Here is a 72089-nt window from a genome sequence, read left to right as displayed (position 1 = left end):
CTCCCCAGGGGAGCAGAATGCCTACTAGATGCCAAGGAATTAAAAAACAAATAGTGGGGTCGTGGCTACCAACCAGTATGGACATGGTCATGCCCCCACCCCAACTGAAGGGGTAACAGTCTTTCATCTCTCCCCCGCACACTAAAAGATCTTATCCCAATGGCAAGCAAGAGGACATTTGATTATTTTGGGTTTTGGTTTTAAATTTGGGCCATGAGAGCTTGTCTAACTCTCCAAATAGCCCCACTTGGAATGGTGAGGGCTGCACTTTTTGGACTTTGGGACGCTGCCATGTAGAAAAATCTACAAGACCTAGACACATCTGAAAACTAAACATCTGGGTGATTCCAGGGTGGTGTGCTTCACATGCACCCCGCACCATTTTCTTACCCACAATGCCCTGCAAACCTCCAGCTTTGCTTGAAATCACACATTTTCCCACATTTTTGTGATGGAACCTTCCGGAATCTGCAGGAATCCACAAAATGCCTACCACCCAGCATTGTTGCATCTAAACCAATAACAATTCTGTCCCACTTGTTAGCCTAAAAACTATTTTTTTCAAACTGCCCTTTTGGGCCCATTTTGGTTCCCCTCAAATTTGACATGTTTTTTGCTCTTTCCAGTCACAGGCACTTTGTCCACCTACACTAGTGAGGTATCATTTTTATTGGGATACTGAGGGGAACGTTGGGTGGTAGCAAATTTGTGTCAGTGCGGTGATACCACACAGAAATGTGGGGAATGTGATTTTTTTGCTACATTTGAGGATTGATGAGGATTCTGGGTGAGAAAACACTGGGGGATCCACGCACGTCACACCTCCCTGGACTTCCTCGCGTGTCTAGTTTTCAGAAATGTCTGCGTTTGGTAGGTTTCTCTAGATAGCTGCTGAGCCCAGGACCAAAATCGTAGGTGCCCTCCGCAAAAACATGTAGTTTTGTATTTGAATATTTTGATGTGTCCACGTAGTGTTTTGGGGAATTTCCTGTCTCAGGCACTAGGCCTACCCACACAAGTGAGGTACCATTGTTATCGGGAGACTTGGGGGAATGCTGGGTGGAAGTAAATTTGTGGCTCCTCTCAGATTCCAGAACTTTCTATCACCAAAATATGAGGAAGTAGTGTATTTTTGCCAAATTTTGACGTTTGCAAAGGATTCTGGTTAAAAGAATCTGGTGAGAGCCCCACAAATCACCCTATTCTGAATTTCCCATTCTGAATAGGTGTCTAGTTTTAAAAAATGTATAGGTTTGCTAGGTATCCCTAGGTGCCGGTTGAGCTAGAGGCCAAATTCCACAGCTAGGCACTTTGTAAAAAACAGGTCAGTTTTCTTTGGGAAAATGTGATGTGTCCATGTTGTGTTTTGGGGCATTTCCTGTCACGGGCACTAGGCCTACCCACACAAGTGAGGTACCATTTTTATTGGGAGACTTGGGGAAATGCTGGGTGGAAAGAAATTTGTGGCTCCTCTCTGATTCCAGAACTTTCCATCACCAAAATGTGAGGAAAAAGTGTTTTTTTTGCAACATTTTGAGGCTTGCAAAGTATTCTGGGTAACAGAACCTGGCAAGAACAACACAAGTCAACCCATCCTGGATTTCCCTAGGTGTCTAGTTTTCTAAAAATCACAGGTTTGTTAGGGTTACCTAGGTGCCAGCTGACCTAGAGGCCAAAATCCACAGCTAGGCAGTTTCCAAAAAACACGTCAGATTTCAATGTAAAAATGTGATGTGTCCATGTTGCGTTTCCTGTCACAGGCATTAGGCCTACCCACACAAGTGAGGTACCATTTATATCAGGAGACTTGGGGGAACACAGAATAGAAGAACAAGTGTTATTGCCACTTGTCTTTCTCTACATTTTTTCCTTCCAAATGTAAGACAGTGTGTAAAAAAGACGTCTATTTGAGAAATGCCTTGTAATTCACATGCTGGTATGTGGACCCTGGAATTCAGAGATGTGCAAATAACCACTGTTTCTCAACACCTTATCTTGTGCCCATTTTGGAAATACAACGATTTCCTTGATACCTATTTTTCACTCTTTACATTTCACGGAATAAATTGCTGTATACCCGGTATACAATGAAAACCCATTGCAAGGTGTAGCTCCTTTACTGGCTTTCGGTTCCTAGGGTTCTTGATGAAGCTACACGCCCTATATATCACCGCAACCAGAAGAGTCCAGTAGATGTAACGGTATAGTGCTTTAAAAAATCTGCAATACCTGGAACAATTTATAGAAGAAAACGTGGATATGAATGGCTCTTTTTTCACATCAATTTCAATATTTGTTTATTTTAACTGTTACTTTCTGTAGGAAATCCTTGAAGGATCTACACAAATGACCTTTTGCTGAATTCAGAATTTTGTCTACTTTTCAGAATCGTTCATCTGTCTGCGTGGAGCCCATCTCTGTCAGTCACTGGGAGGATGGTGAAAGCACAAAAAATAGTAAAAATGGGGTCTGTCCCAATAAAATGCCAAAATTGTGCTGAAAAATAAAAAATGTGGGTTTCTGATTCAAGTCTGCATGTTCCTGAAAGCTAGGAAGATGAGGATTTTAGCACCATAAACCCTTTGTTGATGCCATTTCCAGGAAAAAAAAACACAAGCTTTCTTCTGCAGCCCTATTTTCCCAGTTGTTTGAAAAAAAAATGAAATTTTACCGCTAGAATCCCTAGGATGTTGGAAAAAAGGACGCAAATTTGGCGTGGGTAGCTTATGTGGACATAAGTTTATTAGAGCCTAAGCGCAAACTGCCCCAAATATCCAAACAATGATTCAGCACCTGAGGGGGAAAATGCCTGGCAGCGAAGGGGTTAAAAAAAAAAGCAAGGGTAAGTGTGTATATTGACTGCACAGCTTTGTACCTTAAACCTTAGAGGTTGACATTTTTGCAATTTAGGTTAGTCAATTGTGAGATATATATATATATATATATACCTACTTGAGGTTGCCAGTAGGTAGTTATAGTTAGGAACATGCTTCCATAGAAAAATAGTTTTTTGATTTGCCTATATCTTTGGCACCATTTGACAAATCTTCACAAATTTTTTATAAAAAAGTGTCACAGTGATTCTTGTTGGGCACGGAAAGTTTTGGGGTGATCTGTTAAGCGGGGGACAAGAAAAAGGCGGGGTGAAAAAAGTTGTGTTTCCCATGTTAATTCCATAGGATGTTTAGACATGTCTACAGCCCGAACCGCTGGACGGAATTACACCATACTTGGCAGAAACGTAGCTTTCGGTATGCAGATTGTTCTTTTGCTTATTTGGTGTAAATCTGTTCAGTTGTTTTTGAGAAATTTAGGGTAATCCAAATTTGTAAATCTCTTTCCGCAACAATTTCGCGATTATTTTGCAAATATTTTCTAAAAATGTGCAAATTTTTGTGAATGCTCTTGCAAAAAGAAGCACTGTTATTAGCTGACCTCAACCTAACTAGAAAGCTGCATCTGGCATTTTATTTCACGGGACACAGCCCCCAGGGGTGAAAACCCTGATTGAAAGTGGCATAAGGGGTGAGGGTGAAGGTACCCTGACCCCAGGGGTATGACCTAGGTGTGTATGAGGGACGATTTAGGGGTTTAACATATTTTTTTCACCACATGTGATATTCATACAAAATTGCGAATTTTCTCAACTTTCTACAAATTATTTGCAAAATACTTGCAAATATGAAAAGATTTGAAAGAAATAGCACAGACTCATTCATACACTAATTCATTAATTCATACATGCACTCAGAGACTCATGCACCGAGTCACACACCCACTCGGCCACTCATGCACCCACTCAGACCCACTCATAGGCTCACACATCCACTTTCAGTCTCACTCAAACACTTGCACACCCACTCACAGAGGCAGGCTCTGTGGCCAACCTGCGCTACTCACGGCCAAAAGCTGTGCATGGCGGAGGGTTCAATCAATCAATCAATCAATCAGGGATTTATAGAGCGCACTACTCACCCGGTAAGGTCTCAAGGCGCTGGGGGGGGGAGAGCTACTTGTCGAAAAGCCAAGTCTTGAGGTGTTTCCTGAAGGATAGGAGGTCTGGGATCAGGCGGAGGTGGAGCGGTAGGGATTCTAGGTCTTTGCGGCAAGGTGAGAGAATGATCTTCCTCCGGCGGTCGTGCGACAGACGCGAGGAACGTAGGCGAGGGCGTGGTTGGCGGTGCGAAGGTTGCGGGTGGGGGTGTGAAAGGTGAGTTGGGTGGTTATAAGGGCTTGGCTGGAAGGCGTGGTGCAGGCCAGGCCTTGTGACCAACCCCCCCTTTGGCCATGCGTGAAGGGGGTTGGAATAATGCAGTAATTACAATTACTTTACTTTAAAATACCATAGAAATTCACTGAAAAAAACTAAAGTTACAGGGACATTATAGTTAGGTTCTGAATTCACTCATACAAAACCATAAAAATTCAGCAGTTATAGTTATAGTTCTTTCAAGTAACTATAAATTGCGCCTTAAAGTAACTATGCGTCGCAGCTTCGCCATGCACAACCAATTATTCCACATATTATATTGTTGATGAGATCTTGTATGCCATCTTTGATATTATCACTGCAACATCACTGCGCATAGATAATGTGAATGCCCCCAGGACCTGGCCCATCTGGGGGCTTGCAAAAAACAAGCACTGGAGCCTGCTCTTGTTCTTTTTTAATTGTTTCAGCAAAATCACGACATTTTTGCAGAAATGTGTCAAATGTTTTTTTTAAAAGTGTTTTTAGCCCTGGGAGGTCCACAACCAGCGCTATGGTATCAGAATGACACTATCCTGGCCTCTTGTCTTTTATTTTTTACTTTTTCTGAGGGACTCTGCTGAAGCCGAGTCCCAAGATGGTTGACAACACTTCCTGTAGAAAGTGTTGGCAGACAATCAGAGCTGTGCATTTTCCTGCACTAGCTCATCATTTTTTGCAAAGGCTTCGTGGCCAGAGATACAAATTTGGATTTCCTTAAATTTATCAAAAACTACATATATATATATTGATAGATATCCCAAACAAAGCATAGTAAAAACGCACACTCAGGAGGTCAAAGTAGCAAAAAGAGTGGAGAGTTTAATCACCAAACACAACGCGTTTTGGCTGAAAACCGCAGGCTTCATCATGTGCACCTGTCCTCCAATCACAGTAACTTAAGTACAGAAATGCATGCGTATAGAAATGGGACCACTGCGTTGAGGTACGATAGTGTCAACATTGTATCGATGTTCACCCAAAATGATCAATGATGAAACATTGTTTTACAAAGAAAAAATATTTAATCACTTCATTAAGAAACAACAGCAATCTGCCAAAATATTGACATAATATATCAAATTATAATGCACCGTACATTTCATTAACTTGCGTCTTACTGTCACCTAAGTCTCTCAAACTTTCCAAAAAAACATTTTAGAGAGATGCAACAAGTAACATAATAATTATTTAGACAGTAAAGGTAATAAATCTTAAAGGAAATAGATATAAATCCTAATAGTGTAGAAGAAGAACATTAACTCATAGCTCGCTGCTATTCTATTGGCACATCCAGTTAATCAGCTGTAGCAACGTTGAAACACCCACACGCTCACCCATACAGTCACTGACACAGCCCCTGGCTCATTATTAGAGTCACTTACACACTCAATCACTCAACTGTATACCTTTTCACACACCACTCACTCACATGATCAGGCACTTACATACCCACTCAGTCACCCATACAGCCATTCACACAGCCACTCACTGACCAACACAAGTTCTAACACCTCCACTCACTATCCTATATAAACACTGACTCACCCACTCAGTGTAAGATACAGCTACTCATGCACCCACTGACTCCCGCCTACAGTTACTGACACAGCCACTCAGTTATACTTATAGCCAGACAGTAAGTGACTCACCAAGTCACTCCCCAATACCGTGACACTCATTCACCTACCCAGACAACTACTCTGACACCCACTCACTCACACATGCAGCCACCCACAGACCCACTCACCAAATGTAATGCAGCTGCTCACACAGTCACTTGCTCACCTATTCAGCAGCTTACACATCCATTCAGTCTCCCATACAGAAAATTATTCAACCACTTATTCACCCATAGACACACTCACACACCCACTCACACATCGATACAACACTTACACTCACTGGATGATGTGATCAGTGATTGTCATATGAGATGTCATTAATGATGTCATGAGTGATGCCACTGACCATGTCATGAGTGATGTAATATATGAGGTCATGAGCAGTGCATTACCGGAGCGCCAGTTATAGTTAGCTGGGGTACCTATAATTGCTGAATTCCTACTGTTTTGTATGAGTAAATTCAGTACCTAACTATAACGTCCATGTAACCTTTGTTTTTTTCAGTGAATTTCTAACTTTTTTAAAATTAATTTCCTAAATGATAACATCTCTGTAACCTTTGTCTTTTTCAGTAAAAGTCTTGTTTGGAAATAGCACTTAATGTGCCCTTATCTGGAATAAACAGATGAGCATCAACGAATGGGAGATTGGTGTTTCTTCTTATGTGTCGGCAGTTGTGAAACTGTTTTTCGTTGCAGCCGTATGGTGAGCAAATTCTCATCTTTGTGGAAGATATATACATATATCTGTACATAGCTATATATAGCACCCACAACTTCCCCACGCTCGTAAGTGCCAGAATGCTCGATTAGACATAACCAGCCTCTACACTAGTATAGAACATTACTCAGGACTTAGGGCCTGCAGACATGTTTTACAAGCAAGATCTTTATCTTACCTTTTGCACTCAGAAATGCTTTTGGATATGATAAAAGTCTGCCTTAATATTTTTTTTTTTTTTATAACAAGATCTATAAACAGACCCAGGGAATGGCCATGGAGACTTGTTTCATCCCCAGCTATGCCAATCTGGTGGGAGGAGGAGCAGGTCCTGCAGACCATATTGTATTTTTGATCAGATTTATTGATTACATTTTTGCTATTTGGAAAGGTGAGGCAAACACAGCTAGGAATTTTATCAAGTACTTAAAGCAGAACAACTGGAACTATCGTCTGATAAGGATCTTGTTTTTTATATGTCATTTACGAAAGTATTTATCCCATAGATATTAATAATAATTAATTGACACCCAACAGGACTTTATCTAGATAAACAATATACATAAGATACAATTTTATAGGATACAATTTTCATGTCAAGCAATGTTTTACATGAGGTTTTATGGCATGCAACCCTCAGTACATTAGTTACTATGCGTTTTTTCCCTCGCCTTGATAGTTTTTTTGGAAGTTATGGTGTTATGTGGATGTTCATGATGTTTAAAGATAGAACTTGCTGCTAGATTATAGCAACTAAACTTTGTAAAACTATTGTAGATAACTGATGTCTGAAGTACCGTGTAATCTGACAATGTTCACCCCTTCAGTGGACGCTTGTCACACTATTAATTAGAAATTCACACTGATCAAGAATTTTTGCCATCCGGGGAAACCAGTGCTGAAATCCATTCCTCTTTGTCTGAAACCTGCAACACCAAGGCCATCAAACTGTGTTGACCTTGCCAAAGATATTTCCACTTTTTAAGTCAACTGTGGGAGTTTTTGTGTATTCATATATTTTGTGCATTACTTATAACATGCAAAATATGAGTTTACACTTGAATTTACATATGTACACTTATTAGATGCTATTGCCTTTGAAACAATTTTCTCTTACCTGTTGAAGTATCTTTTGTCAGCTTATGCTTACTAGGCCTCAGCTAAGACTCAAAGCCATCTTGTTCAAAACAGAAGTCCACCCTGCACATTCACTATTATTATTTCTGCTGCACATATTTATGCATGCTTTTTTCCCAATGACATACTCGAGGGCATCTTTCTAGCGTGGGCTCAGTAATTGGTCACCCGTCAATGTTTTTTCTGCTTGTTTTTGCTGTATTGCATTAATTCATAATAGTTCACTGTTATTTTGTAACTAAAATGTTCTTCAATCTCCAGATAACATTAGCATAGAGCACGGTGGACCAAATACATGTTGTGGGTTAGTGCTTACAGCCTTACCACTGCAACACTCATCAATTTTAGCTTTGATTTGCCGACATCATATTCTTTTTCTCACACCATGGTTCAGCTGCAGTTTTTATTCTAGTCTATGATAGTATTTTAAATCTAAACCCTCCAATTTGGGGGTGAGCCAGAGCTCCAGGATGACTTTTCCAATGCTACTAGGGATGCTGTCCAATTTCTTACTGATTTTGCTTCTCATTGGGGCTTAAAACATTCTTGATTTTACTTATCAATCTGTATTGCCCTATTGCTAAGATCCTAAATCGCAAAAACTTTAGGCACCTTTACAATTTATGTATTTTACTTTTTGAATTTTTGTAATACTTCTTTCTAAATTTTATAATTCCCCCTAGAACTCACTTATTGAGCCTGTCCTTCCTTTTCGTCTCTATATTTGATATACTGTACTGTACCTTATCTTTGGACATATTACCTTGTGAAATTGAGGTTTAACACTGTTCCTGATCCGCCCAGCCGTAGGCATGCTATTACATTTTCTTTTGGGGTGTATGATTTTAGGTATTTACTGCTCCCACACAACTAAAGAATTATCTCCCTGCAGCTGAAGTGTTTATTGATAATTCTGTTGTTGAAGAATCCTAATGCTTATCTGCGTCATTAACCAAACATATATTAATATCTAACATTCCTTGGTTAGCTTCCATCCTAAAAATGTTTGTAAACATCCACCCTCTGTGTTTCTGGAACACAATAGCCTCTTGAGTGACTTTGAGTCTACATTTCTTCTGTGGAAGAGTTTAGAGGACTACCCCGATAGGTATTACAACGAGCTATTCACAACATTCTACTGGGACTGGGCCTGAGAATTGATCCTCACTAAACCCTCAGCATTGATTGACAGTCAACTTCCATTTGACTTATCATACTCGATCAGCCATCTGTTGTGTTTTTGTCAAAAAGCATGCAGCCCAAGAGTTACCATTGACACGAACGTTTCATTGATTCCATTTATGATTAAGATCAACAAAAATGTAATTTGCCACTTTCTGCATCCTGGGTCTGCTTCTCTTGCCTTGAAGAGAGGCCTTTCTCCTAGTAGTGGTCATCTTCAGGGTTGACACCTGAACAGGAAATCATAGAGGCCTTTCTCACAAGGTGATGGACAACTTCCTAAAAACTCAAAATCAAGCTGCATGCGTCATCCTTGGCCTGAGGTACACAGATCACATCTCACATGATCTGATGTTGCGCCAATGGCTCCAATCAAAAGGTTAAGTTAAAGAGCTTATGTCTTAGACATAAGGACACTCATGGCTGAGAGTCCTTCCAACTCAGCAGACTTATGACACAATGCTAAAGTGAACCACCTAAAACAGACTCTTCATCGACCCAGCGGTATCAAAAATGTGTGTGGAAGTTGAATACTCCACGTGCAAGGATCTTTCAACTGATTTTCACATTAGAGCCGACTTTGTGGGGTAATTTTACATGTGAGCAAAACTGCATGTGTAAGTTTACTCTTACATTTTAGTAACTTTAGTACTGTGGGCTATTCACCATTTCTGAGTCCAAAGTTACTCAAAAGTCTAGAATTGCATTTCACCATCTCCTGATGTAGGAAGTGGAATTAGTAAAAGCATGAAATATGACTGATAAGGGCCACATGTACAAAGATCCGGTTTTGCGAGTCGCAAAACCAGATGTACAACAGTGTAATTTACACTGTTTGCGATTCCCAATGGGGTCGCAAATGACCTACCTCATGAAAATTCATGAGGCAGGTCGCAATTTGCGACCCCATTGGGAATGGCCGTCCTCACACTGATGGTGGCCTGCTGGAGACAGCAGACCACCATGTCTGTGACTGCTTTTAAATAAAGCAGTTTTTTAAAAAAATGCAGTCCGTTTTCCTTAAAGGAAAACAAGATGCATTTAAAAATCAAAAATGAAAAGTTTTCTTTTAATTTTTTCAGAGCAGGCAGTGGTCCGTGGCTGCCATTCACAAGACCCCTTCCCATTTGCGAATGGAACTGCTATTGTTTTGTGACCGCATTCATACATACCATTTGGATTCAGTATTAGGAAGGGATGCCCTTGTCACGGCCCTTCCTAATACCAAATTGCAAAACCCAAACTGCGATTCGGTAACAAGTTGCCGAATCGCACTTTGGGCTTTGTACATCCCAAAAAGCATTTTTCAAGTCGTAAACAGGCCGATTCTGCGAATCGGCCCCTTTCCGACTTGAAAAATGCTTCGTACATCTGGCCCTTAGAGTAGTGGCTTTATTATCACATTTGACATTCCTCATACTCGGTGGAAGCTGTGCGATCAAGGTAGAGATCTCCCTATAGATAGTTATGGGAAAGTTTAAAAGTTTATTTACCTTTTAGAAAAATTAGGAAAATATTTTTATATTACATTTTGATGTTAGTTGTATTCATTTATTTTAAATGTAGAATGAGATTGTGAAATGGTACCCCATTAGTACTTAAATTGTAATTATTTTGAATATATTAAAATTAATTTTTTGAATTTTAACTTAAGAAAAAACATTCTCACCTAAAGTTTTAAAAAAATATCAATTTTGAATATGTATTAACAGCTATTAAAAGTGAATTTAAACCTCAGAGAGCGATGGTCCGGATTTTTTCTTCCTACGTAACTGCCCTTTAAGGGTTGAAAGAGATTTGTGGTGGGAACTCAATCGGGGGTATAGACCAAAATCCCCCTTATGTAGAAAAGTCCGAACAAGGTAGAGAGTGAGAACCCACTTGTAGTTCAGTTCAGTGGTATCCAATTTTCATTAAATAAACTTGCAGACTGTGCTTAATAGTCAATCATTTATTTAAATGTCCAGATCAGACACAGCCTGGCAGATGGCTGTGTCTGATCTGGAACATTTCATGAAAATTGGATACCATTGAACTGAACTACAAGTGGGTTCTCACTCTGTACTTGTTCGAGCTATTACAAGTGATGTATAAAAAGTTAATGTCATTCCATTACTCTTAAAAAATATTGTCACATTCATTTTTAACCTTCAAAAAGGTCATCAGACTTGTTAAAACTAGTAAATATGTTGTATTCATATAAAATTGTTTTAACATTAAATTAAATCTAGTTATATTTTTTAATGATATAAATAATTTGATGAATTATAATATTATTTCATGTCTGGTTTTATTTTAAGTCTCTACCTTCATTATTTTCTTTGGGAGGATGTTGTAGTACCTGCAACTGACCATGTGTGGTGCTGGACTTACTCCAGCAATGCGCTGGACAACACTGAAGACTGTTTTTGACTGTAGTAACTCCAGAAGTGCAGTTTGTACATAGGAAGGGGTGTACTCTTTCCTGGGTGTGTGCATACTCCTCCTTTATCCCCTCCCCTTCAGTGATAAGCACTGCCCATTTTCACACCACTCCCCTCTGTCCCTCCCACATTTACAAATAAAATGTACTCTTCCGTGCACAAAGAAGTCTGCAGTCAGGGTGGGGCCAGAGACTTAGACCTTTGCATGTAGGTATGTGACTATCATTTCATTGTACATCAGTGTTACAATTGTCGTACTACTGCCTGCTATTAGCATGTGGCTTTTGTGCAACTTTTGACTCAACCGTCTGAGCAGTTTTACAACCTGTATATTATGTTATGAACCCAATAACAAAACCAACGGCACAAGCAACAGATATTTACTTAATGTCGAAATGTTCATGTAGGCGCAGAGCAGCAAAGTGTGCCCTACAGAGACTGAGCTTACTGGTCCAGCAGATCTGGAGTAGGGGAATTGTCTGTTATGCTTCAAGTATTCACCTTTTAACTGTTTATATAAACATTATTATTGGCCACAGAAAAACACCACCAAGCATACTTAGCCTGTCCATTCATCTGTCTCCTGGAGCACCAGCTTCCAGGATGACACTAATTTTTACGAGGGTGCTGGGTTACCCCCATGTTCAGATTGAAGGTTGTGTTTTAGCAGCAGCCAGAGCTGTTTTGTAGCTGCCAAATTCTTTGTTTGTATTTTATCAATCTAGTGAGCGACACCAATAGTTAAAAGTGGAGCAACAATTCAATGTAGGTTGTAAGCACATGCAGCTGAATCAAAGGGCATGATTTAAAGTCGGGTGGTAAAGGAAATTCCTTTGATTTGTGGAGTGATAATTGTGATACATCTGGAGAAGAAGTCACTGGCGGAACTTTCACATGTGTTTTCAGGTGTTAACACTTCTTCTACAAACCGGAGACTGTTTGTTACCACCCAACTTGATATCAGACCCTAAACAGCTCATTTATTTTCTTTTTTTCAGCAAGCTACTGCACCAGGCAAGAATTGTCCTGATTTGTGTAGCTTTGTAAAACAAAAAAAATAATTGAAATCAGTGCATAGTGCTGCCTTGCATTACTTTACAGCAGATGGGCGTTACGTGGGGGAGCATGAGTGTTTCCATGTATCCACCCATGTATTTTGTCACAAACCCATATTTACTAAGGCTTGTAAACATAGGTTGACCCTAAAAATGGTGCTCCTCGCTGAGGTTGGCATAAGAAGGAGAAATATGTTTACTTCTGCTCATTATTTCCTCCGTGCATGTGTGCTGCATTCTGAAGCACACATACAAAGAGGAAATAGCCTTTAAGGATAGTTTAGTGCAGGAAGGTATCCCTTCCTGCACTAAAGTTATCCTGACCACAATGCAGGCACCATAGAGTCATGATTCAAGGGTGCCTTTGTTGGCACTAGGCAGCCACAAGTGTGCCAGCACTAGGACAGAGCAGAACTACGCCATATATTTGAAAATATTGCTCTGTTCTTTTGCTCTGTTCTGCTCTCTCTCTTTCACGCAACACAGAGCAGCATCTTCACTTGCTGTTCTGCACACCATCAATTGTTAGTAAAAATGCCCTCAGGTGTCCATCTCCAAATCTGGAACTTCCAACAAAATATCATTGGTGCATTAGATCCTCACACAATAGTGCTTAATTTATAATTTTAAAAAAGAGAGAGAGAAATAAGTACAGGGGCTCTACGTTTCCACTCAGAGCCGAATACTGGGGTTCGTAAATACCAAGACTGTATGTTTTTGATGTTTTCTCTTCCATCTTTTCTTCCACCACCCTCCACTTCCTGGGTCTTTAACTTAACCTTTTAAGTTATTTTTTCAAACATATATATATATATATATATATATATATATATATATATATATATATATATATATATATATATATCTCTCTCTCTCTCTCTCTCTCTCTCTCTCTCTCTCTCTCTCTCTCTCTCTCTCTCTCTCTCTCTCTCTCTCTCTCTCTCTCTCTCTCTCTCTCTCTCTCTCTCTCTCTCTCTCTCTCTCTCTCTCTCTCTCTCTCTCCCTCTCCCTCTCCCTCTCCCTCTCCCTCTCCCTCTCCCTCTCCCTCTCCAGAAATGACTTCCCACCACGTTTATCTACTGACACAAATAACCAGAGTACATTAGCAAATGGACGAATAAGAATGCCTGATAAGTAAAGAAGTGGATGTTTTTAATTTACTCCACAAAAAAACAGAATTCAAAGTTTCAAATCTGTTTTGTTGAGCTTTCAAATACCATTCTTGGTAAAGTGATGCTTTTTAACTATGGCTTACATTATGAAGCAAAGAAGAAACATGTGACTGACCACTCATGGAGTGAAAGAAAGGTCAAACAGACCCACATTAATGACTCATGAATGAGTAAGCAGATAGCGTTTCTACTTCAGGTAGATCAACAAAAAGAGAGCGGGTGAGTTTAGTGTCCAGGCGTCTGGCCGGCGACTGAGCAGAATTCACTTTTTGCCATTTGGTGTTAGTTGATTGGAATATTGTGTCTACCTTACACCCCACCCATGCAATTTTCTCTGATCCAAATGATGAACCCCAAATTTCACAAACAGACAAGGAATATAGAAGGAATCTCTCAAATGTCTGGTCACTACAATAAAAAGCACGTAAAAGGCACACCAGCCCATTTTATAGCACATTCTTTCCAACAGAACTATAGTGCCGGTGGCGTGTTTAGCAGCCATTTTCCATGCCACAACTGCTTAATTTTCGAGTATCTCTTTGCAAGAAATCCGTTTCATCATGCTTGATGGTTTGACTTGTACATTGAAAAGATATTATGCAGATAATGTAATCAAACACATAACGTACTGCACATTTACTCTGTGGTCTTTGATGTAGGTGTTTGGGATTGGGTCACTATTGACACTATCAGGTGTGCGAAATGGATTACCACATTTTTCTCCCTTTCCTGCTCATGGGGATGCATGATGGTAATTGCCATAAGGAAAGGATTAGTAAAAGTTAAGCACAGAGAAGTGTGGTGAAACATCTAAAAGTGCCTCAAGCAGATGTAGAATACCTCATCCAGGCTGCTCCTCTACCTCTGACTGTTGCACCACATTGACCTGGTTGCCAGGAGACAGACAAATCTCATTAAGCCACTCCGCAACTGACATCAGCCAAAACTGTGTAGCCCCTACCCCATTCCTGCAACAAAGGGCCAAAACCTACTGCACCAATCAAAGAGGAACCTCAGATAAAAGGACCCATATTTATACTTTTTTTGCTCCGCATTTGCGTCATTTTTTGATGCAAAAGCAGAGCAAACTACAAAATGCAATTATATTTTGTAACTTTGCACCTCTTGTGTGTCAAAAAATGACGCTATTGTGGCGCAAAAAAAGTATAAATATGGGCCAAAGTAGCTCTCTTGGTAGCCTTCTGAAGAGAGATATGTGCACCACATCCTCTGTTCAGAACCAAGGAAATTAGACTTCTGAAAATCAAAAACACTTGCCTGTTCCCGTATCTCAATTGCATGTCTAGTGCAATTTTGTAACAGCTATTTGTCTTGACGGGTGTGATTATGCCTATTCACACCGAAATAGACTCTGTGATTGTAGGGGGAAAGATTGCGGCCTAGTCAACTGTCCTCCATAAAAGAACAGTAAACACAGGTTATCTGAGCTCCTAGGCATCCCCAGTGCTACAATGGCCTAGATGGCAGCTTTGAATGCCACTGGGCAAAATAAGAACATGCTGGGGATGGCAGTTGAGACAGGCAGTGTCTGAATAAAGTTGTCCATTTAGTTTCAACCAGTTCCTCTCCTCATTAGCTTAGCCTTCTAGGTGGCAGATCAGGCTCAGCCAATCAGGCGAGCCAGTGAACTGGGAATGACTTTCACTGTGTTGAAGCTGGGAACATTCAGGAATTTGGAAAGGTAATAGTACTGCGCCCCATGCTTAATTTGAGCCAGTGTTTTACGGTGCTCGGCACCAGTTCTTAATTGTCAAAACTGGCACTTATGACAGTTTGGCACATGGTGGCACTGTTTTCCTAATTCAGAAATGAGCACAGCAGGAGTTGTGAAATAATTCAATATACAATAAAAATAATTAATACCTGCTGCCCAAGCCATTCTTATAGGTTTGTGCAGCAAGTATTAATAGTTGAGTGTGAGCGCTTGTTGGAGTGTGATGGTTAGAAGTTGTGTTGGTACCGCCACTGGCAGGGCTGGCAGGGGCAATGGGTGATGCAAGAGACACTGGCCTCCTGACGAGGACTCTGGTTCTTATTTGGTTACACATTAAGCACCGACTGCCCCTACCTTTTCCTCTGAACTGAAGTGTACACTGTGAAGGTAAAAGGAGGCTTGGCACACTCAGCGTTGCCTCCATCGGCATGACCCAGCTGATGGTTCAGGACATCAATTAACTTATTGACAATTAGTGGCAGGCCATCCATTGGGTCCAGCCACCACTGGCACGCTGGGAGCTGTGCGGACTGTTTATAATATATTGAGGCACAAATATCAAATGTTTGTGTCTCCGCAAAGCCTCGCAAAGTGATGCAAAGTATTGCAGTCTTGAAAGAGTATTTATTTTCCTGTGCAGAACCTTTTTTTGCACTAGAAAAGTGGCCGATTTCAGTGCAACTTGTTCTCTGTGCTGCTCTGCGCCACTTTGAGTAACAAGGGTGGTACTTGGACATTCCAACAAAATCACTCATGTTTTTTGACACAAAGCCCATCTACTAAAATTGTAAGACCGGGCTTTGCGTCAAATTATGACACCAGGCACAAAGTTGGAGAGCTATACTTATTCCTCCAACCAGTATGCACATTGCGTGTGTGCCACTCTATACTGCATACATGGAATGCGCTAAAGGTTTTAAAAATTGTCTTGTCATAAAATATTGCACTGCAAGGGTGTACATCAGCACAAAAGGTATGTTAGACATTACACATACACCTTTGCACCATGTAGCAAATGTGCATGTATCACACTAGGCCGCCTGTTTGTACACCAGTACGTGGGAAGTATGGCTCTGTGCTGCTCTCTCCCCATTGGGCAATGCTTCTCAGCAACTTTAGTAGGTGCGCTGTATAGCTCTGTTTTAGCATGGGAACGCGCAAATACCAGCCATGAGAAGCCCACCTGATGCAAAGAAACGGAATAGCTATTAGCTTTGTTTCTGATAAGTCTGGCCCAAAGTTCTCTTACCATGTTTATGAGAAAATAAGGATTTTGTTGTTTGCTTTGCAGAAATATAACATCTGATTCCATGTTAACAGCCATTATGTGAATGCTATAAATCTAAATGTTTAACCATTTCTGACTGGCACACTATCAACATGTAAATGAGGTTCTAAGAAAGACTTGCAAGACGAGGGGCTAAAGAAATTTGAAGAAAAGGGCAATATTTTTAAAGTACTGTTGGTACAAAAATAACAATCTTTGATTGTGTGATTAGTTCAGACTAAATTGCTGGTGTCCATGTCTCTACAGATTTAAATCCATGGTAATACTTACTGGCGGTCACCAGTAGGTAGTTATAGTTAGGACCTAGTTTCCATAGGAAAAGTGTTTTTGTTTTGCTAATAACTTTGGCGCTGTTCAACGAATCTTCATGACATTTTCAAAATTAGTTTCTGAGGGACACCTCATGGTTAACACATTGCCCCAAAATATTGTTTTTGGGGAGGGCGCAAGGATCCACAGATCCTCAGTGGCACTGAGCATGGCCCCTATGTGCTACCGCGATGGATCTGACTCCAATTAAAAATAAATTACCCACTCACAGACTCATTCACACACACAAACCCATTCAAACACTCACACACCTACTCACAGACCCGCAAAGCCACTCACCACACCCAGTCGCAGACCCACACAGATACTCACACACCCACCCATAAAACCACTCACACACCCATACAGCAACACGCACACCCACTGACAGACCCACAAAACCACTTGCACACCCACTCACAGGCCTACACAGCCATTCATACACCAACCCACCCACCCAGCCACATACTCAGACAGCAACACAACTCACACACTCACTCACACACCCATATAGACACTCACACACCCTCTCACAGACCCACAAAACCACTCACACACCCACTATGTGTAAAATCTGAACCTAACTGTAAAGTCCCTGTAAGCTTTGTTTTTTTAGTGAATTAAGTTACGGTTGAGGCATTTATATATCAAGCTTTCTGGGTCAGACCAACCATCCTGCCACTCTAGTGTTTTTCCGTGGACTACAGACTAAGGCCCAGATATACTAAACTGTCATGCAATGAGGCAGCAGCCAAAAATGCTGGGCTGCATTGTGTGACATGGAGAGAAAAGGAGAGTGTCATATCTATAGGGACATGGCACTCCCCTCCCCTCTCCCTAGTGCGTCACAGAATTTTGTTGCAAAGTGCCATGCACACACCTTTGCGCCATAGTGCAAGGCTGTGTGCGTGAGTCTAGCATAAGTTTTGTACTGGAAAGGTACCCTTCCAGAACAAAATACTATGATTAGACTTAATTAAAAACTTTTCTTACTTTGTGTATGTGCTGCACAGTACAGCATGCATGCAAAGTCAGAAAAGAAAGGGGAAATAAAAACATCTCTCCTTATAATGCCTCCTTTCAAATGGTGTTAATTTTTAGTGCAAAACCCTGTCTACTATTGTTAGTAGATAGCGGTTTAAATCAAAAAGCATGAGTGGTTGCATGGGAACACCCATGTACCACCCATGTAATGTCCCCTTGGTGCCAAGTAATACAAAGCAGTGCTTCATGCTGCTTTGCGTTAATTTTAGGCTACTTTCCAGCGCAAAACTAGTTTTGGCCTGGAAAGTAAATTAGAAAAAAAAGATTTGTGCTGGTTTGCGTCACTTTTGTGATGCATAGCAAACCCAGCACAAAATGTTTGTAAATCTACCTGTAAGTGTCAGCTTTCATACCTGGATATGCCACCATGCCCCAACCAAGAAGTCTCCATTGCTCCATTCCAGTAGAGGACGTAGTGTGTGTTGGCTGATTTGAACATTTTTACCAACGCTGCTCTTGGTTTCCAAACTAGCCTTTTGTCATTGATATGGCTTTTTGCCACCCACTTTTCAATGATTCTTTCAAAAATAGTAATCTGATTCAGATTTTGAGGATGTGCTATCAATATTGTGATATGGTCTGTTTTTAATTTAGATGTATGTATCGTATTAAAAGGCTTGTAGGCTAATAGTGTTGCTGTTTTATGGGTGATGCCTGAGAGCTACACCAAATCGCTTTTGCATCTTCTAAATTGGTAGCTTGCTCATTGCCCAGCAGATGGGTGTATTTGTAAAGAAGTTGTTGATAGCAAGCGCCATTGAGTGTCATAATTACCAGCTAATTGCAAATTTGCGCCCGGTTTGCTGCTTGTGGAAAGTTTGGTCTTAATGTGTGATGTTATAGGTTGGTGTCTGATATGTCCTGGAGGGGAGGGCTATTGCGACTGGTGATATCCAACTAAATGGCATAATTATAATATGATGGATGTTCACACAATCTCGTCTATTGAAATTACCTATGAGGTGTGCATTAGATCTTCAGACAACTAGTCGGCATGCCTTGGATGTGTTTAGCCGCTTTATGTCTAATACGTCCTTTTCAGTTGTGTGTTGCGTCGTAGTGTTGATTTTTATTGGGAGTTTCAAGCCACTATCTCCTTATCAATGCAGGATTGGATGTATGTGCTACTTTTTTGTGTAAGGTTTCCATTGGATGCTTGAGTGTTCAGTGTTAGTGATGTAGACACTACTAAAACAAATTGTTACTTAGCTGAAGTGGTCATCATTGCATTGAATGAAAACTATTGAAAACATTTGCTGTCACATCAAGAGGTAGGACAGTCTGTTAATGCATCAGAAAACACATTTGCTTATTTTCAACCTATTTATTGTTGAAAATACTAGTTAAATGCATAAAAAGTGTTGAGATATTTGATCGTAGAAAGTCCACTATATATTTTTAATAGAATTTCTTGATTGGAGTTTTCATATGAGGAATGACTTGAGAGAGTGCTTTCACAGATACTAAGGCACATATTTACTAACGTGTGTGCAGTTTTGTGGCGCATCATAACACAAAAGATAGTGTCAGCTTTCTTTCCATTTTAGAAGCCCAATAGTGAAATGCTTAATTGACTTTTACAGCAAGAGTACCCACGCAAACTTTGGTAACCTCCCTCTCAAACTCAAGCATTAGATCTTGGTACTTATGATGGTTTGTACCCTGTACACCTTCGATTAGGCTTGGAGTCACAAAGGATGAGTTAAACAAACCAGGACGTCGTCGCCAGCCAACCTCAGTCGTGACTTTGGCCATCATCCACAAATGCATCTAGGCATACACATGAGCTTCTAGGATACCAGATCCATGTGTTTTCATCACAGATTAAAATGTGTGTGAACACTGGATGACCTGCCCTGCAAATAATTTATTTTTATTTGACTGAAACTGAATATTGCATATAAGCGTGGAAGATTCCCTAATGTTTACAGTACTAACAATTGTATGCCAGGTGCTTCGACTGCAAATGCTTTCCACATCCCACAGACGCCTTTAATATATTATATATTAGACCCAACATCTTTGGCTTGGTATCCCCCAAACCTTTTGCCTTCACCTCCTGTTTTTTTTTCCTGAAACTGTTTTTGTTTGCATTAAGGTTGTGCACTCTACCCCTGCTAACCAGGGCTAAAGTGCTTGTTCCCTAAAACATGGTAAAATTGGCCTTTACCTAATTGGTGCATTTAATTTACTTGCAAGTCCCTAGTAAATGGTACTGCCTGTACACCAGGCCTCTAAATTAAATCCTACTAATGGGCTGCAGCACCCATTGCACAACCCACTAAAGTAGCCCTTTAAAACACATCTCAGGACTGCCACTGTAGCCTGAAGTGCAGTTTTAAACTGCATTTCGACTTGGCAAAGTAAACCTTTTGGCAGGTGTAAACCTTTTTTTTAAATACTTGTAAGCTACTCTCAAGGAAAGCACTAACCACTCATAGGCATGGTGCAAGGTATTTAAAAATCAGAACATATGTGTTTCAGTTTTACATGTTCCTCGCAGTGAAAAACTCCTTAAGTCGCTTTTCAGTGATGTAAGGCCTACGTCTCTCATTGGCTAACACTGGGTTACCTTCTTACATTTATTAAGGGGTAACTTCTGATTGAAAGCTGATGGAGATAAACGGCTTGCGCTCAAATTAATCAACATTTAAAATCCTCTTTAATGGTGAAGTCAGATTTTAAGCTCCAATTATGAAAATGCCACTTTTAGAAAGTTGGCATTTTCTTGTCCCAAGCAAATAAACCTGCCTCCCAGTGTCCCAGATCACTGCTGTGAATAGTTCTGCTGTTTGGGTTTGTGTATTGCTTCTAGGCAGTGAGACAAAGTGGGCTAGTTTGTGGACAGAATAGGCCATCCTGACAGAAGGGCAGTTGAGGGGCTGTTCCCATCCTCATTTACACTTCAAAGAGCTTTGCCTACAGCACACAAAGGAACCTGTCACCAGACCTGCCCTGCCTTTTGTCACTTTTGCCAGTCTGGAGCCCAGGCCAGGGGAGGGGAGATCTGACCAGAACCAGTTTTAGGGGTAGGTCCATGAATTACCCCACACAATGGCTGGCACCAGGTATAAAAAGAAAACCATTCATCAGAACACTTGTAGATCTGTGGAAGATTCAGATGAAGGGTTGCCCTGCTGCCAGAAGGACTGGCCTGCTGCTTGAAGGACTGCCTTGCAGACTGAAGAAAGATGTTTTGGCCTGCTTGCCTTAGTCCCAAGCTCAGAGTGGCTCTAAGAGTCCATTGGCTGATCTCCTGTGTGAGTTACAGGGCAATAATAAGATTCCGAAGGCCTCCCTGGTACCGCTGAGATGACCAGCTGCAGCTGGGCCTACCTGAACCTGTCTGAGCCCTTCTTCTGACTTCTGATGGAGTTAGTCCTCATTTTCAAGAGATGCTCCCAGGTGCTGGACCATTGGCTGAAATCAGTGAGGACACCTCCTAACAGAAAAAGTTGAAAATCCTGAAGTTTGGGCTCCATGTGACTGTGAATGGGCCCATTCACAACGAAACTCTGCTGCTCTCGTCAACTGCCAACGCAAAGTTCCAGTGACACCTGCCCTTTGTGCTGACATCGACAGCCTGGAATGACCAGCAACACGAGACCTGCACTTCATGCCAACAGCGACCATCCATTTCACTATACTGCAATGACCGTCCATGACGCACGACCTGCTCTTCATGCCAAAAGCCTCCTACTCACAGCCTCTCCCAATGTGAGTGGAAGTCTTTGTGCCAGACCTGAGAAGATAACTCTTCAGTGGGACTAGCTTGGTCTCTTTATCCGACTGATGCTCCTTCACAGTCAGCCTAAACTTGTGACTTTCCCCTGGTCAGCATGACCAGATAACCGTGAGTGGGCGCTTTGTGCTTTTTGGCTCTAGGTCCACTAAAGCTTTAAAAATCTACTGATTGGATTTTTCTTATTCTGGTATTGTTTTATTTATTCAAATGTAATCTACTCTTTCTCTAAATTGGTTTGGGATTTTTCTCGTGTTGTGTTTTCACTTTATTACTGTTTGTCTGGTGCATACATATTTTACACATTCCCTCTAAATTAAGCCTGACTGCTTTGTTTGCCATGGTACCAGAGGATTAGTCACAGGTTAATTGAGTGACTTTTGTGGTTCACCTTGCCAAGCATTTTGATTGTTGCCTAAGTGGGACCTCCACCTCTCACCTCACAGCCAATGATCCAGTTTCTTACACTGGTGTTCTGTCGTGGATCCAGTACTTGTGTTTGTGAAGTGCCAGTTAGTGATTTGTGGAAAACAAAAAATCCTACATAATCTGACACCAGATTTGACTTTTTTTTAAATTCTCCTTGTTGGCTATTTTTTACTATTTTCAATTTTTCAATGTCATACCTCACCTGTGCACCTGGGGATGGATCTCAGCAAACTTGAAAGCTACACTGTGGCAGAGCTGAAGGAATTTGCAGGGAGAGGGGCTACTATTATCAAGGGCTTAAAGAGACAGGGGCTTCAGAAAGCCCGAAAGCCCTTGGGGCCTGCGAGGAGTCCCACCAGCTGCTATGTACAGCACAGGGGCAGGGGGAGGATGAGGATGTTGCAGAGGAGGAAGATAAAAAGCTCCTGACTAGGGCCTCAGAGAAGAGAGGAGGGCCCACAGGATTGAGGTTTTCTTATGGATCCACAACAGGCAGCAGCATGTCCTCTCACAACCCGTGCCCAGAGGAACTGGAGGAATAGAGGGCAGAGAGAAAATTCAGAAGGCAGTTAGCCAAACTGAAGCTGGCTGCAGTTGAAAAGACAGCGGCTGCAGAGGAGAAAAAGGCGGAAGCAGCAACGCTGGGGACGATGCTGGTGCAAAGAGGGTTTTAGAGGAGAAAAAGGCAGAAGCAGCCATGGAGGAGGGTCCTGCCCAGAGAGTCCAGGAGAAACAGATACTCATTCTGGAGGAAAATAAAATTCTGCTGGCTCATGATATGAGTCAAAGAGAGCTGAAACTGAAGCCAAACTGTTATCGGAGCAATGGCGACAGTGACCACAAAGGTTCCAGTGGAGAAAGGAAGGCCCACATTCCTAAAGACCTGATGCCTTGCTATTTGGTGGGGGAGGACATTGACAAATGGTTTCAGTCCATGAGGCAGCCCCAGCTCAGGGTCTCAGAGTAGGATTGGGGAGCTAATCTCTGGAAGCACATGCCTTTAATGGGGAGAGATACCCTACTGACATTAGAAGTGTATGACCAAATGAGATACGCCTCCATGAAAGCCATTCTTGTCACCACATTTAGTATCAACTCCAGAGAAGTCCAGTCTAAGACTCAGGGACAAGTTGTCTAACCAGTTTTGAATTAATTTCATAGATTACTCCAGTAAGGTACTGAGTGGTTCAGTGAAGGGCTGCAATTTAGATGGGCTGTATGAACTTGGTTTGAGAGAACACATGCTCAATATTTGCTTGACAGAGTTGCATCAACATATAATTGCTAGCAATCCCACTTCGTCCAGAGAGCTTGCAAAGATGGCGTATCACTGGGTCAGCACCAGAATGTTCAAGAAGGGACCTGGAGGGATTACCAAAAGGATGGGCAGGGTCCCCTTAGAGGAAAGTAGGTAGAGACGATATTAAAGCACCTGAGTTCTCAAAATTCCCCTAAAAGGCCCCAAAAAAAGTTTTCAGGGGAAGAATTCCCAGCCCAGTCCTTACCAGAAGAATGTAGGGTTCTATGGGACTGCTTCACAATGTTTATCCCTAAATGATTTCAGTGCTACAGGTTCAGGCTCTCAAAGGGTGACCCATACTTTCCAAAAGGAAGCAAATCTCACTAGTGGGAAGACATTGGTATAACATATCTACTGCTTGGGGAGAAGGTAGTCCAAGTTGATATGGGGGATAGTGCAGAAGTTACCCCAGTGTCACTGGGTGACAGAAAGATGGTGCCAAAGATCCACATACCTAACAATGCTAAAAAATATCGGGAGTGGGTCAACATCAATGGGCAGAGGTCGAGGCTCTGATGGATACAGTACCCAGCATGACTACTGTGAGGTGTCATCTAATATCCTCAGGGTAGGTAATCACCAACATTTTCTACCAGGTTATGACAGCTGAAAAACAAGAGAGTCACTACCCTGTTGCCCTGGTTCCCTTTGAATGGAGAAGGGGGCTCAGGTTCCTTAAGGGTAGCTGAGATTCCAACCATGCCTGTTGATTGTCTGCTTGCAAATGACATGGAGCAAACCATATGGAAAAAGGGGGAGCTGTGGTCCCACTTGGAGATGTTAGGGTTGACTGAGGGGGTGTGCCTCACCACATGGTCCATCGCGGCCGAAAAGGGAAGTCAAAAGGACCTGGAGCCTGGAAATATGGTCCTGATACCTGCCATAAAGAGAATCTGGGAGAAGGCTGAACCTGTGGGTGATGCCCTTGAACCTACAGGGGATGACACTGCAGCACTGGGGTAGCTACCAGAGTTGGCCAGCTTGCAAACTGAAGGGGGGTCCCAGCCAGGGGGCTGCAAAGTGCAGAGAGAGTGAACTATTATTGAGGGTCTACAATGACAAGCCAAGGCCCAGGCAGCTGGCATCACCTCTTTTGATCACCTAATATAGTTGAAGAATGATCTCCTGTTTTGTGAGCTTAAGGTAAATGAGCATGGAGGAACCTGTCTGCTGGTAGTCTCTCAGTGCTATCAGACCTTTCTACTGGGTCTGGCTTATGACATACCTCTGGCTGGGCATCGTGGCCCAAAACTAGGCCCAAAACTTTGGCAAAACCTTTGTGAGGCATAAGTAGGATGTCTGCTTGCCATGAGTCCTTTCTACCTAGAGGAATGTGCCGCGGAAAGGGGCAGGGTTCAGCCCCTTTGAACTTCTGTTTGGCACCTTGTGTGTGGACCTCTCAGTCTTGTCAAGGAGGGGTGGGAGCAAGTTCCCACGAAATCCCCTCAAGATGTAGTGAGTTACATGTTGGCAGTCAGGACTCAGATCAAGCACTGCTGGAAGGGAGCCACTGAGAACCTGGAAACCAGCCACAAAGTGATGAGACACTGGTACGACCAGAAGGCCACTCTGGTGGATTATCAACATGGCCCAAAGGTGTCATTTATGGAGCCTGTGGAACCCTGGGCCTGAAAGGACCAGTGAACTGGGCCCTACGAGACCAAGGAGCAGAAGGATGAGATCACCTACTTGATGGACCTCAAGACAATGAAGGACCCCTTAAGAGTCCTTCATGTAAACCACCTCAAGCCCATCTTTGAGAAGTCCGAGGTAACCATGCTCCTGGTGACGGATGATCGGGTGGAAGTGGAAAGTGAGCCTCTACCCGACATCCTATCTTCCAAGGAGCAAGATGGATCAGTTGAAGGAGATGTCATTTCCCCTGGCCTGATCCCTGAGCAACAGAGGGGCTGTCACCAGTTGCTGTGGCAATTTACCTCACTTTTCTCCTTTGCCCCAAGTCTCTCAACTTGGTGCACATATGATATTGTCACTGGGGACAGCATGCCTGAAAAAATAAAATTCACAGGCTATCTTACAAAGTGACAGTCAATATTAAGTGTGAGGTATCCAAAATGTTAGCGTCTGTAATGATTGACCAATCCAACAGCTTTTGGTCCAGTTTGGTGGTTTTGGTATCCAAGACCACCCCACCGTGTTCCACACCAGAACTCCTTTCTGTGTGGATTACAGGGACTCAAATAAGTCATTAAGATTGATGCTCAGCCTATGCCCTAAGCTGAAGAGTTCATGGACTGGTTAGTTCCTGAGTATCTTTGACTTAACATCAGGATACTGGCAGACCACTTTAACTGGAGGGGCTAAGGATAGGTCTGGATTCTTTACCTCAGATTGCCACTTCCAGTTTGGAGTGATGCCTTTTGGGTTAAAGAGTGCCCCTGCCACCTTCCAAACGTTGGTCAGCTGCGCTCTGGCTGGTTTGGTAAATTTCAGTGCCGCCTCCTTGGATGACATTGCAGTCTTCCGTTTTAGCTGGTAAGACCACCTGTTCCACCTCCAGGAAGTGCTTCAGGCCATGTGACAGGCAGGCCTGACTATCAAGGCCAGTAAGTGCCAGATAGGGCAGTGATCTGTGGTATTCTAGGGCCACCAGTTTGGTGGGGGAAAGGCACTGTCTCTACAGCCAAGATTCAAACAATCCTAGCTTGGGAGCCTCACAAGACCCAGACAGAGGTGCAAGCCTCCTTAGGCCTGACTTGTTACTACAGGAGATTTGCCAAGGTATAGGGAAGCGTTGATCCCCCCTTGACAGAACTGACTTCTAAGAAGCAGCTCAAGAAGGTGATTTTGACACAGGTGTGCCAAAATGCTTTTGACATCTTGAAGGAGGCCATGTGCACAGCACCCTTGCTCAAGGCACCTGGCTTCTCCAAGGAATTTATTGTCCAAACTGACACATCTGATCATGGCATTAGGGCTGTGCTCTCACAGCGGAATGAGCCACTTTGGACCAACCTGTAGCCTTCTTCTGCAGGGGGTTACTTCCCAGGGAACAGAGGTGATTGCTGAAAAAAGGAAGCCTTTGCAGTGATCTAGGTACTGAAGAAGTTGAGGTCCTACTTGTTTTGGACTCACTTCTGGGTTCAGACAGACCATAGACCCCTCAGATGGTTACTGCCGAAGATGGGTGAGAATCCCAAACTGTTGAGATGGTCCACCTCAATACAGGGAATGGGTCTTACAGTGGAACATCGCCCTAGCACTGATCACACCTGTGCAGATGGTCTTTCCAGGTTTTTCAGATTTAGCAGTGAGAATTTCCATGACAGTGGTAGTTCTCCCTGCTTTCAAGTGATAAGGGGGAAACATGTTAGACCTGACATTCAAGTTGTGGTGATCCCCTAAACTTCTTACTTTCAGCCCTTTCAAGAAATACTTTTTTATTTTGCTAAAACTCAATCTAGCATGTAAAAATGATAGGTTCCCATACTTTTTACAGTGCTAACTAACAATTGCATTGCTAGGTGATTCCAATGGAAACACTTTCCACGGCCCACAGACTCCTTCAACATATTATATATTAGACCTGACATCCTTGGTGTGGTATTCTCCCAAACCTTTTGCCTTCACCTTCTGTTTTTTTTTCTGAACCTGTTTTTGTTGACATTAGAACCCTGTGCTCGATACCCCTGATAGCCAGTGCTAAAGTGCTTGTGTTCACTCCCTAAGACATGGTAAAGTTGGTCTGCACATACTTGACACATTTAATTGACTTTTAAGTCCTAGTAAATGGTAGTACTTGTACACAGGGCATGTATATTAAATGCCACTAGTGTGTTGCAGCACACATTGTGCCACCCACAAAGCAGGCCTTTAAAATTTTTCAGGCCTTCCAATGCAGCTTGTAGTGCGGTTTTAAGCTACCATTTCGACCTGAAAAATAAGCCTTTCGCCAGGCCTAAACCTTTCTTTTTCTTCTTAATACTTATAAGTCACCAATAACGTAGGCCCAAAGAGCTTGTAGGCCAGGGTACATGGGCCCGTATTTATACTTTTTTTAGCGCCGCATTTGCGCCGCTTTTTGACGCAAAACGGCGCAAACCTACAAAATACAATGGTATTTTGCAAGTTTGCGCAGTTTTTGCGTCAAAAAACGACGCAAAAGTGGCGCTAAAAAAGTATAAATACGGGCCATGGTATTTAAAAAGTAGGGCATGTGGGTTTCAGTTTTACATACACTGGCAGTGAAAAACTCCTAAAGACATTTTTTACTGTTATAACGTCTATTGCTGACATTGACAAACAAAATGACATCTAATAAGCACTGTCTTCAGATAGAGATATGCTGCTTAAACTTAAATTAATTGTAATTTTAAATACTCTTTAATGTAGAAGTTGGATTTTAAGTTACAATTCAGAAAATGTCACTTTTAGAAAGTTGACATTTTCCTGTCCCAGCCAACTGTGCCTGTCTGGCAGCAATGTCCTGAGTCTCATGGCTGTGAATGACTCTGCTGTTGGGGTTTGTGTATTGCTTCCAGATAGTGAGATGAAGGGGGCCTAGGTGTGAACAGCGAGGCCATCCTGACAAAATGAATTACACCCCAAAAAGCTTTGCATACAGCACAGACAATGGAACCTGACTCCATGCTTGGCCTGCCTTTTGTCATCACCCCAGACAGTTTGGAGCCTGGGCCAGCGGAAGGGGAAAAACTGACTAGAACCAGTTTTGGGACAGGCCAGGGATTTCCCCCACACAAAGGCTGGCAACCAGTATAAAAAGAGGACCTTCAGAACCACTCATCAGAACTCTCTTTGACCTGCAAAAGATTCAGAGGGAGGACTGCCCTGTTCCCATAGCAACTGCCCTGTTGCCTGAAGGTCTGCCTTGCTGTCTGATGAAGGATGTTTGGACCTGCTTGTCTTAGTCCCAGGCAACCAAGAGTGATGCCAAGGGGCAGTTGGCTGACCTCATGTGTGAGCTACAAGGGCATAGCGACCTTCCAGAGGCCTCTCTGCAACCACCCAGCTGACCAGCTGCAACTGGGCATGCCTGTGCCTGCCTGCGCCTTTCTGCTGGCATCTGCTGGAGTGAGTCTTGATACCCAAGAGGTGCCTCCCAGCTCCTGGAACTGTGGCTGGCATCTGTGAGAGTTCCTCCTAATAGAAAAAAGATGAAAATCCTGCGGAGTAAGCTCCTGGTGATCATAAATGGGCCCATTTGTGACAGAACTCTGCCACCTGTGACAACCGCCAATCCGAAGCTCTGATTAATCCTGCTCTTTGTGCCAACAACAGCAGACCACAATGACCAGCAACACATGACCTGCTCTCTAGGCCAGCAGATACCATCCTCAACGATCAACCAATGTGAGGCTCCTATGACGACTGGCTCTTCCTGCTATAGCAACAACCATTTGCGACGCTCAACCTGATCCTTTTTTAATGTATATTTCTTTATTATTTTCAAACCAAAACCAATGCAACAATAGAAAACAGCTGTGTATTCATAATAAATCACAACCAGTAGTATGTAATCAGTCAGGTGCTACATTAATTTAGAGGATAATTAGACTGCAATTCATACATGGCATGGTAAACAATGACAATGTACAGAAAATGAAATACATTTCAGTAGTGCAAGGACCATAAAGATTTCATTCATTTACATAACACAAGAGACCATGAATTCAGGATGTTGAGTCAGGCTTTTGTGTTAGTAGGTAATATTGCAAGGGACCCCATATATTCCTGGGCCTGCTAGATGGGGGTAGCATGGAATAGTATATATCGAGTTTCTCCCGGCAGTGTACCAGATCTAATAACCACTCCTGTATAGAGGGCGCATGCCCATGGCCCCATTCACGTCAATCGACTCTTAGCAGGAAGCAGCACTAGGGTGAGAAGCTATCTGTGATCAGCGGGCATTTCCGCCAGGACACTTAAAACCGCCAAGATCAGTGATGGGCGTAATTGTATGCTCATCATGTCAGAGAGCTTTGAGAAAACAGCAGTCTAATGGGTCGGCATATCAAAAACAAATACATGAAGTCCGCACATCCCCTATGGCATCTGTCAGACCCATCATAGGAAGCCGCTTACATTTATATAGTTTAGATGGGGTGTAATAAGTCTGATGTAGAAAACGTAATATATAATACGGAGCTTGCCATTGGGAGAAATGGCCTGAGTCAGACTGCACGTGCCCGCCCAATGCCGATCATTAATAGATTTACCCAAATCTCCCTTCCAGCAAGCCTTCGCATGTTATGAACTTAGCGTTATCACAGACTGTGCAAATATATAATGGTGAGAGGAGATGCCGCAAAGAGTGTGCGGTAGAAAGGAAACTTAGGGCCAGATGTAGGAAGGCATTAGCACCTCGCAAACGGCGAAAAACGCCATTTGCGAGGCGCTAATGCCCTCACGCGATGCAGAAACACATATTGCGAGTCGGTACCGACTCGCAAAATGTGTTTCAGACTCGCAAATAGGAAGATGAAATATACTGATGAACAGATTGGTAGGTGACGGAGGAAGCACCGCCAACAGGCTGGCGGTGCTTCCGGGGGCATTCTGACCGCGGCGGTAAAGCCGCAGTCAGACACGGGAAACCGGCGGTGTCCCGCCGGTTTCCCGCTGCCCCAGGGAATCCTCCACGGCAGCGCTGCTTGCAGCGCCGCCATGGGGATTCCGACCCCCTTACCGCCATCCTGTTCCTGGCGGTTTTCACCGCCAGGAACAGGATGGCGGTAACGGGTGTCGTGGGGCCCCTGGAGGCCCCTGCACTGCCCATGCTACTGGCATGGGCAGTGCAGGGGCCCCCTAACAGGGCCCCATAAAGATTTTCAGTGTGTGCTTTGCAGACACTGAAAATTGCGACGGGTACCACTGCACCCGTCGCACCCCTTCGACTCCGCCGGCTCCATTCGGAGCCGGCATCCTCGTGGAAGGGGGTTTCCCGCTGGGCGGGCGGGCGGGCGGCCTTCTGGCGGTCGCCCGCCAGCCCAGCGGGAAACTCAGAATGACCGCCGCAGTCTTTTGACCGCGGTACGGTCTACTGGCGGTTCCCGCCAATCTAGGAATGACCCCCTAAATGTTTTTTTGAAGGTTAGTATGAGGGCGCGGCTCTGGGACAGCTACCCTGACTTTCCAGCGCCACCATCTGAATGCAAGACATTTAGGCCCATATTTATACTTTTTTAGCGCCGCATTTGTGCCTATTTTTGACGCAAAAGTGGCGCAAACTTTCAAAATACAATTGTATTTTGTACATTTGCGCCGCTTTTGCGTCAAAAAATGACGCAAATGCGGCGCTAAAAAAGTATAAATATGGGCCTTAGGGCCAGATGTAGGTAGGTTTCCTTTTGCGAGGTGCAAATTGCGAGTCCCAGCGACTCGCAATTTGCACCTCGCAAAAGGAAATGCAGAAAGGTGTCTCAGACACCGTCTGCGACTCGCTATGGGGTCGCAAAGACCCACCTCATAAATATTTATGAGGTGGGTCGCAGTTTGCGACCCCATAGCGAGTCTAGGCACTCACGGGGATGGTGGCCTGCTGGATACAGCAGACCACCATGTCCGTGACTGCTTTTCAATAAAGGAAAACGAGCTGCAAATAGAAAAAATACCCAAACCTTTTAGTTTCGGTTTTTGTCAGAGTAGGCAGTGGTCCATAGGACCACTGCCTGCTCTGAAAAAATATTTTTGTGAGCATTCACAAAGGGGAAGGGGTCCCATGGGGACCCCTTCCCGTTTGCGAATGAGTTACCATCCACTTCAAGTGGATGGTAACTGAGAGTTGATTTGCGACCGCTTTCGCGGTCACAAATCAACTCTACATTGCGGTGCGACTCGCAAATAGACGGTGTCTGAGACACCTTCCTGCATTTCCTTTTGCGAGGTGCAAATTGCGAGTCGCTGGGACTTGCAATTTGCACCTCGCAAAAGGAAACCTACCTACATCTGGCCCTAAGGCCCATATTTATACTTTTTTAGCGCCGCATTTGCGTAATTTTTTGACGCAAAAGCAGCGCAAACTTACAAAATACAATTGTATTTTGTAAGTTTGTGCCACTTTTGCGTCAAAAAGAGGCACAAATGCGGCGCTAAAAAAGTATAAATATGAGCCTAAATGTCTTGCATTCAGATGGTGGTGCTGGAAAGTCAGGGTAGCTGTCCCAGAGCCGCGCCCTCATACTAACCTTCAAAAAAACATTTAGTGAGTTCATCTGTTCATCAGTATATGTAGTTATTCACTCACAGAATTGCCCATTTGTGGAAAAAGCCATTTATCTATGATATACCCCTACATGACACTCTTGGCACAGCTGCTCCCTCCTATAATATACAGTAGAGTGGGAACTGAGTGATATTCTGCATATAGGAATATAAAATCGCAAGACCAAGTTTAGCCTGCATTCGGACCTAGGCTTGTTGTGTGCAGGCTACTAAATCAATTTTGCAGCGAGATTGTTGTGAGGCCTAGCCAATCCGGGTTGGGAGAGGAGTGGGATATACTTGGTCTTGTTCAGGTGCATAGTGCGCCAGATAGGGAGAAGGCCTGAGCCAATAATGGACGAAGGAGGTTTGTGCACAAATATAATGAAGTTCAAAATCAGGAGCTGCCTGCCACCCCAACCATATGGTAAGGTGAGTGTTCCTAGAGAAGTCTAGGTTGACTCCCACTCCAAGGATCACCATAACTGTTCGCAAGGTGCAGAAATAATTATGAGGTGGAGGGATAGGTATATTCATGAAGAGACAGAGTAGCTACGAAAGTGTGACTATTATCATAATGGCTAGTCGTCCAATTAAGGAAAGGGGCAATTTATTCCAGCCCTGGATCTGTTTCTCTAATGCATTTGTCACTACCTCATAATTCTCAATCAACACTATTCAATCATTCAATCGGGTACTTGTATAGCGCGACTATTTACCTGGGGGAGTATCCAGACACTGAGCTGCCAGTATCAGTCAAAAAGCCAGGTCTTGACTCTCTTCCTGAAGTGGGATAGCAAGGGTGCAGTGCGGTGGAAGGGAAGGGTGTTCCAGGCTTTGGCAGTGAGTTGGGAGAAGGAGCATCCTTTGGAGCGGCTACGGCAGATACGTGGTGTCTGAGCAAGAGCGAGGTGTGCTGAGCTGAGGTTTCTGTTAGACTGGTGGAAGCTGAGGCGGTGGTTCATGTAGGCTGGTCCTTGTTTGTGGAGGGCTTTGTAGGCGTGGGTCAAGGGCTTGAAATTGCATCTCTTCTAGATGGGGAGCCAGTGGATGTCTTTTAGGGGCTGGGTGATCTGTGTCCTCTTGGGCAGGTTGAGGATCAGTCTGGTTGTTGCGTTCTGGATTGTCTGGAGCTTTGCATGAGTTGGGTGGTGGTGCCTGCATAGAGTGCATTGTTGTAGTCCAGACGGCTGGTGATAATTGCCTTGGTTGCAGTTTTTCTTCTGCTGATGAGGAGCCATCTGAAGATTTTCCTGCACATATGGATCATGTGGATGCAGGCTGAGTTGAAGGCTTTGACCTGATGTTTCATGGAGAGTTCACTGTCCAGGATAATGCCAAGGCTGCAGGCGTGATCTTTCATCATGGGGTAGGTCCGAGCTCTGCTGGCCACCGTGAGTCATTCCAAAGGACAGTGTGACTGCCAAAGATCAGAACCTCTGTTTTGTCACTGTTGAGTTTCAGGCATCTGTCTTTCATTCATGTTGCAATGTTCTTCATGCAGTTGTGGAAGTTGGTCTTTGTCAGGGTGGGGTCAGCTGAGAGTGAGAGGATGAGCTGGGTGCCATTGGCATAGGACATGATGTTGATGTCATGCAATCTGACAATGTCTGCAAGAGGTGTCATGCCGATTTTGAAGAGGGTTGGGCTGAGGGATGAGCCTTGGGGTACTGCGCAGATGGTGTGCTTGGGTTGTGAGGTGAAGGGACGGAGGCAAATTCTCTGGGTGCGTCCCGTGAGGAAGGATGGCATCCATCCAATAGGATTATCTGTGATTCCAATTTGGCATAGTTGATCAATGAGTGTGGGGTGGCAGATGGTGTTAAAAGCTGCGGAGAGAGGTCTAGGAGGATGATGGTGGCTCCTCTGTTGAGTAGGATTTGGATGTCATCTGTTGCAGCGATCAGGGCTGTCTCAGTGCTGTGGTTGGCTCTGAAACAGGATTGCGATGAGTCCAGCAGTTTTCTTCTTTCTAGATGGTCAGTGAGTTGGAGGTTGATGGCCTTATCCAGGACTTTGGTGGGGAGAAGGGAGTTGGGTGGTAGTTCTGGAGCTTGCTGGGGTCTGCTACAGGAATCTTGAGGAGGGGTGTGACCTCTGCGTATTTCCATGTGTTGGGAAAGGGTGCTGTAGTTATAGAGGCATTGAGGACGATAGTGAGCTGGTGGCTGATCATGTTGCTTCTGAGGTTGAAGAGTCGATAGGGGCATGGGTCGGGGGTGCTCCTAGTCTGGATCACCAAATATTTGAGAGATTGAGATACCCATTGCAAAGGCAGCTACAGTGGGCGAATATTAGTGGCTGGGGTGAGAGGAAAGAGATAAAATGTAGTCTAGTTGATAGCTATACCATATACCACCCAGAACAGTGACAATTCCCTTATTATAGGGTCAAGGTTCTCTCCTTGATTACTCAAATAAAGGGGAACTATTATCTGCATGCTCATCCTGCTCTTCTCACAACAAACCTCTTTCTTGCAGCCACTCCCAACCCGAATTGAACTCTGCATGCTGGACTTGAGAAGGTAACTCCTCAGCGTGACTAACCTAGTTCCTTCACCCGACTCACACTCCATTGTGGTCAGCCTGCACTTGTGACTTTCTCTCGGTCTAGTTCAAACAGATAACCACAAGTCGCTCTTTCTGCTTCTTTCAATATAGCCATTAACATCTATAAACATCAATAGCTCCAATTCTACTAATTTAATTTTTGTCATTGTGGTATTATTTTATTTATTACCATTTACTCAATTTTTCTCAATTGGTTTGGGTTTTTTTCTTGTATTGTTTTTTCACATTATTACTGTTTGTGTGCTGTATAAATATTTTATACATTGCCTCTAAGTTAAGCCTGACCGCTTTTGTGCCAAGCTACCAAATGGTTAATTTAATTACTTGTGTGCTTCACCTGGACAAGGATTGGATTATTGCCTAAGTAGGGCTTCACCCCACTCAAACAATAACTTAATTTCTTACACAGACAGGGGCATATTTGAAGCCCCTAGTGCCACCTTGCGCCACATTAGTGTAATTTATTTTAGGCTAATATGGCCCAACGAGGCAAAAATACTTGCTCCATATTTACAAAGTGGTGCATTGCGCCACTTTGTAACCCTTTGCACTATATTATGCCTGCGCCAGGCACAATGTATGCAAAGGGGGAGTTCCCTCGTTAAGGGGACCGAAATAATGGCGCTAGGAAATCTAAGAGATTTACTTTTAGCATTTTTTATGGCATTTTAACACCTGCTGAGAGCAGGCATTAAAAGGGGGCTTCCATTATTCATAATGGGCCCCTATGTACTCTACAGGATTAGCGTCGACATTTTGGCACTACTCCTGCAGAGTACATCAATAGCGTCATAAAAAATGATGCAGCGCCACTTTTCTTAAATATGCTCCCCAGGGCAGTAAAATCCAATTGGAGTTTTATTCTTCATCTATGATTAACCTAGTGAATATGGGGTCTCAGGATTCAATGTATCTGATAATTGCCTTCAATATCAGTAGGAATAAAGTTGGCCTTGTGAATTTATCCCCATGGATATCACCTGCTGCGTTTAACAGGTAAAGTGTTGAGAATGCATAACTTTGGCTTTGCCGTTAGGCGCTCCAGGAGTGACATAAAATGTAATCAACAACATATGTAACGTGCTCTAATGTACTGATATTAATTGGTGCATCAAAATCTTGTTAATTAAGGTGCACTCACAAGTAGAAACATAGAAATAATTTTATATGATGTTTTGATATTGGAGTTAATTGATTGAAATATAGTACATGTATGCATTTATATTCAAAGTATTTGGATTACGGTATTACAGCCAAAGGTTATATAATTAAAGTTATTCGCCATTTATTATGAGGAGAAATACATGTATAACTATGGATTTCGAATGTGCATTGAAATGTTTGTTAAGTTGACACAAGTGAAGGCCTGAAATGTTTTTCTATGCTTAACCTTCAATGTGGAGTTTTGATCACATTGCATTATTCTTTATTTGAAGGTGCCTCAGGAGGCATGTTGTGTATTTGAGGGAGTACGGGAGGATATATTGGCAAGGAGTGCTAATGAAAGGATGAAAGAGAAAATTCCCTTGTATACCCCTAGACCTGGGAGATACCCGAGGTTATCCTAATGTTTGGTTTGGGAGATGAAAGTCTAATGGGAGTTGAAAATTCCAAACTGCACAAGGAAGATGGAAAGCTACTGGTGATGATGACGTGGCTTCTTAAAGATTCTACAAGGTCTAAAATGGTGTTCAATTAGTTAAGTGCGACTGACGTTTTCTACCCTTTGACTAGAGTGGATTCCCTTGAAACTTAGAGAGGAAAAGCTCTCTCTATTGGTAATTTGCCTGAGTGTACGCACATCTCTCTTGCAGAACTTCTACTAAGGTTTCTGTTATGCTGACACTTTTTGATTACTGCCAATTTCCTGAAATTCCAGAGAAATACTCAGGTTTCCCCAAAGCTTAGTTAGGATACTTAGGGGCATATTTATACTCCGTTTGCGCCGAATTAGCGTCGTTTTTTTCGACGCAAATTCGGCGCAAAACTAACGCCATATTTATACTTTGGCTATAGACGCGTCTAGCGCCAAAGTATGAGTAAAGAGCGTCATTTTTTAGCGTCAACGCCTTCCTTGCGTTAATGAGATGCAAGGTAGGCGTTCCCGTCCAAAAAAATGACTGCGACGCAAATGCGTCGTATTTATACTCCCGGGCAAAAATCACGCCCGGGAGTTGGCGGGGCAGAAAACCCCGCATTTGCGCCACTTTTTAACGCCTGGGTCAGGGCAGGCGTTAAGGGACCTGTGGGCTCAAAATGAGCCCAAAGCTGCCCTCCCATGCCCCCAGGGACCCCCCCTGCCACCGTTGCCCACCCCAGGAGGACACCCAAGGATGGAGGGACCCACCCCAGGGACATTCAGGTAAGTATAAATATTTTTTTTTTTTATTTTTTTTTGTGGCATACGGGGGCCTGATTTGTGCCCCCCTACATGCCTCAATGCCCAATGACCATGCCCAGGGGACATAAGTCCCCTGGGCATGGCCATTGGGCAAGGGGGCATGACTCCTGTCTTTACTAAGACAGGAGTCATGTAAATGGCGTCTGGGCGTCGTTAAAAATGGCGCAAATCGGGTGGAGGCGATTTTTTGCGTCAACCTGACTTGCACCATTTTTAAGACGCCCTAGTGCCATTTTTCCCTACGCCGGTGCTGCCTGGTGTACGTGGTTTTTTTCCACGCACACCAGGCAGCGCCGGTCTGCTTGCGCCGGCTAACGCCATTCAATAAATACGGCGCCCGCATGGTGCTTCAGAATGGCGTTAGCCGGCGCAAAATTTTTTAACGCTAAACTGCGTTAGCGCAGTTTAGCGTCAAAAAGTATAAATACGGGCCTTAGATTTTATAATCTTTTAAATGATTAGACAGGAGGATTGCAATTTGGATTCTGACCACCAACTTTTATTCCTCACCTTTTGTATTGCTGCAACAGAAGTCCTTGTGTGCCTTGTGCTTGCATGGTTTCATCTGATTCGATGTTCTACTTCACCTTTGGTGATTTATACTTATATAACATATTTCTTAGACTCATTCATATAAGTTTGAATTTCAATGAAATCCTTGAACTTAAACTTCCGTCTCCAAGAATCGATGTGTAACCAAATGGGTTGCACTGTCAATTGATTTGAAAGTGTTGATTTAATTCTCCGTACCGCTCAGGACTCCTAAAAAAAGTCAGAACTAGAGAAACTAGAAAATGGGCCACATGCTTTCTCATTGTAATATCTAGAATGTTGCACTTTAAATATTTTCTTATTGGAATAGTGGCCAGTCAGATTAAGCAATATTATAACACATCAAAATGTACAGCAGAGATAAATGAGTGTGATCGTAGATTAAGTGGTTTAATCCTCTTATTGTTGCTTTTCCTTTACCAGAGGATCACAGCCAACATGTGTTTCAGCCCTCATGGCATGCAGGCTTGTGGCTTTTTCAAGGCTGCATAAACAGTATTTTAACTTTTGGTATTAGGAAATACAAACGAAAGTTAGGCAAAATAGCATTCAAATATATTACCAGTGATGTGGAATTTGTGCTTTTCAGTACCGGAAAAGACATATAGGCCCTCATTTCAACCTTGGCAAGCGGCAGAGGTCGCCTGCCAAGGTTGAACCACCAAACGTCCGCCTAAAGGCCACAAACCCGCCGGCCGCATTTCAACATCCCCGCTGGGCTGGTGGGTGGAAACAGAGTTTCTGCATGCCGGCCCAGTGGGGATGTGGGCCGTAACATTGCCGCCGGCTCCTAATGGAGCCAGCAGCAATGTGGCGGTGCAGAGGGTGCAGCAGCACCTGTTGTGCTTTCCACTGTCTGCCAGGCAAACAGAGGAAATAGAGATGGGGCTGTGCTTGGGGGCCCCGCGAGTCCCCTTACCGCCAGCCTTTCCATGGCAGTGTCTACCACCATGGACAGGCTGGCGGTAAGGGGAGTCAAAATCCACAGGGCAGCGTTGCTCTGGCGGATTGCGACCACCGGGACCTCCATGGCGGTAAACCGCCTGTCCCGGCGGTGTGACCGCGGCGGTACGGCCGCAGTCAAAATATGGCATTTCGTACCCCCAGCCTGTTGGCGGTACAAACGCCACTTGACCGCCAGGGTTGAAATGAGGCCCATAGTGAACCTAGTCAGTTGACCAGGATGACCAAAGCACAGCAAACCGTGAAACACTACACATGTGAAAAGTTAGTTTAGAATAGCAATTTAGGCACACTGTGAAAACAAGCTTGTATGGAAGAGAACAGGTGTGGGTCAAGGATAGGCAGACATACTCACACGCGATTTGCAATGTTTGCTCTGAATTGCTCTTATTTGTTGATTGAAATTAATGCATCCAATGACCTGACTAATGATCAAATGAGATAAGGAACTACAAAAACTTGTACAGAAGTTTTGGTCTGGTTCTATTTCATCAGTAGGGAGCAATATGAGAGGAGGGTAAGGAGATGCTCAAAAAAAGGTTATATGAGTTTTAATGCTGGTCACCTCATAATAGCTGCCCTCTGTATGGTTGGAAATATGCATAAAATGTGAAAAATACTACTCGGTTTGATCGGTAATTGATCGTCACGCTTTAATTTTATTGTTGATAAACATATGACCTATGGTTGTGAGCATGAGAGTTAAGACAGCTAGCTTAGTGCAACTAGGAATATAGGTGTTGCAAGGTGAACATGGGAAAATGGAACTGAATGTAGGTTACATATAGGTAATCTTGCACGGAGTACCGGATATGGGAATATAACATAAAAACTGGCTCTCAGTATGGTAGAGTAAGTCGCAATCTTAACCATGCTAGGATAGTGGTATCAGTAAACCCATATGCAGTTGGAGTCTGATAAGGTAAAAATGGCCCACTTGGTGAAGCTATGAAAACCAGGCTGTTTGTTGAGCACAGAGAAAATGGCATACTGCTCATATTGCCTTCAGTGGTATTGAAAGAGCAGGGGCGGCTCCTTCGCAGTGGCGAGGGAGCATCGTCCCACTGGATGAGCCAGCAGTTGAAAAATAAATGATATTTTAATATTGTTTTAATTTTCAGCTGCTGGCTCAGCCAGCAGGTGCAGGGAAGGGTGGGGCTGGCCCATCGGTGGTGGGAGGAGAGGGAGTGGATGTCAGTTTAGCAGGCCGTCTTAGGCTGGCCAAACTGACATGAGCACATATATTTTTCCAACCTAACTTTGTTGCCCAGCCAGATCGGAGAAACTGCACAGACCCCAGTCTACTCTCTGAGTGGTAGACCAAGCCACTCAGAACAATCCTGACCGCTTTCAGGCTAGGTTTAGCATGAGAGCACAACCAGGATTGCTGGGAAACCTGTGCTGGTGTCCTAGGTAGTGCTGGGACACCGCACCATCGAGGGAAGAGGATTGAGGTGGGAGGGGGCAGCAGCAGCTGCTCCAAAACAGGTACTTTAAAAAAAATTTATTTTAATTCCCATGTTCTGCCATCCCCTTCCCCTGGAGATTTGCGGTAGCTGCTGCTGTGGAAGAGATGAGGACTACAAACAAAGAAAAAGAGAGACTCAACATGGGGATATACTGGAGGTAGCTCACCCAACTTGCAAAGTGTGAGTACTAGATATAAAACAGGTTAAATACATGAAGCAACACATTAAACATTGTATTTTTTTATATTTGTTTATGCCATTAAGCTTAATTTATAAGTTTAGATTGTTATTGTACATAATTGGTTTAATTATGTTATTTTTTATTTTTCAACGGAAAGAGGTGTGTTGTATTCTTAGGATGACCTAGAATGTAGGAGAGGAATGTGGTTAGAATGTTGAAGGAGTATTAGGATGGGGACGGTTGGAGCTGGCGGAGGTTGTAGAGGTTGTTGAGGTCTGCTCTGGAAAGATACACGTAATAAAGTTATATTTATCTTGAATTGCGGTACTGTAATTTCTTCAAAGACAATCTGTAAGTGCAGCTTGGGCAAGGGAATCCAATGTGTGCCATGTTAGTGGACATCATGGAAATCGTGATGCAGTGTGAACTTTAATAAAGGTGGGCAGGGCCGGCTCTAGGGCGGTGCGGCCAGGGCCACTGCACCGGGTGCTGACTTCGGGTTTGGGGTGCAGTGTTTGCAGGTATATTATGGTTTTTAAAGCACCTACTGTGGCGTTCCTTGCCCTTCAGCACATTTCAGGCAACAATAAACATGTCTAGAAAACTCTGGTGATTAATGTTCTGCCGGGAGAGAGATGGTAGTGTAGAGAGTTAATATGCCTGCTGCAAAGAACATGTACCATGCACACCACAGAGTGTATTTAATGCAAATAGGTCAGTGGGTTACTGCATTTGGCAGGGAGGTTCTTTTGTTACTTGCAGTTTATAAATTAAAATCCTAATATAGAACAGTAACTGTCATCAAAGAACTGCATACCTATTGCAAGGTATAAATTAGAGTGGTATGTTTTTTCCAGTCTTTCATCAGCCTAATGTTGCAAAAAGGGTTCATATTGGTAGAAATCAATTCTTATTATTCAAGAGAACCCCCGACCATGGTGTTACCTTTTAAATTTGGAGTATGTGCTTCTCCAGACCAACTACTCAAACTATACAGCCTACCAGTTTGGATAACATGTGACTCCTACTTGTCAGGCTCTGTCTTATGCAACATTTCTTATCCACTGATTTGCACACTATGATTGATTTCTCAGTGTAATGTGTGTGAAATTAAAAGTGTTCTGACACCCTACAGTAGTATGAGTGGCGCTTCAAATCTAATTAAATGCATCAGAGAAAGAGAGGTTATAGAGACTTGTGGGGCACTGTTAAAGGGTGGTAGTGAGGAAATCTGTGGTGGAGGTGGTCATGAGTGGTGCCAACAAACATTGTCACACAGGGTGCCACCAGTGCTAATGCCGGCCCTGGAGGTGGCATAATAAGGGTTTATGGAGATATGGGAAAAAATGTAATCTTAGAACCACAAGTTTTTGTGAGGAGTAGGTTTAAAACAGACTTTAGCTACTGGCTGATAATTAAGAAAGTGGAAGTCCATCTAAGTGAGGGGGTGACATGTGCAGCGTCCATTTTACATTGGATAGCTGAGTGGGGGAAAGCTATAATTTGTTTGTGTTGTCCTAAGGTCATGGTGGGCAGAGAGAAACTGTGAGTTATTGCGGGATTCCAACGAACAACACTTAAGGTATGTTAATTATTATATGTGCCCGTATATGTGCACTTACAACCAAGTAGTTGTATTCAGCTGAACAGCACATTACACGTAAAAAACATGGTAAAAAGAGACCAATCAAGGGTGCATGAAAAACAATAGTTACCATGTATAAACATGTACATACAAATATTACATTGAATGTGGCTAGGAAGCGTGTGAAACAGAAGTCATTTGAGGGTTTACAAAGGAGTCAAAAGCATAGGTATGAAATATAGGTGATGAATGAAAAGAGAGGGAACCTAGACACCTGGTTTAGCAGTTAGAGATTTAACAATTCCTTTGAGTAATTGACGGTGTAGAGATGAGGGCAGTACTATAGAATAATTAAATCTAATGTTAGTTCTCAAATGTTGCTTCGATCAGTTGCAGATCGGCGAAAGGGCGCGCATGGGGGGGACGGCACAGAACATTAAAAGAAAATATTTTTAAAAACGTACCTTCGCTACCGGGACGCAACGCTCCATTCCTCTGCTCTTCCGTCTCCTCCAGCACAGGCTCCCAGCCTGCCTTGCGGCCAATCCTGACACTGCTCAGATCAGTGTCAGGATTGACTGAGTTGCTGGACTGGAGAGACCCTTCTGCACATGTGTGTTTGGCCGGCCCGAGATGGCCGGCCAAGCATACATAAGCAGGAGGGGCAGTGCTGAGCACCCACCCTCATTGCTCGTTACCTCTGTGGCCCAGCTCCTTCCCCCCAAAATTCTAATAAACATAGTTTATTACAGTTTTCGGGGAAAAGGTCTGCAGCTGCTGCTGCTGGCGGAGGGGGGGGGGTGATGCTACTCCGCTCTTATGGAGGAGCCTCCCCTGGCTTCGATCCCGGTTTTCTAACCTCAGCGAGTGTGAGGATACCTGTAGATATTCAAAATAAAGGCCTAATAATTATCATAAACTGTCAAGACATGAGGATAACCACTAGTATACATATATAGCTCTTAGGTATTTTTATATAATAAATCAACAGCCATGTAATTTCCCTTATTATGGATACATGATAGTATACAGAAGGAAATCATCGGTTTCCAAAGAAAGGAATTATGTGGCTTGGCTAATGTGGCGAGAACTGACATGGTAGGTGGTCATGATAAGATAGTGTAGGGGCATCTTATTCAGTCTAGGGTGGTAATACCGTTTACATAATATTGACCCACATGTTAGAACGAGGACTGGGGTGGGGAGAGGGGGGCCAGGTACTGGTATTGGACCGTATCTGTGTCTGGAAGGAAATCTATCATGGTAGAGTGGTTTGATAAAAGGTATGGGCGATTATATGTAAGGAATTTGATTCTGCAGGAAGAAGTCTGGCTGAAGGATATTCAGGTTCAATTTAATTCAGTAGGTTTTGCATTTCCGCCTGTTTTATTAAGTTCATGTTGGACTGTATCCAATTGCTGAATGTTTTTACTTTCTCATTGTCACATTTTGAATTTTTGGGTGCCTTCCCTAGGTGAATGTGTTACGTGACCAAATCCAATACCCAAGAATTGTCAGTTCTGCTCATTAAACTTGAAAAAGTATTCAGTTAAGGGAAGACTTTGATCTGATTTATGTATGTTTATAGTAGTGTTCTTGTATTCTTGTATTCATGTTTTCAGTGGTCTAGTGGGACTGCCTAGGTAGATCATGGGATAGGGGAACAGTATTCTGAATGCTACATAGCTACTTGTACAATTAATCCATTGTTTGATTGGAATCCTCACATTGTATCTGGGTGGAAAGAGTTTGAGTTTGTTTCATCCGAATTTGAGTATTGAGCAGTTATGGAATGAATACAAAACCTGGTTTGTTCAGAAAATTTGTTGTAGATTTTCTTCTGTCTGTGAATTCTGAGTGGCATAATATCTGTGTCAAGTTGGTTGCTCTACAGAAACTTATCTGAGGGTTGGACGGAATACTGTCCCTGATAGATGAATCAGTAGGTGCCTGTAGTTTTGTAGAGTGCAAAACATCTGTTTATGGCCATTGTGGAAGCATGTAGAGAAGCATAGTGTATCATTGATGGGCAATTTGTTCCCCCTTGTCTCAGTAATGGAGGCATTTTGAGGTATTGTCTTAGTTTCTTCCACATTTTTTTGATTATAGGTCTTTCGTAACCTCTTTCTTCTAGTCTATTGAATAGTACATCTTGTTTTTCTTTAAACTCGTCATCCTGGGAACAATTTTGCCTAATTCTTAGTAGCTCTCCTTCAGGGATATTCCAAATGATAGATGATGGGTAGGCCTTGTGGCTTGTAAAATGGAATTAGCCGCTGTATGTTATGTTAAGAGTCTATAAGCGGACAAAAATTGAAAAGGTGTCCTGACGCTGAGAGAGAAAGCAGCTATTACATCAACCTAAACCTACAAAAGCACAGAACTAGTGAAAGAATACATCAACTCAATCTTAACATTCACATTCGGAAGAAGGATTACAAAACACTACAACCACATTTTTAAAGCCTTTATAAAATGCAAATGAATAGAAGTTTTATGTAGGGTAGTGGGCAGAGTGCTCCATAACCTCGCTGCACTACTGAGAAAACCCTACCTCTGGAATGAGCACATACAAACCTGGAGCTGTGAGGAGAAAGGCATCCCTAGAGTGAAAGAGCCTATTTGGAGTACACATCTTAAACCTTTTCCTAGGGTAAGCAGGACCAGAATTATGAAGAGTGGTGTACTTTATAAAGAGATTGAAAAACATTTTTTTTTTTAGCCACTGGAAGCCAGTATAGCATATACAGTGCAGAAGAAGATGAGGAATGCCAGGGCAGGACCAAAGCTAGTATGTCCACCATATTTTGCATACACTCTAATTTATTCAACACAGCAGTCATTTTCCTGTACACAATTGTCTGGATTGTGTTGTACTTAGTGTAAACCATGAAGTCCAGATAATTATTTTCCTTAGTGGATAATTCAAATGTGTTTTTAATGTTCAGGTCATTGTTATTGAGGAGTCCTAGGCATGTCATGATTTTTGGAGATAGAATTGAGCACTCAACAACTCCTTGATTGATAGGAGCCGGTTTTGATAGGAATTTCTTTAGTGTGATCTGCTGGATGTGGTTGTTGAAATAAGAGGTGAACCATTTCAGGGCTGTATGGCACAGCCTCATGGATAACTTTATGTTTTTAAAAATAATGTTGGGATTGACTGCACAAAAGGCTGAGGAAAAGTCAAAGAGTATAATCAGAAAAGATTCTCCTTTATCCAAAATGGAGAGGGCGTTCTCAATGACACTGAATATGTCCACATTAGTACTGCAGCCAGCTCTCCAACTCTGAGGTCTGTCTGACAATTGTCTGGGGTGTAGGAAGCTGTCTCTTTATATAGTATACCCAAATGAGGTATACTGTGAAAGGAATCAAAGGGTTCCCTTACTAGAGGACAGGGGCTTGCTCTAGTAATCCCAAGGTACTCTTTTTAGGGGGTAGCGTGGTCAAGCAGCCTTAGGCCTATCAGACAGGCATGTGAGACATTTGTAAATACACACACAGTCATTAAATGAGACACACAACTCAAGAAGGGGATCCAGACTAAATTACAAAAATAGCAAGTGTCTTTAAATATGTTTTGGCACCAGAAACAATTTGATCAGGTAAGTATGTTTTGTAAGAAAAATCTCTACAGTTTCGAAAGTCGACATAGGGCAAATTTTGGAAGCTGCCATGTTATCCTATGGAGGTAAAACAGATACAGCAAACAGTACAGTACAGTGACTTACAGGACCAAACTCCTGGACTTAAGGTGAGTATTGGGCAAGGATCAGGACCACACCATCAGGTCTCACCCGGCACTGGGGCGGCAGGGTGCAGAGGTGTGGTGCTCCTTGGGAGCCCACTGTTAGTCAATGGGGATCAGTCCGCTTGAAAAGATGTTGCAGGTGAGGATTGTGGATCCAGTTGAGGGGAACCAAGAAAAGGGTTCCAATCTTGGGATGTCCAGGGACTTTGGGACACCTTGGGTCCCCTTCTCTACAGGTCAGGGGCAACGGTTGCAGGGGTGCCTTGAGGCATCAGTATTTCTCCACTGGAGTACTTGTGGTTGAGGGGGCCTCCATGTAGAGGCTGTAGGAGGCATTGGTGAGTCCAAAGTTTGCAAGTCCAAGGTGGGCTTTGTTTGTGGAGGGCTGAGGAACCATGCTGGCACTGTTGGTCCACTTCAACTCAGGCTGTACGGCAAGGGTGCAGTGGTGCTTTTAGGAGTAGGGTTTTAGGTGGTCTAGAGAACTCACAGTTTGTCTTGGATGCCTGCAAGCTGCAGGGAAGCAGCTCCTCTGCTCCACAGGAGTTCCTGGGTCTTTGTTGAAGACAGGCTGGCCTCACCAGCTTTTGGAGGCACAGCAGCGAGTAGACTTTGGTGCAAATTGGCGGGAACAGCAGACAGGATACAGGCCTGTGGCTAAGTTAGGTGCTTTTTCCTCGGGCTTTGCTTTTGTGGCTCTTGGGTGTCTTTCTTCTTCATAGGTCAGCAGAAATCTGCTTTCCTGGTGCTGGGGGCTCCCCTAAATACTGCATTTAGTGGCATTTTGTTGAGTGTATGGTGGTAGCCGATGGGCTACTTACCCCTGGGGTCACTACACCCCCTCTATGACCACTTCCTCTGGGAAGTGGGCATAACCATGTTTCTAAATCTGCCAACACCAAGATGGTAGATATGTAAATGTTGTGTACACATCAGGCATTGTACCTTAGGGGTGGGACAGACCTGAGCGGTGTACACACCTCCATAATACTAAATTTCCTGCCAGTCTAGGTGCCAAATGGACTCTGGGGCAAAGAGGTCAGCAACTCTCCTTCGAATGTAGCCAGTTCTGTATACCAAGGGGGGTAGGGTTCTTTGAAGCCCCCTGCCCTGCAATGCAGATTCACAGGTTATCCTGTTGGGCATGGTGTGCAATCACCTCTCCCACAGCTGGCTTTGTTTCTGTCTGCCAGAGAGCAAAGGCTCTCACCCTAAGGAGGACAGATTTGTGTCTGATGTTGGCAGGCTGGCTAAAACTAGTCAGTCCCAACATGGGTAGTTGGGAAGTTTTCAGGGGGAACTTCAAAGGTGCCCTGTGGGTGCATGTATTGATACATCCACCACTGGCATCAGTGAGGCTTTATTAGATTAGAAGGTTGATACCAAACATCTGTATTTTCAGTGAAGCCATCATGTAACTGGGAAACTCGTAGTGACCAGTGTCCAGCACATGTACTTAAAATGGCTTCCCTGTTCACTCACTATGTCTAAGAATTGACAAAGACATAGCAGGGACATATCTTCTCATGCAGATATGTCCTCATATGTAATAGAATGCACCCTGCCTTAAGGCTGTGAGGCCTGCTGTAGGGTTGACTTACATATATTGCATGCAGTGTTAGGGACACACTTCACTTTTAGCTGCACCAATACAATCAGCTTGCAATGGCAGTCTGCATGTGCTAGGTGAGGGCTTCCTGGATGTGGAAAAATACATGCTGCAGCCCTTGGGGACCATCGTTGGTATCCATGCCCTAGGTACAAGGGTACCATGTACTTGGGACTTACAGGAGTGCAAAGGTATTGACAATTCGGGAACAATTGCACATATTAAGGGAAAGAGCTCTGGCATTGGGGACCTGGTTATCAGGAACCCAGTGCACCTTCAGTCAAAACTGCATCAAATACAAGGCAAAAATTGGGGGTGAACATGTCAAAAAGGGGCACTTTCCTACAGGGGGCTTTAGTCCAGAATGTGTTGACTGAGTTGTGATAGTACACGTTTCAAGGACTTTGCCAAAGAATAAGAGGTTTGTCATGGTGAAGAAGTTATTTGTATCTTCTGAATCTGCTCGGGGTTTTTTGAATAGTCATGTAACTTGGCCAGTTTTGAGGCTGCTTGAAACTGTCCCTTTTGATAATAAAGCTTTGATTACTGTGGTCAATAGAAGGGTGATGGAGAGTTATCCATATGCATGCCATTCAAAGAGATTTCTATCTTTTCAAACCTGTCCGTGAAGAAGTTGGTTTAATTCATCATAACTTTCAGTTGTGTACAGTGGTATGCTTTTGACTCTCACCTCCATTTTAAAGCAGATGAACCAAGAATCATTGAATAGCACCTCTATTACTCAGTCCTCAAAAACCTCAGTGAGACAATATTGAATAGATCGCAACAGATCCAACCCTAGAATTCTCAAACGAAGGAAATGAAGGCCAATAGACCTTTTCTACTGGACAGTGTAGTAACTAAGGGCCTGATTACAACTTTGGAGGAGGTGTTAATCCGCCCCAAAAGTGACAGTAAAGTGACGGATATACCACCAGCCGTATTACGAGTCCATTATATCCTATGGAACTCGTAATATGGCTGGTGGTATATCCGTCACATTTGGGACGGATTAACATCTCCTCCAAAGTTGTAATCAGGCCCTTAGTTACTACACCGCTCTTCAAAGTCAGAAATTGGGGCTAATGTTTGAATCTACTCTTCCCTGAGTAAAGCAGATCAGTCAGTTTTTTTCACAATATTTCTGATCAAGTAAATAACACAGTTTAGTGTGACTTGTTCTTCTTTCAATGCATGACTATTGTCATGTGGTCAACTTTCTACAATTACAAAACTGGCTGAATAGGATGTATGCTTTTCAAAGTTAGACAGCAGGACTCAGTGGTGGCCCATCCTGCCAAGACATTTTTGTTGCAGATGTGAGATCTTCATTGGTCAAGCAAAATAGAAGCTTGTATGATTATGGGCGTAACTTGGACCCTGGAAGATGGCCTGCTAGACTGCAAACAGGCCATCAGGTCAGATATTTACACTGGTGGAGAAAGCAGGGAATCTGCTGGTGTAAACCTGGTGCTTCCCCCACACTAAATAGAGCAGGAGCTCTTCCGATTTACAACAGAGCTCTCGTTCCGCCAAGCTTTAAATAAGGCCCTATATTTCATGTTCAAAATTTACAGTAAATACTAGTCTGTGTATGAGAACTCCGAACATTTAAAATGCCCATATGGACAGTCCAATCTAATAGTTTAATTTCTTCTCCAGTTATATAATTCAGTGTGCTGTGAAGGACGAGCAAAAAGCTCCATATACTCTGTAAATATTTAGCGACAAGGACACTTCTTCTGTAGACTCATGTCCCCCTCTAGTAGCACGACTATTGCTATGCCATCGCACTATTTCTTTCAACAATTGTTTTTTGAGCTCTGATAAATTGGAAAATGTTTACTTCATGATAAAATTATTTATTTTTATTAATCATGCATGACCTTTTGTATCTGTTATTCATATTTACATTATGAAATACATCTTCTTTCTTTCCCCAGTTCCCTGATTCATTTCAGACTGGATGCTCTTCTTCAGGGGCCAACAATGTACATGTCACTAAAGCCAAGAAAAGTAAAGAAAGCAATAAAATACTGCCGAAACAGCCAAAGGAATTGCAAAAGTTGGAAAAGATCATAACGTAATGCCTATCGAGATACAAAATACGACATGAGCTGGCATGCCTGGAGCTTCACTCTAGCAAACAGACAGATTTGAAGGAGTTTCTATAGCTGTAAACTCACCTGGGAGAACCCTATTCCTCATTCCTAGAAGCTTAAACCACCATACTAATTAATTATGTTTAGGTTAACACAATATGAATATTGCTTGTGTTTTTCCATTTTAAGACAAAATGATGCTGTAATAAACAGAACAAAATTACATTTTGATGGTCATAGTGAGGAAGCTTGCTAAGTTAAATGTGGAAGTACTTAAAATAATTATGCAATAAAAACATCTAGGAAGCCATTATTATTGATTTGCCCTCTGTATTAGAAAATATGTATTTAAATTGGGTCTATCTTAAATTGAGGCAGTGGTTGCCAGAGGGGGCCACTGGCACTCACATTTGGGGACCGGCACTTATTTTTCTGCATCAAACATTCACTGAGGGCAAGAAAGGGAAAAACACACAGCTCGGAGAGACTGTCAAAAAGGGAGAAAGGAGGCATCCACAAGAGTGAGATAGAGCGGAATGGAGTGTGAGTGATAGTGGATGAAGGAGACATGATATGGATTTAAGACCACACATCCTTGCTATTTGTCGACTGACATTAAACTGCACCGGCCAAGGGTTTCTGCGCATAGCTTTGGGCTCCGACACTCATTCTTTGACAACATAAGCACATGTGGCACCAATTTCCACCTAAACTCTCTGTTAAAAGCCCTAGTTATGCATTTGAAAACTATAGTGTGACTAGGGGCCAGATGTATGAAAAAATCCTTTTGCGAATCGGAAATAGCGATTTTTAAGAAATCGCTATTTCTGATTAGCAAAATGCAATGTCTCATATTTGCGATTCTGTAATAGCGATTTCTTAAAAATCACAAATGTTATTACCGAATCGCAAATTGCGATACCGGCACCCATTCGCATCTTTGGGCCTGTCGGCCCATATTTGCGAATATTTTGCATGTCCCAAATTGCAAATTCCTAACTGGAAATCGCAATTTTGGTAAATGCAAAGTCCAGGGTGCTGGGGGCCTAAGGCCCCCTCTGCTGCACCCCAAAACATTTTTTAGCAACATGTAAGGTGCACACATGCCAAAAGGGCATGTGTGCTTTACATGTAAATTTTAAAAAAGCATTTTAAATGCTTTTTTAAAATTTGCACATGGTTACCACCAAGTTCAACTTGGTGGTAATAGCGATTTCTTAATGCCCAATTCGCATTAAGGAATTGCTTCATACATGTGCTTTAGAAATCGCAAATACGGATTCCTTATTTGCGATTTCTTATTTAGAGAGTCGCAATTTGCGACTCTCTAAACAGGGTCGCAATTTTAAGGATTCGCTATTTTAGCGATTCCTTATAATTGCATTCAGAATGCCTTTGATACATTCTGAAAGGGCTTTTTGCATTTGCAAACGGGCATTCTCACCGTTTGCGAATGCAAAAAGCTTTGATACATCTGGCCCTAGATCACTACTCATGGACCAACTGGACTACGACAACACAGTCTACATAGGCCTGTTTAGAAATCTCATTCACTGGCGCCAGTGGGCAAAAGTAGGCAACCACAGTCTGCCAATGCTGAAAATCTATTTTGTTTTTAAAAATAAACCTTAAACACATGGTGCTGGCTCCTGGTGGAGTAGAGCATGAAATTCAAGGTTTTCTGTAACACAAAAAAGGCTTTTTACAGCAAACGTGCCAGATGCCTTACCGTTGGCCTTTCCATGGCTTGGCGATGCACAAATGGAAGTTCAATCAGTTGACTCTAAGCGTAGGTCTGTAGGAATACAAGGTCCTAGGCTGTGAAACACATTTGATACCCCCTTTCGAGGATAATGAAACCACCTCCTTTGGCTTATGGCTGAAGGCCACCTCATTTACAAATGTTTGACAGCTAGTAAGCAACATTAATATCAGTTACTTAGAAAATAAAAATATACGCTTCCACTGAGCTGCAAATTTACCTTGTGCATTGCTCTGCTGCACGTACACATCACCAGTTGACATAAACTTATAATCAGACTTGCACTTTAAGCAATGGAATGGTCGATTTTGAAGTGCTCATTGATGCCCATCGGAGGCTGTCTTCTATTAATTTATTCATACAGTTACCAGGCTGATTTGTAAATATGGCAGAAATGGTAACTGGTAACGGCATTAGCGCTGAAGCCATTTTTTCTTGCGATTACTGGAACTGTTCTTTATCAGAGCCTGGCTCGCTTAATCCAATCATTAATTGTCACAATATAAACTGTCCCAAAGGCCCCAAGTTGGACTGTGTAAAGAAAAAAACGAAAGAATTACATTTTAATGATTTAGCAACGCAAAGCGTGTTGCAGAATACTTTTTATGCCAGTCCTCTAGTAACAGACACTTTTTATGCCAAAACAAAGGAACAATTTCCTGTACTTTAATCTATTGTTGGCTTAGAACTAATTTGGAACTACATGCATTAAAAGGTCAGGCTGTTTTACCAAGGTAACTTCACGAAATTTACTGAGGTGAAGCAGGGTTTAAGGGGTAACTGGAAATGATTTTACTCGCTATTGACAGTGTGGGCTGCATACTTTCACATTAAAAGTTTAGCTTTTCTGTTTCCTTTGTGATTCACAGGTCTGAACATCTGGACAGGCACAATCAGTTTAGTCTACTGCTAAAGGGTAATTTAACCAGCTTTCTCTCTTGGGAACTGAAAAGTTTTATGAAAGGGGCAAAAGAGATCTGGCCTTTGAATGTGCAAGAAAAAGGATTCTCAGAATTTCGTGTATAGGATCCAGATGGTTATGCATGAAATGGCAATAGCAGACAAATTATGTTTAAAGGATATGCCACCAACATCTACAGTAAAACATGACCTTTGCAGGAGCCCATGTAAAGATTTAGGCCTTCCTTATGAGCAATCAGAATTTGGCCCTGTAAAGTCTTTGCCCACTGGATTTACTGATACCGAGGTGCTTGTAACTCTGTGATCCACACTTGATAGGGAATACAGGTGTTGTTCTAAAGATCACATGAAAAAGGAGGAATTACAGAAGAAATCCGTAATTCTAGGTCCAGTTCCTGTGGTAATTCCTTATCTCTCTCCAGAAATTTCAGCAGCTGGAGTCTCAGAGTGAAACTAAACATGTCTGTGGTATTGCTGGCCTTAGTGGAATAAAGCAACCACTCATATGAGGGCATTAGTGGGCTGGGCATCCCCAACATAGTATTTTGCCACTTTTCATATGCTTTTAATGTAGAGATGATCAAACTGCGAGAATGTAATCTTTTAAATTCTACGAACATAGTAGATTGAGGAATGCAAGAATGTATTGTGGGGCACCTAAGCAATGTCAAAAGGCTTATTGGTGTCACTTGTCTTTCACTGGGGACGATACATTTTCCTTGTACCGATATGTACATATGTTTTAGACCTGTCAGCCTTAGGGTGGTCTTCCCCAAACGTTTTGCCAGCTTGCCTCATGTTTTTGCTGATTCTTTTTCTTGAACTTAGGACTCGAAGCACATTACCAATTCCAGCCAGTGCTAAAGTGCATGTGCTTCTCTCCTGAAACATGGTTTGCCTGATGTACCCACAATTGGCACATTTAAGTTACCAGTAGGTTCCTAGTGAAGTGCACTACTTGTGCCCAGGGCATGTAAATTAAATGCTACTAGTGGGCCTGCAGCACTGATTGTGCCACCCATATAAGTAGCCCCTTAACCATGTCTCGGGCCTGCCATTGCAAGGCCTGTGGGTGCAGTTTCACTGCAACTTCAACTTGACATTTAAAAGTACTTCCAAGCCTTAAACTCCCCTTTTTCTATAAATAAGTCGCCCCTAAGGTAGACCCTAGGTGATCCATAGGGCAGGGTGCTATGTAGGTAAAAGGCAGGACATGTACATGTGTGTTTTACATGTCTTGGTAGTAGAAAACTCCTACATTCTTTTCCCACTACTGTAAGGTCTGCTCCTTTCATAGGATAGCATTAGGACTTCCCTCATATACTGTTTGAGTGGTATATTCTGATCAGAAAGGGGCAACAAAGTCATATTTAATATGACCAGAATGGTAATAGTAAATCCTGCTTATTGGTGAGGTTGGATTTTATATTACTATTTTAAAAAATGGCCCTTTTAGAAAGTGAGCATTTCCCTGCACTTAAAAACCATCTGTGCCTTACATCCTATCTCCAATCAATGTCTGGAGTGGGCTAGTTGACACAGCTTCCTTGTGCATTTCACCCAGACAACCACAAACACAGGACACTCAGCCACATCTGCACTCATCTGCATACCGGATGGGTCTTCCTGGACTGGAATAGTGGAGGGCCTGACACTTACATTTCAAAGACTAGTGGCCTGCCCTCACCCAATGGACTGCCAAAGCCCCTACTGGCACCCTGGAAGACAGACCTGTATTGACACTTCTGGATCTGAACCTGCAACCTGTCAAGAGGAACTGCCTGGCTTCCCAAAGGAATCATCTGGTCTGCCTTCCTGAGAAGGACTGTTACCCTGCTGTTGCCCTGCTGCCCTGCTGACCTCTGACTTTGCTGAGAAGTGCTCTCCAAGGGCTTGGATTAAGCTTGCCTCCTGTATTCTGAAGTCTCAGGGCCAAAAATACTTCATCTCTTCAGGAAACTCCTTGTGTACCTAAAATCGATGCACAGCCGGCCAGAAATGACACACAGCCTGCCTTGTGACTGAGAAATCGCCGCACAACCGAACCGGATGCACCCTAACTTCCTGAGTGGAAATGTGATGCACCGCCTGTTTGCGACAGAAAATTCAATGCACCGCCCTACCGGATCGACGCACAGCTGAACTGGAATGACACAGCTGATTTCCTTAGTGGAAATCGAAGCAGAGCCTGCCGAGCACAGAAAATGTGACGCATCGCCCTCCTGGATTTACGCAACACCTGTGACTTCTTCCAGCCTGCACAGGATTTCCCCACATCATCCCTAAGTGTCAAAAATATCCCTACATTGTGGTGAGGAGCCAAGACTGCGCAATGAAAAACGACGCAAGCCTTCTTCAGCGTGGAAAGAAATTACGCATTGTCTGTGCAGTGTCTGAAAATCCGATGCACACCTTATTTTTCCATGCATCTCCTCCTCTACGATTTCCGTGCATGTTATTTTTTATGCAAACCAGGTACTTTGTGTAATCAAGAGACAACTGTTGATTTCTAAGCTTTAAGACTCTTTTAAACTTGCAAAAGTGATATTTCAACTTGTGCTTATTGAATCTTTATCGTTTTGGCCTTATTGTATTCAGATAAATATCACCTATTTTTCTAAACCTGTGTGAGTTATTTTTGTGGTGCTTTCAGTGTGTTACTGTATGATTTATTGCACAAATACCTTACACATTGCCTTCTACGTTAAGCCTGACTGCCCAGAGCCAAGCTACCAGAGGGTGGGAACAGGATAAATGTGATTGTGTATGACTTACCCTGACTAGGACTGGGGTGCCTACTTGGATAAGGGTGTATACCTCTGCCAATTAGAGACCCCACTTCTAGCAATTATTTTATCTGATCACTCCAGTAATGGTGGCAATTAGTTTTTTTTTGCCACTACAGGGCTAATCATTGTAGGAGGCTGGCCTGGTTTGTAGTGGGTACCAAGGGTACTTACACTCTGCACCAGGTTCAGTTATCCCTTATTAGTGTAGAAGAGGTGTTTCTAGCAGCTTAGGCTGATAGAAGGTAGCTATAGCTGAGCAGCTTAGGCTGAACTAGGAGACATGCAAAGCTCCTACTATACCACTGGTGTCATAAGCACAATATTATAAGAAAACACAATACACAGATATACTAAAAATAAAGGTACTTTATTTTTATGACAACATGCCAAAAGTATCTCAGTGAGTACCCTCAGTATGAGGATAGCAAATATACACAAGATATATGTACACAATACCAAAAATATGCAGTAATAGCAAAAGGAAGTAATGCAAGCAATGTATAGTCACAATAGATTGCAATAGGAGCACATAGGTATAGGGGCAACACAAACCGTATACTCCAAAAGTGGAATGCGAATAACGTATGGACCCCAAACCTATGTGAGCTTGTAGAGGGTCGCTGGGACTGTAAGAAAACAGTGAGGGTTAGAAAAATAGCCCACCCCAAGACCCTGAAAAGTAGGTGTAAAGTACACCTATATTCCCCAGAGAGTACAGAAGTCGTGATAGGGGAATTCTGCAAGGAAGACCAACACCAGCAATGCAACAAAAGTGGATTTCCGGACGAGAGTACCTGTGGAACAAGGGGACCAAGTCCAAGAGTCTCGACAAAGTCGAAATTGGGCAGATGCCCAGGAAATGCCAGCTGAGGGTGCAAAGAAGCTGCCACTGGATGGTAGAAGCTGTGGATTCTGCAAGAACGAAGAGGGCCTCCCCTTTGGAGGATGGATGTCCCACGTCATGAAGAAGCTTGCAGAGGTGTTCCCACACAGAAAGACCGCAAAAAAGCCTTGCTAGCTGCAAGGGTCGCGGTTAGGATTTTCGGATGCTGCTATGGCCCAGGAGGGACCAGGATGTCACCAATTGCGTGAGGAGACAGAGGGGGCGCCCAGCAAGATAGGGAGCCCTCACAGAAGCAGGCAGCACCCGCAGACGTGCCGGAACAGGAACTACGAAGAAGAGTGACTGGAGCTCACCCGAAGTCACAAAAGGAGATCCCACGACGCCGGAGGACAACTCAGGAGGTTGTGCACTGCAGGTTAGAGTTTCGGGGACCCGGGCTTGGCTGTGCACAAAGGAAATCTTGGAAGAGTGCACAGGAGCCGGAGTAGCTGCAAATCACGCGGTACCCAGCAATGCAGTCTAGCGTGGGGAGGCAAGGACTTACCTCCACCAAACTTGGACTGAAGAGTCACTGGACTGTGGGAGTCACTTGGACAGAGTTGCTAAATTCCAGGGACTGTGGGAGTCACTTGGACAGAGTTGCTGAGTTGCAGGGACAGAGGACCGGTGATGCAGTTCTTTTGGTGCCTGCGGTTGCAGGGGGAGGATTCCGTCGTCCCACTGGAGATTTCTTCGGAGCTTCTAGTGCAGAGAGGAGGCAGACTACCCCCACAGCATGCACCACCAGGAAAACAGTCGAGAAGGCGGCAGGATCAGCGATACAAGGTTGCAGTAGTCATCTTTGCTACTTTGTTGCGGTTTTGCAGGCGTCCTGAGCAGTCAGCGGTCGATTCCTTGGCAGAAGGTGAAGAGAGAGATGCAGAGGAACTCTGATGAGCTCTTGCATTCGTTATCTAAAGAATTCCCCAAAGCAAAGACCCTAAATAGCCAGAAAAGGAGGTTTGGCTACCTAGGAAGGAGGATAGGCTAGCAACACAGGTAAGAGCCTATCAGAAGGAGTCTCTGACGTCACCTGCTGGCACTGGCCACTCAGAGCAGTCCAGTGTGCCAGCAGCACCTCTGTTTCCAAGATGGCAGAGGTCTGGAGCACACTGGAGGAGCTCTGGGCACCTCCCCTGGGAGGTGCAGGTCAGGGGAGTGGTCACTCCCCTTTCCTTTGTCCAGTTTCGTGCCAGAGCAGGGCTGGGGGATCCCTGAACCGGTGTAGACTGGCTTATGCAGAGATGGGCACCATCTGTGCCCATCAAAGCATTTCCAGAGGCTGGGGGAGGCTACTCCTCCCCAGCCCTGACACCTTTTTCCAAAGGGAGAGGGTGTAACACCCTCTCTCTGAGGAAGTCCTTTGTTCTGCCTTCCTGGGCCAAGCCTGGCTGGACCCCAGGAGGGCAGAAACCTGTCTGAGGGGTTGGCAGCAGCAGCAGGTGCAGTGAAACCCCGGGAAAGGTAGTTTGGCAGTACTGGGTCTGTGCTAGAGACTCGGGGGGGATCATGGAATTGTGACAATTCCATAATCTTAGACATGTTACATGGCCATGTTCGGAGTTACCATTGTGACGCTATACATAGGTAGTGACCTATGTATAGTGCACGCGTGTAATGGTGTCCCCGCACTCACAAAGTCCGGGGAATTTGCCCTGAACGATGTGGGGGCACCTTGGCTAGTGCCAGGGTGCCCATACACTAAGTAACTTAGCACCCAACCTTTACCAGGTAAAGGTTAGACATATAGGTGACTTATAAGTTACTTAAGTGCAGTGGTAAATGGCTGTGAAATAACATGGATGTTATTTCACTCAGGCTGCAGTGGCAGGCCTGTGTAAGAATTGTCAGAGCTCCCTTTGGGTGGCAAAAGAAATGCTGCAGCCCATAGGGATCTCCTGGAACCCCAATACCCTGGGTACCTCAGTACCATATACTAGGGAATTATAAGGGTGTTCCAGTATGCCAATGTGAATTGGTGAAATTGGTCACTAGCCTGTTAGTGACAATTTGGAAAGCAAAGAGAGAGCATAACCACTGAGGTTCTGGTTAGCAGAGCCTCAGTGAGACAGTTAGTCATCACACAGGGAACACATACAGGGCACACTTATGAGCACTGGGGCCCTGGCTGGCAGGCTCCCAGTGACACATACACTAAAACAACATATATACAGTGAAATATGGGGGTAACATGCCAGGCAAGATGGTACTTTCCTACAATCATTCATAGCAATTTGATAGCATAGTTAGACCAGATCAACATGGCATTCAGGTCATTCTCAATAGGGAGAGCAGGAACAGACATAGCATCAGTGATTTTTACTTCAGCCAAGGGTGCGACGGCAACATTTCACAGATCAGTTGGTTGATAGTTGGGACTTATTTTTCCCTGTTGTTGACAAGAAACCTCCAACTGAACCTCTGTTTTGGCCTCATTTAGGCATTGCCAATTGTTAGTCATCCAAAGTTTTAGGGTGAAAAAGGTGAGCTGGATGAAGATGAGACTGTTTTCTGAGGAGTGAGTAAGTTTAAAGAGGACTTGTTTTGATTAATATAGATAAAGAGTGACAAATCGGAGTCTCTTTTCATTCATAGGGAAATTCAAAAAGGATTATACAAAATATCACCAGCTCCTTGGGATAATGTAGTACGGGATGGGTGAAACAGAGGGCGTGAGGCTTCCCTTTCCTGCATCAACAGCCAAGGGCTTCTGTTCCCTGCACCATCCATGCCACCAGCTCTACATTAGGCCACCCTAATCACCCCTGACTACCTTGCCATGCTGTTCTCAACACAGCCACACTAGTGAAGACTTGAATGAATGAATGAGCAAGTTTTCGAAAGCATGCGATTATCTGAGGGTGTCTTGATGCTAAGAACTGAAACATAAATGAGAGAAAGCGCTAGGCAAAACATCTCAAAGGGGAGAAAGGAAAAGCCAAGAATTAATCTGTTTCCAAAATATGGCAAGATTGAATTTATTTTTAAGATGAAAAGGCAAGTTATTCTACAGCTGACAAGTGATGTAAAGAAAGCTGCGCCCGCCCCAGAAAACTTTATTAATCTTGGGAGTTTGCACATAAAGCCATGCAGCTGATCTCAATTTTCTGGATGGTTGATACCATCTGAATTTGTCAGTCAAAGTGTTGAATTTAGTACTATATAAGGATTTGTGAGCTAGACAAAGAGCCTTAAACACTACATGTTTCCTAACTGGGAGCCAACACAGATTAGTTAGGACATTGGTCACCCAGCTGTATTTCGGGACTTTCTTTCAAAGGTGGATGGCTGCATTTTGCAGCTTCTGCAGATTGTTTACAACTGATTGTCTAGTGCCCAGATTAAGGGCATTGCAGTAATCAACTCTGGATAATACCAGAGCAAAGACTATGTTTTTTTGAAGCTGGAAAGTTAGAAAAGGCAATACTTTTTTTAAAGACCTGAGCAATAAAAAGCAGGGTGATGTAATTTTATTAACTTGATCAGAGGATAGGTCAGCATTGAAAATTACCCCAAAGTTTCTCACTGTGGAGACCTACTCTGGGGGAGATCCCAATATTTGTTACCACCAAGAATGTCCCCAAAAAGTGGATTCCTTTAAAAAAAAGAAGGACCTCCAGTTTGTCTGAATTCAAGTTCAGATAATTGATAGTCATCCACTAGACAATTGCGCTCATACAACTGTTGAACTGGGCAGCAACTTCTTCCGCCTTATCTGGAATTGATAACGCGATCTGCGTGTCATCAGCGTATGCTTCGGAAACAAAGCTGTAGGACTAAATTAGCTTTGCCAATGGTGCCGCATAAACATTGAACAGCTTAGGGTTGAGAATGACCCCTGGGGGACTCCACACAGAAGAGAAAAGGATTTTCAGTGGAATTCCTCAAGAGTTTACAAATTCCTGTCTATCACTTAAGAAGGAGGAAATCATTTTAAACTCATTACCCTTGATGACGATTTCAGATACGTCCAACAGGACCACCCTTTTTCTACCTCTATTGTCTTTAATGGCTCTGATTTCTTCGGCAACAGCAATCAAGGCTGTCTCAGTGCTAAAACCCGATCTAAAGTCATATTGTGCCGTCTCCAGCAGATTATTGTCTTTTAAATGTCTCAATTACCTAACATTGAGGTGTTTGTTGAGTAGTTTAGCTGGATAAAGGAGTTGAGATATTGGGAAGAAATCTTTTACTTCTTTGGGGTCTTGAGAGGTTTGTTTCATAATGGCAGAATTGAGACCTCTTTCCATACAGCGGGGAGGAACCCTGACGCAATAATGACATTCAACAAAGCTGTTAAGACTGGTGCAATGCCAGTACCCTCAAATTGCATGATCTTGGGTGGGCAAGGATCCAATGGAGCTGCTGACATTACCTGATCAATAAGCAAAATTGTTTCGTCAATACTCGGCTGTGGAAAATCTGAGAAGTTAATTTCTTGAGATCTGAGATCAAAGGCTCTTGACTAATAGTGGCTTATGAATGTGAGGAATGAAATTGTTTGTAAACCATTTCTATTTTGTTTCTAAAACTCAGCTAATCTGTCACAAAAGCCTGGGAATAGCTTGGGGAGGAATAGGAGCTAGAAAAGATTGAACTACTTTCATCTGTTAATTTGTGGAGGAGTTTGTGGCCACTTCTATTTTATCCGTATAGAATTTGGACTTCTCGTTCCAAATTAGTCTTTTATGCTCACCAATGGCGTTAATATAATTTTCTCTGCCAACTTTGCTATAATCGGGTCTCCAGCCTCTATCCAATCTGCAACACTTTTGTTTCATGGCTGTGAGTGCTGGGGAAAACCAAGGGGCAGATGGTTGTTTCCCATACAACTTAATCATTTTATATGGTGCTAATGTTTCCTCGAAATGTTTTATCAGAATCCATAAAGGATGAGGTAACCATACACTCCTAATCATATTCATGGTTTACCTGTAGAACCAAAATACCTGGCTCATTATAACCAAGAATGTAAAGCCTATATGTCTATTTTTTGTTGCTAAATGTGGTTTACCCACAGTACCTGTGTCTACAAGTTTCAAAAACAAGAGATGGAAGAGCCAAGAGATCTTGACTCTTTTTTTTAATCCTCCCTAAAAGATTAAATAAGCCTTCTGGAGCAAACAAAAACCACAAAAATGTTTTCTTTCAGCTTTCAGTGTGGTAAGGAACTTAGGGCCATATGTACCAAAGCTTTTTCCCATAGACACAGAATGGGTAAAATCCTTTGGTACATCTGGCCCTTAGAGCTAGATGTGCGAAGAATAGAAATAGTGATTACCAAATAGCAATTTTTTAAAATCTCTATTTTGTAATCGCTATTTCTAATGTACAAAGGGGTTATTTAGCCTCCATTCAATAAATAGCAATTCATAGCGTGTGACAACCAGACCTACCTCATGAATATTAATGAGGTAGGTCACAATTTGTGAGCCACTACGATTCGTTGCCATCACAGAGATAGTGTTCTGCTGGGGTTAGCAGACCACCATGTCTGTGATTGCTTTTAAATAAAGTAATCTTTTTTTTAAGAAACAGCCCATTTTCCTTAAAGGAAAAAGGAATGCATTTAAAAAGAAAAAATGAAACGTTTAAGTTTCATTTCTTAAGAGCAGCCAATGATCAGTTGGACTAAAACCTACTCTTAAAAAATAATTTTTCAACCATTGTCAAAAGGAAAGGACCCCTTGGGGACCTCTTCCCTTTTGAGAATGGGTTACCACCAACTTTGATTTGGCAGTAAAGTGCAAATGCTTTGAGATCGCTTTTCAGACGCAAAACATTTGTACATAGCAATGTGAATCACTATTTGGAAGGGACGACCTAAACCGTCCCCTTCCAAATACTGATTTGCAAACCCAAATTGAGATTCAGTAACAGGTTACAGAATCACAATTTCGGCTTTGTACATTTGGAAATGACTTTTCACGTTTGCAAACAGCCTGATTCTGTGAACCAGGCCATTTGCAAATGCATAAAAAGCTTCATACATCCAGCTGTTGTGTAGGCTCTCATTATTCTAATGAGACTACTGGATTTGAGCAGGAGAATCACCTGCAGTGTGGGGGACTGAGTCTAACCCACTACAGATGACAACTGTCGGCCTAATCCAGGTTTTGCTCCGGCCAACTAGCAATGCCACATTTCCACCCAAGAGCAGGGATGATTGGGCACCCGAGTGCATGACACAATTGACTCCTCAGGGAAATCGTGGTCACTCAGATCGCATCCATTTCTCTCAGTTACATTAGTCTCACATATACAAGGACAATCAGAGGCAGTATATGTTTCAATTAGGCTTTAATGAAGCAACTGCATCTTAGATAATAAAGCATGTACTACAATAACCGGGATGATGAAGCATGACAGAATTAAAATTGTGACAAGGAGAGTGAAGCATAAAAATAACGCGACCATATTGTCACTAGAGTTTTTAAGATAATTCCTACCTAGGCTATATTAGAGCACAGTATGTTAAGCTCTAGTTCTGCCCTTAAGGTTCCCCTGGGAAGACATCATCCCTCATTCCTCAGCAAGAGGCCTGAAGTCCGCATAAGCAGCTGTAGCGAAGCAATCAGCATACAGTTGTAGTCATCTAGCTGGAATCTCCCTATACCGTGTATGGGACAGAGAAGTGTTTTTATAATAGAACAGCTGCTGTTCTGAGAAAATGTCCCTACGTAAGGATGCGTATGTTTCTATGAATACCAGAGACAAAGCGTTACCACATTTACCGGCAACCTATTTTACTGCAGCCTTGAGAAAGCACCGAGTGAAAGAAATGTCTTGTTTAAGAAAGCAGTGCTGGCCTAGGCAAAGAACAGCTAGATAGAGAGAAATAAAACAAGACCGCAAATGTGGCTATTGTTCAAATAATAAACAAAGCTGAGTAAAATATATCTAGGTTAAATCGCACAGCGGTAGGCCTAGTGTGCTAGAAAAACATATATGGAGCTATACCTAAAGTGGCTACACAACACAGCCTTTAATGTTTAATGATTAATGGCTTAATTCAGAACTAGATGATGGATATACTGTTTGCCAAAATCTAAATCCCATAGGATAGAATGGGATTTAGATTTTTGTACAGCGGGATATCTGTCACCGTTGTGATGGAGTAACCTGTCCGCCAAGTTCCAATCAGGCCCTAAATGTAATTTTGAGATGTTCCTCCTGCATTTCAGTGCAAGCCCTTCATAGGAAGTGGAATGATACACCAATTAGTCATTTGTATGAGATGAGAGAGAAATACTCTTTGTGGAGCCAAAGTTCAATGTACATGTATTTTTAAAAAATGATCGCAATATGTCTTGCAAACAGCTTTGCTGTCAAGTCAGAGATACTAATGTTTACAGTCATTGGCAATATATGAGATGTTTTTCAAGCAGGGCACAGACTTACCCCTCCACACCTGGTAGAGACATTTACTCCCTCAGGTGACCGCTGCCACATCAGAAACCAGGATATTGCCACACTGGAAACAAAAAATCCAAAAAAGAAGCAAACCAGAAGGCAGGCCTTCTCCATATATGCTATGGGGAATAAAATCCCTATCAAAAGCAGAAGCTGCTCAAACTCTTCTGCCATTCATAAAATGACTGAACACTCTGCTCGTCAGAGAACACTACGGGGGTCATTCTGACTCCCGCCGGCCGCGGTAATTGCAGGGCCGGCGGGAGCCGCCGAATGACCGCACCGCGGTCAAATGACCGCGGCGGCCATTCTGGCTTTCCCGCTGGGCTGGCGGGCGACCGCCAGAAGGACGCCCGCCAGCCCAGCGGGAAATCGCCTTCAACGAGGAAGCCGGCTCCGAATAGAGCCGGCGGAGTTGAAGGCGTGCGACGGGTGCAGTGGCACCCGTCGCGATTTTCAGTGTCTGCTTGGCAGACACTGAAAATCTTAGTGGGGCCCTGTCAGGGGGCCCCTGCAGTGCCCATGCCATGGGCATGGGCACTGCAGGGGCCCCCAGGGGCCCCACGACACCCGTTACCGCCATCCTGTTCCTGGTGGCGAAAACCGCCAGGAACAGGATGGCGGTAAGGGGGTCGGAATCCCCATGGCGGCGCTGCAAGCAGCGCCGCCGTGGAGGATTCCCCAGGGCAGCGGGAAACCGGCGGGAAACCGGCGGGACACCGCCGGTTTCCCGTTTCTGACCGCGGCTGTACCACCGCAGTCAGAATGCCCATGGATGCACCGCCAGCCTGTTGGCGGTGCATCCGCGGTCCCCGGCACTGGCGGTCCATGACCGCCAGGGTCGGAATGACCCCCTACATCTTTACCCTATAGAATTCACCACTCACAAGCATGTGGCTTCATTGTAAACAATCTTGAATTATAACTCAGGACTTCTGTCCTGGATACTTAGTCAGCTGTTCATGCTCTACAAATACCTCTACATACATACACACTTATTGAGTAATGTATAAAACTGACAGTACTTTGAGGAAAAAATGTGAAATGCCTGATCAGCCTTTGTGCATTCTACAAGAAACCTATTTTATGTGTTTTGCCGATAAGGCAAGAAAAGGTCTGCTTAGCTTTAGAGTATGTCAGGCAAACACTCTATTAAGACAAAGTGATGATTATGAGGGAAAAATACTCATGCGTTACCATTTTAGGTGTTGAGTAGTAGATAAGTAAAACGATATACCACATTGAAGGAGGTGATAATATGTTCAGTTGAGTCTATGTAGGGTAGAGATGCATTATGCAATATGGTGAACTGCTGAATTGCCACCTTCTGCCAGTGTAAGAAATGTTAGGGCTATGATGTATTTGCCATGTTCAGCTAAGAGAACTCTATCACAATAGCTGGCATGCGCGTCTTGATGTCACAAATGCATTGGTGTTGTGGTTCATTTGGATTGAACATACCACATATTGGTTATATTACCGTGTGGGTAAACATGAGGCACGTGTTCTAAAAACATTACAGGAGAATTTTAAGGGTGTAGAAATCTGGGACTTTGTGCAAATTTGCATTGCACACAATACCTGTTCCCCATTCCTTTAACTATAACACTAAGCAAGTCTTTGCACATCACACTCATGAGCATCATCTGTAATTGCATCAAATATGGAAAAAGAGAGTGGTGTAACGTAAGAGATGCCCTCAGTGCATTCTTTGCCCAAGTACCATAACCCCGTGCTCCCTGTAAATTCTCCACTCTGCACTTTTCTCCAACTTTCTCTGCATTCTACTATTCTTAGCACCCTATGCTCTCTTCTTTTGTCTCCCTCCTTTCTCACCCACCTGCACTCCATTTTTGTCCTTTGTCTTTTATCTTCTTGTTTTTTTCAATTCTTCTCCGTTGCTGTAATCCTTTTTTTAGTCTATTTTCCTACCTTGCTGATTCTTCTATTACCTGTTCCCTCTTACACTTCTCTGCCCACTCGTTGCATCTCCCATCTCGCACACGCTATTGCTTTTTCTCTATTCACTGGTGTGTCTCCCTTATGCCTTTTCTGTATTTTGCCTCTGCACTCTTTCTTCATTATGCTGATCCATTTCCTCTTACATTGTGTACCACTTCTTCGATGCTTAAGAAAAATATATATAGAGGAAAAATGTAAAAAAAGTGCAAGGGCGCAAAGTTTTTTCTTAGGAGAGTGCCACCTCTGCCGCTGAATATTGGGGTTGCTGAATACCAAGGATGCCTAGAGGCGGATGAATCACTAAAATCTCGAGCCTGGTGGAAGCCTGGCTCTGGCTCAGATTGAGGTCCTGTTGGGACCTCAAAACAAACTTTCTTGTGGCTTCTGTCTGCCGCCTGCCTCCAACCAGGATGTGGCATTAAGACCAGACCTGACATCCTGGAATTGGGGAACCAGGTTTGAGTCTTGGTGTCAGCTGAACATCCTCTGATTCTTCCCAAATCACGTAATATTCCCCATGCCTATAAACAATGCATAATGTAACTGCTGCTCATGTAAATCTAAAGCTTTTGGGTCGAGTTCGGGTCGAGTTTGCGCTATTAAAAACTGCAGAAAATTGCACAAAGAGGTAAAAACAAAGGTTTAACATGAGGAATGGTAAATACATATTCATTTCCTGGCTGAATTGTACAAAGTGAAGCCAGAAACCCTGGATAACTTGTGCCATCCCCGCTTAAATTGTGTGATCTTAGGCAAATATTTTATTTAACCAAAACTCTTTAGTTTTTATTATAGTTATGAAAGCACTTTCAAATTTGTGAGTTCAGAATACCAGCTGTACAAAATTCTATTATGCTTGATTTAATAGACTATAATATTGCTCTATAATTGGGGCACATACATGGTTTACATGACAATTGTCTCACCTCTTGTACTAAAATATGAAGTTTAAAAACTATCATTTTTAATACGTACTTCTCAGTGCAGTGCTAAAATGTGATATATTCATGTTTCCATTGCTTACTAGTAATCTTCATTACCCCAATTAGGGGTCCGCCTCTTTCCAGTCCTAACACATGAGGTATGATCCTCCCCACAACAGGTCTAACACTTAATTTTTTTTTTTTCAATAAATTGATCCCTCCTTCATCTCTTCATGTTACGTTAAACTGTGCTAAACAATGTGCAAAAGGGAGGGGATAAGGCAATAGGACTGGGACGAGGAGGACTCCTGATTGGGATAATGAAGATTATCAGTAAGTAAAGGCGGTGGCTTGGCTGGGCAAGATGGTGGGTGCAAGATAGTGGAGCTTTGTGGCGAGGCCCGATATTGGTCTCCTATCCGATAATGGGCTGGAGATTTCATGGCTGTACACCAGAGAATGGATGAGCATAAACCGGAGAGGATTGGCGCCGCTGATTGGATAACCGGAGGAGGCACCAGAGGAGGCTCTGGAGCCATCGAGGCCTGTTGGGGGGAAAGCTGAGCAGTGAAAGGAAAAGGGAGGCCAAGCCTGGGAGGTCTTTATACAGATAGTTTGGCCCGGGCAAAGCCCTGCAAGAACACAACGGCCAGCTGGGAGAAGGGGTGTGGCGGATGGCTGTGAGTAGGCCCACGCGGAGATAAGAAGTTGCTGGCATGAGGCGAGGGGAGGCGGTCTGTGATTGGTGACCTGGATGGGCCGGCAGACACCAGAGTCTCCCTGCACTGCTGGCAATGGAAGAGCCCAGAGGTGCACCTGATTCTCGGCTTAGAGCAGAGGTGGGGCCCTCACTTTTGTCTGTTTCCTCCTTTTCCCCCCACAGCTGCCTTTCCTGCTCCGCCTGCTGCACTTCACAGATTAGGACATTATTTTGCGGGAGGTGAGATTGCTCCTGACACTCCAGGTGGACAATGCACAGGTTATGATGTTCCCGGACTACACCATTGCCGTACAAAAACAGCAGACGTCCTTTCTATTTGTGAAGCACAAGCTCCTTGCCCTCAATCTAACATACTCCTTTCTCTTCCCTGCTAGGCTGCAAGTAGAGGCCCGTGAAAAGTTACACTTCTTTGACACCCCAGAAGCAGCATGGGAGTGGCTGGAATTGATGTACCTCGTCAGCCAAAAAGAAGCAATGGCAGCGGGGACAGCACTGCAGGATTCTCAACCCAGCAGATGAAAAAAATTGCAGACTGTGTGATGCCCCTCCCTCAGGAGCAGGCCATGCCCCTGACCTGGAACAGATTATACGCGAATGACGGCAGGCACTGCAGATCGCAGCAGTTATCAGGGAACCATCAGCCACTTCTGATGCGGAAGCAGAACTAGTTGACTCTGATGTTGAGGACGGCTCCTTCACTAAAATGCTTTCTGACACTGGATCCTCCACTTCCCCTGCGGTGACACCGCAGACAACGGACAATATTATCTGGGTTTCTGCAGTTGTTATATGCAAAACGTCAGTCCCCAACTCGGTGGGCAATGCTGTTATGTGAGATGACAAGGGGGCCGAGCCGTGCTATATATTGACCCTCCCTCCACATTGTCCAGTTGACTTATTTCTTGTGTGAGTTATTGCGCTTTGCTGCACTCATCCTCGCTGGCTTCGTGGCAAAGGTGGAACCCACGCCTAGTTTGTGTATGTTCTGCATTAGGTGCTGCGATGCGTACCCCTCTGCTGCCCATGGATACAATGCATCAGGTGCCTCAGCCCTAGAGCTTACTGAGCAATACTCACTCCCCGTCCACCTCCCTGTTTGTGGGTACTTCCTTCTCACATTAGTTACACCAGATAGGCAAGTTACACAGTTTGGGCAGATACCGGTTGTCCCTCTGCTCTGATGGTATTCTACAGCATTATCTTTATGGCAGCTGTTAGTTTCAAGCTGTGTATGTTTGGTTTTGACTGGAGCCCAACCCCCTCCCGCTCTCCCCTCCACCTGCATCCCATCCAACAGCCTTGTAGAGTTAGACCTCCCAGGGAACGGGCTCTAAGGAACTATTAATCTACTGACAAATATGACTCCTACTAACATCCTTACATGGAATGTGCGTGGCATACACATGCCAGCACGCAGACATTCCATATACGCATACCTGAGGAGACAATCAATTGACATTGTGCTTTTACAGGAAATGTACCTTTTGCAGCTGGAGATTGCCAGGTTGTGGTGGTGCTGGTGAGGGCAGCTGTTTGCGACAAATTTTTCTTCTTATGCCAAAGGGGCTCTAATTTGGATAAGGCCAGGTACTCCATTCATGGCTGAAGACTGTGAAATTGATGCTGAGGGGTGCTATGTGCTTGTACGCGGACGCTTGAATGATCGGGTGCTATTGGTAGGGCCTATCTATGCACCAAATGCAGACCAGGTCTCTTTCCTTTGCTAGCTATCTGGCCCCCTCTTTCGAGGGAGTGATCGTCCTTGGTTGCCAGGAGGATACTAGATCCCCACCTAGACCATTCCTTCCCCTGCTGCCTACTGTGCCTACAGTGGTTGCTGCATACACCCTTGGGAATGGCTCCTGCAGTGCCAGCTGATGGACCCATGGCACCAGCGTAATGCTGAAACTAGGGTCTACTAGTTTTTTTCAGCTCCACATCAAGTACATGTACGGCTTGGTAGAATACTTTGCACAACCAATCTGAACTCCGCAGTCCTGCGGACCTTTTCCTTAGGCCGCACTCATTCTGATCATAATCCCCAGCTCCTGCAGCTGGGTTGGGACACATCTCCTCCCGTCATCCCCACATGGTGACTATGTCCCGAGTTGCTGGCAGATGCTGCGTTTAAGGCATTGTTGGATGCAGCGATCCCACAGTACTTTGAACACAACGCTGGCCCCACACTGTCAGGATTTATTGAGTGGGAGACATTCAAGTTCTTTATAAGAGGGCATTGTCTATGTCAAAGTGGAGCCTGCGTAAATCCATTGAGCATGACCTAACCCAAGTAAAGAGGCCCCTGCTACAACATGAACAAAGCACTATACAGCACCCCACAGATACCCGTGGGCTAGCAGCCGCCCGAGTGGAGCATGCGTTACTAATAGAGAGGTTGCAATGCCTTAATTGTGCAGCTCACTCAGCCCGCACACATGCTGTGGCTGAATGGTCAGGCAGGCTGTTGGCCTGGTTGATCCACCACGTACAGGCCTGCACCTCTATAGTAGAACTGCGCTCAGGGACAGGTATTATGCTCTACACCCCAAGTGAGATACACACCAAGTTCACTCACCATTACACTGCCTTATATCGCTCCTCAACAACAGTGAATTCAATGGACTATGACGAGTTCTTCTCCCTGAATACTCTCCCCATTTGACGGACGAGCAATGGGAGGAATTAGATGCACCCTTGACACTACTAGAGGTACAAGACAGAGTACCCGCAATGACTGCCGGCAAAACCCCGGGCCCTGATGGCCTCCTGTCAGAGTTCTATAAGTCATTCTCCTCAGTGATTGCACCTTGCCTTCTCTGTCTTTACAAAGAGGCATTGGCGGCAGCGACCCTGTCACACAGAGAGACGCTGCTAGTTTCCCTTCCCAAGCCTGGTAGAGACCCGACGGAACTGGGCTCCTACAGGCCTCTCGCAATGCTCAAGACAGATTATAAAGTCCTGGCCAAGATTTTGGCGATGCCACTGGTACCCCTGTTTGATTCACCCTGACCAGGATGGCTTTGTGCCAGCTCGCAGCACCTCCCTGAACATCAGGCACCTATTCAGGGTCATGAGATACTCTCAACACAAGACTGGCCTTGGGTGGGTTGCCTGGTACTTGCCCTGGAAAAAGCCTTTGATTCCCTAGAATGGCCCTACCTATTTGAGGCGCTGTGATGACTCAGACTGGGCTCCTACTTCCTGCGACTGGCAAAACTGTCATACACCCAACCTAAGCTTAGGGATAAGACCAGCGCGCCCATTTCTGACCCTATCAAGGTGGGTAGAGGAACCTGACAGGGATGCCCCATCTTCCCGCTATTGTTTTCCCTTGCAATGGAGCCTTTGGAGGTGGAGCTCTGTCGGAGAGGGGAGGCCTGGAGTATTCCGCTATGTGACGGTTCACATACTGTGTCCCTATACACAGATGACCTTCTTATATACCTCAGGGATAATTGAAATATCCCTGCTGGAAGTGTCGATATACTGTAAAAATTCTCCGCACTCTCCGGGCTGCGGGTCAACTGGGTGAAATCATGCTTGTTCCCCTTCAACCCAGGCCTGCCAGATCCGGGCCTTAGTCTTCTGGGGTACTTATTCACTGGCAGCCTAGTACATTCCGTTATCTTGCCATCAGCATATTCCACACGGAAGAGGATCTCCACAATGGAAACCTCAGGCGGACGGTTACCTCCAGCCGAGCCCAGATGAATTTCTGGCGAACATTACCACTTTCAGTGATGGGTAGAATTGCCCTCCCGAAGATGGTTGTTCTCCCTTGCTTGCTATATTATTTCTCCAACCTCCCTTACTATGTTCTGGCCAAATTCTTTAGGGAGCTGTAATCCAAAATCAGGGAATTTATCTGGAACAAGGGCTGCTGTAGAGTAGCGTTGAAGAAGTTGTACTTGCCACTGGATTTGCAGCTAATTAGCTGTGCCGAGCTGGGGCCCTGGCATGCGGCAAAGCTGCATACACTGGGGGATTGATACAGCGAGTGCATGCTCATCCCATTTACTATGTTAACAGCACAGACAGGCCTGCCATCAGGGCAGTTCCTGTTATATCATTCTTTAATAGCGACACTATCGGGACACTAGGGAGACATAACAGCTGAGCCACCCACACACTTTTTGCTACAATATATTCAGGTCATGGGTGTACGAAGTTGGCTCTGTATATACTATTTCAAAGTAAGAAATAGTGTGCACAGAGTCCAAGGGTTCCCCTTAGAGGTAAGATAGTGGCAAGATTAGATAATTCTAATGCTCTATTTTGTGGTAGTGTTGTCGAGCAGTAGGCTTATCAGAGGGTAGTGTTAAGCATTTGTTGTACACACACAGGCAATAAATGAGGAACACTCACTCAAAGACTTACTCCAGGCCAATAGGTTTTCATATTGAAAAATATATTTTCTTAGTTGATTTTAAGAACCACAGTAAACACTTTAAATGTAAGGTACTTCTCTTAGATACTTTAGGAACTTTGAATAAAAGCAATATCATATACAGTCTTTGTAAAAATCGCAATAAGCTATTTTCAAAGTGGACACAGTGCAAAAATCAACAGTTCCTGGGGGAGGTAAGTAAAGGTTAGATTAGGAGGTAAGTAAAACACTTACAAGTCTCAGTTCTGGGGCATAGGCAGCCCCCCGTTCGGGGTTCAAGGCAACCCCAAAGTTACCATACCAGCAGCTCAGGGCCGGTCAGGTGCAGAGGTCAAACTGGTGTCCAAAACACATAGGCACCTATAGAGAACAGGGGTGCTCCGGTTCCAGTCTGCCAGCAGGTAAGTACCTGCGTCCTCGGAGGGCAGACCAGGGGGGGTTTTGTAGAGCACTGGGGGGACACAAGTAGGCACACACCCTCAGCTGAACAGGGGCGGCCGGGTGCAGTGTGCAAAGGAGGGGTCAGGCTTCAGGTAGAAAAAAATGGAGGGACCCGGGGGTCACTCTAGCGGTGCAGGCAGGCACAGGGGGGCTTCTCGGGACAGCTACCACCTGGGCTAGGCAAAGGGTAACCTGGGGGTCACTCCTGCATTGAAGTTTGGTTCCTTCAGGTCCTGGGGGCTGCGGGTGCAGTGTTGTTCCAGGCTTCGGGTCCCTTGTTACAGGCAGTCGCGGTCAGGGGGAGACTCTGGATAGTCTCTGCAGGCGTCGCTGTGGGGGATCGGGGGGCTCGTCTCTGGTTACTCACAGGCTCGCAGTCACCAGGGAGTCCTCCCTGAGGTGTTGGTTCTCTGAATCTCGAGCCGGGGGCGTCAGGTGCAGAGTGTGAAGTCTCACTCTTCCAGCGGGAAACATGCAGTCTTTGAAAGTAGCAAAGAAGTAGCTGGTTTTGAGCAGGGCCGCTGCTCATGGGAGTTTCTTGGTCCTTTAGTCCGGGCAGTCCTCTGAAGCTTCAGAGGTCGCTGGTCCCTGCCGGATCTGTCGCTGGTTGCAGGTTTTTGAAGTTGGAGACAGGCCGGTAGGGCTGGGGCCAAAGCAGTTGTTGTCTTCCTCCTTCTCCGCAGGCTTGTAGGTCAGCAGTCCTTCTTGTTCCTTCAGGTTGCAGGAATCTGATTTCCTGAGTTCAGGGTCGCCCCTAAATTCTCAATTTAGGGGTGTGTTTAGGTCTGGGGGGCAGTAGCCAATGGCTACTGTCCTTGAGGGTGGCTACACCCTCCTCGTGCCTCCTCCCAGAGGGGAGGGGGACACATCCCTATTCCTATTGGGGGAATCCTCCAAAATCAAGATGGAGGATTTCTAAAGGCAGGGGTCACCTCAGCTCAGGACACCTTAGGGGCTGTCCTGACTGGTGGGTGACTCCTCCTTGTTATTCTCGTTATCTCCCCTGGACTTGCCGCCAAAAGTGGGGGCTGTGTCCAGGGGGCGGGCATCTCCACTAGCTGGAGTGCCCTGGGGCATTGTAACATGAAGCTTGAGCCTTTGAGACTCAC

Source organism: Pleurodeles waltl, chromosome 10, assembly GCF_031143425.1.
Source record: "Pleurodeles waltl isolate 20211129_DDA chromosome 10, aPleWal1.hap1.20221129, whole genome shotgun sequence".
In the NCBI taxonomy this organism is placed as follows: Eukaryota; Metazoa; Chordata; class Amphibia; order Caudata; family Salamandridae; genus Pleurodeles; species Pleurodeles waltl.
Note: the sequence above shows the minus strand (reverse complement) of the source record.